Source organism: Symsagittifera roscoffensis, chromosome 4 (assembly GCF_963678635.1).
Source record: "Symsagittifera roscoffensis chromosome 4, txSymRosc1.1, whole genome shotgun sequence".
NCBI classification, from domain to species: Eukaryota; Metazoa; Xenacoelomorpha; order Acoela; family Convolutidae; genus Symsagittifera; species Symsagittifera roscoffensis.
The window spans coordinates 53,610,070-53,682,158 of NC_087065.1; the positions used below are offsets into that span (position 1 = coordinate 53,610,070).

General features: G+C 40.8%; 4 protein-coding genes across 5 annotated transcripts; all 4 read right to left on the minus strand.

Annotated features, from left to right (window-relative positions):
• Positions 1-2,438: 2,438 nt before the first annotated feature.
• On the minus strand, positions 2,439-10,995 carry LOC134843906 (integrator complex subunit 1-like). The gene is made up of 2 exons (XM_063860246.1): positions 10,535-10,995; positions 2,439-7,941 (listed from the first exon to the last, which is right to left on the minus strand). Exons 1-2 carry the CDS (start codon positions 10,991-10,993, stop codon positions 2,491-2,493), a joined length of 5,910 nt encoding a protein of 1,969 aa, XP_063716316.1. The 5' UTR covers positions 10,994-10,995; the 3' UTR covers positions 2,439-2,490.
• Positions 10,996-17,086: 6,091 nt separating this feature from the next.
• Positions 17,087-22,964, minus strand: LOC134845094 (uncharacterized). The gene is made up of 5 exons (XM_063861946.1): positions 22,499-22,964; positions 22,016-22,179; positions 19,335-19,611; positions 18,865-19,005; positions 17,087-18,673 (listed from the first exon to the last, which is right to left on the minus strand). The coding sequence occupies exons 1-5, from the start codon at positions 22,717-22,719 to the stop codon at positions 18,400-18,402; spliced, it is 1,077 nt and encodes a 358-aa protein (XP_063718016.1). The 5' UTR covers positions 22,720-22,964; the 3' UTR covers positions 17,087-18,399.
• A 2,162-nt stretch (positions 22,965-25,126) lies between these two features.
• LOC134844101 (uncharacterized) lies at positions 25,127-30,098 on the minus strand. 2 transcript variants are annotated; one of them, XM_063860583.1, is made up of 6 exons: positions 29,903-30,098; positions 29,264-29,447; positions 28,479-28,631; positions 26,853-27,129; positions 26,270-26,410; positions 25,127-25,447 (listed from the first exon to the last, which is right to left on the minus strand). In XM_063860583.1, the coding sequence occupies exons 1-6, from the start codon at positions 29,957-29,959 to the stop codon at positions 25,174-25,176; spliced, it is 1,086 nt and encodes a 361-aa protein (XP_063716653.1). In that variant the 5' UTR covers positions 29,960-30,098; the 3' UTR covers positions 25,127-25,173. The 2 variants fall into 2 exon arrangements, with proteins under 2 accessions (XP_063716653.1, XP_063716654.1); XM_063860584.1 differs by having other exon boundaries at positions 29,264-29,461.
• A 6,273-nt stretch (positions 30,099-36,371) lies between these two features.
• On the minus strand, positions 36,372-39,553 carry LOC134844310 (SLIT-ROBO Rho GTPase-activating protein 1-like). Its single transcript, XM_063860942.1, has one exon. The coding sequence runs from the start codon at positions 39,550-39,552 to the stop codon at positions 36,742-36,744; it is 2,811 nt and encodes a 936-aa protein (XP_063717012.1). The 5' UTR covers position 39,553; the 3' UTR covers positions 36,372-36,741.
• Between the last annotated feature and the right edge of the window lie 32,536 nt (positions 39,554-72,089).

The window sequence follows — 72,089 nt, forward strand, 5'->3', positions numbered from 1 at the left end:
ACAGGAGTAAGGATATCAAAGTTTTAGTTGTTTCGAATGAAAAAACATTAAAATTAAAAAAAAAAACTCGGCATATCTGCGAAACAAAAAAGATTTGTGATTACGTGCTAGTCAAGGAGAAAAACAAAACAAGCTAAACTTAAGCATTTTAATAGTCTTACCGCTAAAAATATGGAGGAACTTTGAATTCGCGTATCATTGATTTTTTTCTAGGCAAAATCAGGTACCACAAATTATCATTGGAATAGTTCTAGTGATATATCATATTAAAGCTCTTTCAGTCGTGATTCAAACGACGCTCAAAATTTTGAAAATTTTGCTCAGTGTCGAGGAAAACTCGTTGAAAATTTTTGTCTAATTCGAGCAAATTCAGTGAGCGGGCAGTCCTATTCATGCTTAGTTTAGGCCGTTTCGATAGCCTATTTGTGCCTTATTTTAAATTTACTCAGCCAATATTATTTTTGGAATTTCTAACGCCCTTCTGGGAATCAAAAACTTGAAAAAATTTCACAAAAAATTGAAAAATTTTAATTTTTTTTTGTTTGTTATTTAATCATTTTTCTACAAAAACTGTTGTCCAATTTGTCTATTTCACGGGACTGAAAAAAGAACAAGAAACAAATATTTTTTGTTTTAAAAAAATTGTAACCAAATTCTGTTTCTCACTTTTTTCAAAAATCATTATATCTCAAAAAACTACATTAAACTGATCAGTTAATATTTTAAGACCTCCGCTGTACAACAAAACTTGTCTTCAAAGCTTTTATTATAAGCAAGCGAAAATCATGATACTTCAAGAATTTCGGAGTACCCTTTCATAGACAAGACAAGCAGTGCTCCAACAAATCTCTGTCGGTAAACAAACCGCAAGCCTAATAACAGATTGAAAAGCAATGAAACAACTATCAAAAACATGCAGTTGTTGACGTAGAAAATTAATCAAAAAAGTTTACAAAAACAAAGGCGTAATAACGTAATAAACTCAATTACCTGCTTCCAAATATCTATTATTAACAAAAACAGTTGTTCAACAAATTAAAAATAAGAAACATGAATGCTGCGAAACTCGCTAAGAAAAACACACAAAAAAAGTTCAAAAAATCATGTAATCTTGTTTATTTTTGATTTTTCTTAAATAGAACCTATAGAACATTAACTTAGAACTTTTGCTATTTATGCAAGGGTTAAACTAATTTGAAATAACGTAACCGTAAATTAAAGTGACAAATCAACCTAAATTAGAGCCGACACCCAAAAATCCGCTGAAAATATACTGAAAAAATCATATTTAACAAGGAAAGTCGGTTGCTGTGCAAGTATCACAGAATGTTCCGGCCACAATCATAAAAACGCAAAAAAAATTCAAATTTTTAGTTCCTCAAATTAGAGCCGTTTTTGTACGTGATCTGATGATAAAACTATACGCATGAGTAAAAAGTTAGTAAATTAGGCATAATCGACAACAGTTGTCTTAAAAAAAGATTAGCCAACAAATAATGAAATCTTATTTTTTGAGCAATATTTAGAAAAACAAATTCTTGACGAGGAAGTTCCAAACATAGCTTTCAAAAGTAGTTTCCGTTTGAAAAAGAAAATAAAGTTTTTTTATCATAATTGAGAAATTTATTAAGTTATCGTCGCTTTATTTGGTCGAAATTAAACAAAACATTTTCTCGACACTGAGATTGTTGTTTTACTAACACTGAGACTTTTGGAAAGTTTTAATGTCATTCGAATCACGACTGAAAGGACTAATATATCACTCAAGCAAGTCCGATGATTATTTGTGGAACCTGATTTTGCATTGAAAACAAAAAAGAGAAAAAACTAAATCCCCCGAGTGCAAAGTTACTCCTCATTTTCAATGGTCAGAAAAATAACGCGTACCGTAACAAGCATGTACCACCTATATAGCATCTAAGGGTAACATAGCATTAAAGGGTAACATAGCATCTAAGGGGGGTAACATAGCATCTAAGGTTATTGCAAGTGGACTCGTATGTTAACAAGCTCCGCTATGTACAAATTAAATTGAGGAAAAAGTTTATCTTTGGTTGTTCGGTTAAGCAAAGGTGAAAAAATCAGCTTTCTTCAGTGATTATTGGCTGAAACAACACAACACTTACCTAAACCATGTTTCTAAGGGGGCCGATTCATTCACTTTTCACTTTCCTACGTTTGGTTTTCTCGAAAGCTTTAAACTAAGTTCTTGCACGACTGAAAATGCTGTACTGTAATATATTATTCATACCCGTCTAACGTTTATTAGTGGTAATTTTAACTACATAGAAAAACTACCTAGAATATGGTAACTAGATTTGTAGATTACAGTTCCTTCTCACTTTCGGTGGTCGGAGAAAAACAAAAATTCCGAGAACATTATTTTGACTGCGATCATCTATGAGTGCTTCCTTCTGCAGGTCGAATCGAGTTAAAAGCAAAGGATAAATCTGAACTATAAAATAAGCAACATAATAACACTTGACAGGTTCATAAATCGGTACATGCGAAAATTTTTTCCAAAGTTGTAGCTCTAATTATCTTTTTCAGTTGGTTCTCTGCTTCTGCAAAATTGGTCAAAAGACAGGCATCGAAAATGGCTTTCAATAGCTCTACTCCGCAATCTGAACAATTCACTACGAGGAGATCAATTGTGTAAGAACTAATAATAGTCGTCACTTCTGAAGCATTTTGCCCCGTCATCAAAATTTGAATCAACTCTTTCGCCACTTTTTCGCTAACTTCTGTTCTGATTTTACATATACTCAAGATGACTGAAAGTGTTTTCTCGACAACTTCCGGGCAACTTAAATTTGAATGCAAAAAGCACAGCAAGGGTTCAATCATCCAGAGGATATTCGGATCTTGCTTATGCGATAGATCTTCCAGGATTTTGAATTGGTTCAGCGTTTCTTCGGCACTTGTTTCTAAAACCACTGAACCGGTGAAAAATTTTCGGCTTTTGCTGATATCGACAAAAGCAGCGTTTTTAAGGTTCGAATTTGATACGGCGCTGTTTGTTTCGCTGTCCAGGATACCAAGACAATTCATCAGGTACCTATTCCGCTTCGGATTTTCTGCAATAAACTCAGCGTGTGCCTTCAATGCTCGTTTCGCAGCCGTGTAGTCAAATTGGAAATACTGGTCTATCAACTCAAAAAGGTCAGCTTTAATTTTCTTAAATAGTTCATTGGTTAACGACGAAAAACATTTAATGGTTTCCAGAACTGTTTGAATGATTTCTGGGAACCTTTTATGGGAGAAGACTGCGGGCGTCAGTCTCAAAAGGGTTCTGACAACTCCTTTGAACAAATCCGCATGACCGTCACGTTTAAAAGCAGTCCAGCTACTTCTCATTCTTCCCTTGAGTAAAACTGAAATTAATTCCAGTTGTCTGGTAGCAAAAACTGGATGATTCGAAGCGAATTTGAGTATCAAAGATGACGCTAAGTGCTGGCCATCGTAGTCTAAATTAGTCAGCGAGTCGAAAGGAAGAACCAAATTATACGCCAGGATATCCATTTCGAAAGAATTTTGAAACTTGTCGGCTTTACCTACTGAAAATTTCTCCCTTAGACTCGGTAAAGGTACTGCAGTGTTTAAGTAGATCAACATTTGCATACATTTTCTAATTCTTTCATTTTTGAAAGAGTCACATATACCAATAAGATTCGTAACATTGTCTGGACATTTTTGTGTTCTTAACAACTTCAATAACAATACAATTCGCGATTGGAGTAAGTCCTGATAACTTTTGTCCGCTTTTGAACATTCGGAGCATTCTTGGTACGCTAGAATTAAGAGTTTCGAAACAGCTTCGATTCCCATGGAGAAAACGTGACATGATACTTTGTTCAGCAACCTAGTCTCTCGACCTTGATACAACTTAGGCTGCATTTCAACAGATGTCAAAAAATCTAAAATAACTGTAGGATTCACCGGAGTTTCCATTTTGTCCAAATTAGTAAGCAATTTTTCAACAGTTGTTTGCAAAGATTCCCATGACACGTTGTGTATTAAGTTGGCGGTTAGAAAACAATGATAAGCCGAAAAATTGTGTTTTCCCGAGAACAAAATGCTCCATAAGTAGTCTTCGTGCCTTTTAATTATTTCTGGGTCGCTTATCTGAACAAGATCTAACACCTTTCCTGTGCAAGAAAACTCCTTTTTTGTCAACTCGCCAGTTTTACTGGCTGCATGATTTAACAATGACTGAGAACCAAGACTTAACTTTTCCTCCGGTTCAGGAGATTTCGGTTGCATACTCGTTTCTTCATTTTGCACATATATGCTGAGCATTTTCAAAGATCGATAGAATTTGGTTTTTGCAAGACACTTCGTCAATTCGTTCTGAAACTTCGTAAGTTGGCGGAATCCTAGATTCTTACCGATTTGCATTATAAATGCCGTAAGTTCATGGACGCTCACATTTTCGACCATACTTGAAACTACATCTTGGACACTCAGTACCTCAACCAGTGCTTCACTCAAATCCGAATAGTCACAAGAAACTTGGGAAATTTGAGCAAGAGAAGAATTCTGTCCAGGATGTTTGACCATTATTTGGGTTATAAGCATAGCTAAACTCTGGACATCTTTGCAGTCTTTCGGAAAAAGCGGGTCGTCGGAACAATCGTCATGCATGTCCACATCGAGCTCGTCGATTTCTTGGACTATCTCGGCAACTGCTTGATTGCGCAATTTCCCAATGGATTCCGATACAGATGTGTAAGCGCACTCCAGTTTCGGTCCGAAATTCGACACAACGTCAGGATCAAAACTCTCCGCGTCTACAGAACGCAATGCGTCTTTAATTCCACTTAAAGAGTAGCTCTCGACTCTTTTAATAACCGCTTTAGTTATACTGGTATCGATTCCATAAAATGTAAAAACTCGAACGAGACTCGTAATGTCAACCATTTGGTCGACCCATTTAAGAAACAAATCTGCACATCGCAAGGCACACCTCACCAGGACTGACTCTGGAAGTATGTTTTTCACAACCTCAAACGAGAGATCTCTCAATGGAAAAATCTGCAGAGACTCACTACACTCTGAGCTCATGAGAAAAAGGGTAAATAAACATGTCGTAACATTAGAAGGTGCAATGAATTTAGTTCCACGACCAACTTTTATGTCTATACTAGCAGCTATTGGGTCATTTTCACTTTCATTGGCGAATAAAGAGAAAAGTATTCGACAGCAAGAAGGGAAAACAGCTTTCAGTTCGTTGCAATATTCTAAACACTTTTCGATCGTTTTAATGCGATATACAATCACATCGCAAAATGAAGTGAGGAAGCTGATTTTGTTCACGTGTTGCATCGCTATTTGGCTAACAATGAACTTCAGAGCAGAAGCTATAAGCTTCAAGTCGAACTCTTTCGCTAATGTTTGCAGAGCCAATTCTGTCAAATCATATTCTGTTAGGATGTTCTGCTTCAAGTAGCTCAATTTGGACAGTTGCTCAAATAGGTGCTCAGGGATAACTTCTGTCTTCAAAGCGACACTTAGCAGCTGTTGGATGAGTCTCCCTGCTGATTCTTTCCTTGAGAGATCGTCAGACGAACTCAGAGCCGAGAGGAGATAAGCGAATACATTCCCCGAATATTCTCCTCCCGCTTGACTTGAATCCAAAATGGAATTTCTCAAATGCGATTTCACATCTTCAATTTTGCTGCCAATGCAATCACTTCCTTGAACGTCAATGCTTAATTCCATAAGTAGAAACTCACACAAGCACTGCGGTGGCAGTGAATCGACTTCGGAGTTCATTATGATTTGAGATAACCAGGACGTTCCAGATCCCATTAAGGTTCTGTTTCGTTTCAAAATATCCAGCAAATAGTCATTCTTTCTACTGCTACACAAAGCAGCACCAATTTTCAGTGAAATGCAGATGAGCTTCAAATGAGTCAAATAGTCAGGGCTTGGGACTCTTGTCGACCCTTTCGGATCCATAAACATCAGTTGTGAAATCAGCAGACTCGATTCAGCCGTAATCGTTTTCCGCGCCAAATGACATTCAAAAGTGATGATTTCATTCCTCTCGCGTTCTGCTAATTTTAACTCATTTCTCCGGAGGTCATCGCGGTTTGCATTGGAAGCATTCGGAGGGTAGTTGAAATCAGAAGTCAGACACATTTCCATAAGCATTTTCAACATCGGCAGTTTTTTCCAGCCGACATTAGCTATAGTATCTACATTACTTCCACTGAGAACTAGCAAAACAGTCCATGCTTTCCAAAATAAACTTGAGACTGCCAGTTTTGGTTCCTCGTAATTAGCTGGTAGAGAAATACTCGCTGGTTTGCTGTACACTGCCAAGTTAAAAAGCTGATCTATGAACTCCTCGTCTCTTGTAATAACGATTGAATTCAGAGGAGACCGAGTAACCAAGCCTTCAATGCAGTTCATAGCTGCTAGAGCAACCAGTGGACATGCTGGATCTACTCCCATCTGAATGATGTTAAAGAGGCAAGACTCTTTGACGCCCGATTCGATCAGGAGTTTGTGGCAAACTGCTTGATCCGGTGGGTATGGATCCTGGCGCATATAATTTTCTAGGGGTTCAAAAAGAAGCATTTTCTGCAGCAATTGAGTGTATTGTTCTTGTGTGAAGTAACTTGAATGTGCTTTGGTCCATTCGGCAAAATGAGATATAATTTGTCCTACTGTTTTTTGAGTTTCATCAATAACTAACGAGAATTCTTTGTCTTCCTTTTTTGCCTTTGAGGCGAACAATTCTCGAGTACTCATCGGTAAGCATAAATACAACGAGTATGTTGCCAAGTCGGCTAAGAATACAAGATATTTTGGGAGAGAAAGAATTTCAGAATCCATCTTCTTTTGAACCTCAGGTTGAACATCTAGCAATTGCGGGCAAAACTGGTCAAATTTGATTTCTAATCTATGAATTTTTATCATGTCACGGAACAAAGATCGAACTGCTTTTGTGAAATCCTCTTTTTGGTACAGCACCAGTTGAAATGCGTAAGCTAAATGAGTAGTGACTAACAGGCTGTTAGATTGAAACAACTGAGAAACTACCAGCATATTGTTTGGATTCCGACCACTTCCCGAGAACTCGTTGAACACGATATTTCGAATCAGCACTTTGTTCACTTCTACGTTCCTCTCTCCCATCTCTCTCAAAGCATTTGTCAAACTGGTGGCCACACTTTTGTTCTTCGGTTTGATTCTAATCAGAGTTCCAACAATCTCTTCATTCTCGGAACTGTCCTCCTTCAGCGACGCTTCTGTAGAACAATTCAAGCAAACCGAATTGAGTAGATCTTGAGATGCTCTGCACAGTTTGGTGTTATGTAACCATGCTTCCAGTTTCGAGCAACCCAGGCTGCGCACTTTCGGAAGACCACAAGTTACCGCTAGAAGCTGGACCACATTTCGCTGCTGCAAATCAATCTGATTGGTCGAAAGAGAACAGGGCGCACTTCCTGGCTTTCCCTTAGCAAAGATCTCATTGCTCGCATCGATCACCAATTTACACAGAAGGTCTTTCATTCCAGGATAGCGGTCTGAATTCTTTCCATCTGCACTTGACTGGGATAGCAGGAAAGGGACTGGCGATCCTATCGGAGACGCTTTGGCTTCGCTTTTCAGAGCGCTAGTTGCGTTCGATCCCGAAACGAAGATTCCAGACCTCTGGCTTGCTGAGTTAAACGATTCAGCGAATCCAGGTACGAGTTCAGTTCTGAAAGACGAGATTATATTGGACACGAAGTCTTTCGTGAGCTGCGAATTGAGGTCGGACCAAATGCGTTCTTGAGTGAAGTCTTCAATGAAAAGTTTGACGAAGGATATAGGCCACGCGAGAGTCGAAGATCGGTATGAGGAAAGGAGGATGTTACAGGAAAGGGCCACTGCTACGTTACTCGGTCTTTGTTTGGCCGACCCAATAGCACTCCAACTGGAATCCCTCTGAAATGAAAATAATCCACTGTTACCACAGAAGAAACGAATCTAGTTCCCGTATTCACACAAATTTCAAAACTAAGTTTTGTCAGCTGATAGCGAGTAACCTTTCATGACGTTGAAAACCTTAATGGACATTAGGTAACTATTATTAAGGCATAATTGATGACTGATACCATAACTCCTGGTATATGAAACAAAAAAAAGCCAGCCCAAAACGCAGGCTATAACGCTTTCATAAATTTAACAAAACGTTAATTCAGAATCCTTTCACGACAGTCGGAACATTTAGGGCTACATTTTCTACGAACAGTGTGGTTGGTCCTACTTTCGAAGAAAGTGACGGATGATTTGGCTGGAGGTGGTTTTTTCTACAGACAAATTTCGTCTTTTTAATAAGCCATTTTCGACGGAATTTTTTAGATATCTTCTGAAAGCTATGGATGACCTCATCTCGAAATTCAAAATATTTATATATATATATGGCTGGCGACCATTTTTTCAACGTTCATGATGTTTGAGAATTGCCATTTGAGATACTTAACGAGCAATATATTTTGTCATATTAAAGCGTAAACCGCTAATTGAATCACTCCAAATTCGTATGAAGTTTTGTAACCAAATTTTTTTTCATTGGACAATGAATGTTGCAAGCAGTCTTATTAAAACATCAAAACGATTCTGCTGAATCGTCACTTGCTTCCTTTCAATCTACCACTTGCAATAAAACACAAAGAATTGCAGCTAGCCCAATGAAACTGATGAAAGCTTACATCTTCCGAAAAAACATCATCCAAAAACTTAAAAAGGTTCTCTCAAATGAAACTCAAATAAATAAAAACTTGTCGCACAAATACGATTGCCAGCGCTAAATTAGCCATATTACGGGCTTAGTTCATAATATTAAAAGACGCTCTTTCAGCCAGGATGAATTGAACGTAGAAAAATTTCAAACTATAATAATTTTTGAAAATCAAAGTTTTACACGAGGCACAGCAGAGCTTCAGACCACATGCGATACATCGCAAACACAGCATGAGAAACTAGCATACATAAATTGCTTCGATGTTTTTTGAAATGTCAACAAAAAAATCTGCATAAACTTTCGTATATTTTGTCTCAATTTTTCGTGAATGGAAAAATTTATAATTCAATTTGCATCAAAACAAAACTTTCGAAACGGTAACAGAGCCAACAAATTTTTAGCAGACCCCCGCTGCGCCAAAAAATTCCAACAAAAAAAATTCAAAACATTGCCAAAACAAATTAGCACCTCAAAAAACTCACACGCTTAAGAAACTTGTTTCGATCAACCAACGGCAAAATGAGGCCATGAAGCTGATCAGGTATAAGCAGAACAATTTTTTTAAGCCCAGTAAACCATTTTAAAAAAGCAACAAAAAAGCGAAAAGAAAACAAAATTACTCCCAAGCGGAGTAGATAAAATTGAAACAAACTTTTAAAATAAATATTGAATAGAACGGGCATCTGCTAAGTAAGCCGATAAAAATAAACAGACGGACGATAGTCCTAAAAAGCTTTAAAAAAATCCAGTTCGCAAAATTACAGGTTCCGGCCGGATTTGGACCACAAGCCTTTGGCGTTTTAAGCAGGTGTGTTACCTCTATACGCCAGATTCGCAGGATAGTTGATTGAATTTGAATTTATTACACAGAGACGAAGATGCGCTTAGCAAATACAGGCGAGAACACGAAAAAAGCAGCTCTATCAGTGCAATAAGAAAAATCAGAAATAAGCCTCGATTTAGTAAAAAAAATCAGCTACGTCGAACCCGCGGCCTAGAGATTAGGAGTCTCACACACTAACCACTCAGCCACGGAAGCTTAATAGGTACCAAACACTAGCCACAAATAAAGAAGAGGAGAACAGAGCTATGCAATTTCCAATGCTACAGTGAATTTTCTAAATAAGTGAACACATTTAATGAACACTTTTATGTGCATCCTAGGTTAGAAAAAAAAGAAGGTTCGTAATAATACACCAACGCGAAGCAGAACACAAGCGCGCAGAAACCCATTTTCGCTTTTCAAACGCCGTAATATTAGACAACTAAATCAAAATTACAAGGCAAAACCGTTCAAGCCGAATAAACCTAAACAAAACAAGGCTACTAGGATAGTCATGATTTAACATTCTACTAATTTTGCATTCAGTTTTCAGCACAAACCCGTCATTGAGAGGTAACCTGTTACGGTTTTAAACGGGTCTGATTGTTTGAAATTCGTCTATCAATGAAAAAGCAGTCCCTTCATCCCTTTTCTTAGGCCGATCAAATAGATTTAGGCCTTGCAAAAATAGGCCTTAAACGTATTTATGGGCGCCTTTTGGAACATTTTGAATCGAAAGCAGCCTTCACACGCCACTGAGTATATTGACAAATGATACCAACCGGGTAGGATATAACATAGATAACATCTATCAACTTCATTCTCAGTATAGAAAGCTAAGGAGAGAGAAAGAGGATGACAACATCAAACTACAACCTTCATGCCGAAACTTTTCTGAAATTCAAGCAATGTCTTGTTAAAAGAAGTAAGTCTTTGCAACTGTAAAAAAAAGATAGATTTAACCAACTCACCAACATATCCAGTATCATTTTCATTAGTTTTGGGTAAACTTCCAGCAAATTCGAAGTTTCCAAATTTCGAAATGCACACAACATTGAAGTGTACAACATCTCATTTGGCGACACTCTATTTGTAGACACATATTTGATGCCCTCTGTCAGTTTAATTACAAGTTGCGTTTCCTCTTTGGCATCAGACAACTTCATGATTTGAGACGCAAGCTTAGTAGCCTCCGGTTCAGATAACTTCGACACTTTTGAGTCTGAAACATCGCCTCCTAGAGACGAAAAAGCCGACATGAAATCCCGTTTTCGGACTCCATCGTCAGCAGAGTCCGTTCTTTTCATGAGTGAGGATGACGAAGAAGAGACAGAAGAAGATGGCGCTCCTCCCCCCAGAGCAATGAAGGACCCAGCACCAGGTGCAGGTGGCCCCGCAAACTTACGCCCACGTTTGGGTAAATTGCTCATTAGAATCTGAAAATTCAAAAAATTATCCATGATCAGTTAAAATGCTTTAATTAGCCTTAGAAAACGAAATTTTTAACTTTCGAGTTCCACAGATCAAGTTACATTATCGTATCTTTTTCGATTTCAAGAAATTTGATTAACTAATCTAACTTAAAACAATAAACTATGATTAATGCTTGAGTAACACAGCAGATTCCGGCAGCATTTTTCTATTTTTGAGATTAATCTTTTATTAATAAGAATCATTTTTTTTCTCAAATTTGCGGACGTGGGAAGAATAAAGCTTAAGACAGCTAGCTTGAAACTACTCAGGACTTTTTGATCGTATAACAGTAACATTGTAATCACATGCCTATAAAATGAATAAAAATCAAAAGTTGCTGCTTTTGTAGTTGCCTCATTATAGGGTGGTGTATAATTGTTTCGTCTTCTCGGTACAACTTCGTGATTTGTGAATGCTCAAGTAATTCGCTAGCAATGTTCGAAGCGTTCGTACAGCACAACTGTGTGCAGAAGGTTGTTACTTATCGTCTCGTCCATATACAGCACAGCGGCCTTCGCCGGTTTTCCTCTGGGTAGACAGGGCCCCGGTGCTAGAAAAAGAACCCTCCTGTGATTCTGGGCACCGCGAAGTTTTCGCCGAAAGACCAAGCCGTCAAACAGGGGGAAGGTATTAAGCAAGTTAGATTTTGGCGCTTCTTTTTTGTCTTATCCTTGTCTGCAAACCATCTCACAGGGGGACGGATTTGGGTTTCATCAACGGAGTTATGAGCCTGCGTTGAGTCGATACTGACCATAAAGAGCAAGCTCGGTTGATTTGATGAAGAAATGGTTCAACCTCGGGAACGCAGAAGCAATAATGGATTGGACCAAAGTGATCGAGTAACGATATCAATGGGGTTCCAAAGGCGTTCGAAGACGTAATTTTTTGGGGGTTTAAAAACAGGACTAGAGACATTCATTTTGGGCATTTCGATTAAATCATTTGAGGTAAAAATTGGGTAAAGGGGAGTAGTCAGAGTTTAATTTGGCGAGGCTGAGAAAAGCCTTCCGGCTAAAAATGATTTCAGTTTTGGATATTCATGAGAAGTGTATTTTTGTAACCACGCGGAGAGATTTTTGTTATTCAAAAAATTTCAATAATGTTGGATACCGCTCGTGTCTGCTGTACTTCAAGAGTGACTCTTAATTTGTCAAAAATTTAAAAAATTCAAACTTTTCGAAACTTTAAAACCTCTATCGCATGACGACTGAAAGGCCAAATGTTACATACAAATAACTCCATCTGACGTTTATTTTGATACATGAATTTGTATGAAAAACACACTCGAACCATTAACTACTTCCAGCTTCGTGGTAAGGTAAGAACAAAACGGGATTAATAGGTAATAAATTACTACTTTTTGAATTCGGGTATTTTCCGAATATTAGTAGCGACCACAAATGAAATATAGCTTTACCAGCACAAAACAAATCAAAAGACACAGTAAAAACATGTAAAACAGGGAAAAAATGTTAATACTTTTTTATTTTTCTTTGGGAACATCATTATTTTCAATTTTGTGACGAATTTTGCAAAAACTGTGGTTAGTGAAGCCAATATCAATGTTTCAAATCTAATTTCTTTTCTTTCTCCTCCCTCTACGCACAAAAAGTACAGCACCATTTTGATGCAAAGATGAAGCTAAGCTTCTCACCACTTCCGATGCAACAATAAATGAGTATCGTTAAAATCAAAAGAAAAGAAAAATAAAAAAAAATTGAAACAAAAAATTCACAAAATCGTTTGCGTAAAACAAAAATATAAAAATCCCTCAAAAACTTGAACATTTCCCTGCAGCACTAGACACTTAACAATGAGCTTTTAGAATGCTAGAAGGAAGCCGAAGCTTCAAAAGATTGGATTTTCTGGGGAACCTATGATTATTCGTCTCAAGCATGCGCGTTGCAACAGCGTGGAAACAAGCTGAAATTCAAAAAATGAGGCGTTGGGAACTAAGCCGACAAACTAAACAGAGACGTTAGTGCGAAGAAGCACAAAAACTCGAGTTTGCCGAAAAAGAAGTCAAGGCCAGATTCGAACCACAAGCCTATGCCATCTCAAGCAGTTGTTTTGCCTCAAAGCCGGATGCTCCTCATGAGTGATTGAATTTGAATTTTTACCACAGAGGCGAAGAGGAGCTTCGCACTACTTGCAATACAACAGAAATTTGGGGGGAAAAGTTCAAACTAGACGAAACAAAAAAATCAAATGTCTCGGTAAAAGACTACTAGGGGCCTGGGAAGCTGTAGGTGCGTGTTTGGTATTTTTATAGGATTGTGTTATACTGATACAGGACGAAATGTGTAACTTCAAAGATTGGAATTTGCCAAAAACCTTAGTTGTTCCAACAAATTAGGTGAGTAGAGTGAACAATTTTATGATATTGGAATTTTTCCACAAAAAATAATGTTTCTCTGGCAAAAAATTAATATTTCTGCCGGAAATAATCTCGGAACCGATTCTTTCGATTGAGTTTTTCATCTCATCTCAGATTTGATAGGGTAGTTTTTAAGAAAAATCAAAAAGTTGTTAACAAACCGAGGGCCATACATTTATGTGTAAAAAAAGTTAGGAGTAGCTGCTTATGCTATGGAGCTTTTCAGATCCATTCTGTCCATTGAAATAAAAATTTCCGATTTGTGAGGGTTGTTTTTGAGAGCATGAAAAAAATCAAAAATATGGGTCAAATATTCCCCGACACATAACTTTGAAGTCAGACGAGACTAGGTAGTATGCAGGCATACAAGGTAGTAGGCAGTCTTTCCATGATAACCGCTTTGCTAGGAGGAAAAAACTTTCAAAAGCGTCAAAACAATTAAAAACCCGATCCAATTGAATTTCTTAATACCTTTTTTTTAATCAAAAATGAATTCTAAGCAAATAAGCTAAGCAAAAAAATTTGACATTCAAATCAGCAATGGAACAAAACTTACGAAGCGAAAACAAACCCGACTTTTATAAGTAGACATCAGTCGAAACTGAAGTCCAACTGAAACTTTGTGGAGTCCAAGTGAAACTACAATGAACAACACTTGCAATTAACATGATACTTGATTATATATATATTTAAAAAATCTGGCAACTAAGCCGACAAAACTTGAGAAGACAAAATAAAGTCCGACAAAAAACAATCGAAAAAAAATATATTTTTTTCCATGTTTATTTACTAAAAAAAAACAAGTTTCGACCGGGAATCGAACCTCGGATCTTAGGTAGAAAAGGCGACGGCATTACCTCTCAGCGACGCTAGAAGTAACCTGGAAGTTGTTGCAGAGGCAAAAACGAGCTTCGCACCAATTTTAAGATTAAAACAGCATGACTCTGAAGAAGTAGCAAACAAGATTACTTTCATTGAAGTTTTGCAGGAGGTCCTTGTGAGGTTGATATTGAGCATTCGAAAACATGGAGCCAGAGTCTTATGGATCTTTAAAACAAAACCAAAAACTTCGATGCAGCAAAAAATTAGGTTGAAAAGCCAACAAAATTATAACCGAGCTGAAAATAAACCAAAAAGTACTGCTTATTTAGTCTCCACGAGTACTTTATAAGTAGTGAATGCAAGACCTATTTCGAAAACTAAAGCGACAGAGTTCAAGCGGACAAACATAAAGAAAAAACTTGGAATACATCACTAACAAAGCAGGTCAAACTAGCAAACATAAATTGGAAAAGCCGCAAAGTTTGGTAAAAAGTTAAATTTACCAACATTTTCATAAATTCGTATCAATTTTTATGGAACAAAAATCACTTTTAACAGAAAATAACATGCCAAATAAGACAACTGATTATTGGAAGTGCGTCGGAACAAAAAGAAACTTAGAAGGAAGCTGAATGTTCAAACAGTGTCTATGCAACAGGAACTAAGTCATAAAAAAGACGGACAATTGGCCGAAAAATCAGAAAATTTCTAGTTTGAAAAAAAAAGCTCAGGCAAAATTAGAACTACAATCCTTTGTCGTCTCAAGCATATGAATTACTTCTACGCCGGATGCGCTAGATAATTGATTGATCTTGAATTTAATAGAATAAACTATCTTAAAAGCCGATAATTGATTTTAAACAATAATTTTTTTCAAAAAAAAAAATTGCATTTTTTATGTTTACTATTTTCTGATTGTACAAAGGAGGGCTTAAAAGGGTGATTTACAATTTCAAAAATTATTTGTGAGGAAAAACATTAAAAACTAAGCCGATTGAATCAAGCAATAAAGCCGACAGAATGAAAGTCGAACGACCTTGGTGTCGAAAATCTACCAAAAATTTTCGAATTTGATAGAACCTTAGAAGAAAACTCTTAACGTAAACTCAAAGCCATTTCAATAACCATGCTAAGAATTGCCCATGCGTATAAACCCTGGGTATAAAATATACGGATTACCATTTGACCATTCTGTGAACTAAGATTTTTACGGGAAAGTCTGCTACCCGATAGCAGTACCTTTGCTTATCGCCAGGGTGAAGACACAATGATAAAGAAACTTTGAAAAACGTATAAAATTTTTACGAGAAAAAAAATAGTTCCCGGTTACATGACACTTGCCAAAAAGACCTGAGAAAAAACTCTCCATGACGAAATAAAAACGATGAAATCTAAGCTAGAAAAAACTTTAGGTCCCCTTGCCCTCAGAACAGACACTCACACAAAATTTGCAATGCTCAAGAAATTTTCAAATAAAAACTTCACGGCCATCAAATCATGCAAAAGGAGGACAAAAAGTCGATGTAAAATGAGCCGAAACCTAAAAAACCCAAAAAACATTCTCTAAATCGAGTTGCTAAAATCACAACCAAGTTTAACAGCCATATTCAATTAGGCCCATATAAGTTTATTGCAGGAAACAGGACCTGTACACGAATGAGTTTGATTGAATTCAGGAGCTGAATTTTGTGAACAATGTTATTATTGAAAAAAAACCTCGAGAACCCAAGATTATTGAACTAAATCTAAATTTACCATTTTTATTTGACCATTCTGAGACCAAAGCGAAAAAATGTCTTCAGCCAATTGCTTGCAATACCTTGGTTTATCACAAATATAAAAATAAAAACTAAATGTGCATAAAACTAAAAACAGTTTAACGAAATTGTTTATAATATTAAATTAATTTTGAATAATACTAAAAACAGTTCTCATTGTTCCGATTAATGAATATAGGGAAGAACTTTGTTTCAGCCTTTAGTTTTTGTCTTCCATGTAAAATCAGGTACATCAGAATTAGTTGAGTGATATATAAAATTAAAGTCTCTTCAGTCATGAGTCGAACGACATAATTTAGTTTGAAAGCTTCATCAGTGTCGAGAACAATCGTTTGCAAAATTTTGCTTATCATTCTAACTAGCAGGTGCACTGCAGCCAAAGCTGCTCCTCAAATGGCAACGCTCATCTTCAACAGAAAATCAGGTTGGATTGATGAATGGCTAGCTGGTTGTAGTGACAACTCGATGAAGGAGTGGATGGAATGCGGGCAGAATGTACGGATGGATAGACAGATAGATGAGTGGACGCATGGATAGCTGTCTATATGGCTCGTTAAGGGAACAACTTTGTTTCAGCCTTTAGTGTTTTTGTCTTCCACGTAAAATCAGGTACATCAGAATTAGTGGAGTAAAATATCAAATAAGAGTCTCTTCAGTCATGAGTCGAACAACATAATTTTGTTTGAAAGTTTCATCAAAGCCGAGAAAAATCGTTTGCAAAATTTTGCTTTTCAGTCTAACTAGCCGGTGCACTGCAGCCAAAGCTGCTCCTGGAAATGGCAACATTCATCTTCAACAGAAAAATAGGTTGGATGGATGAATGGCTAGCTGGTTGCAGTGACGAATCGATGAATGAGTGGATGGAATGCGGGCAGGATGGACGGATGGATAGATCGATGAATGGACGCACGGATAGCTGTCTATATGGCTCGTTTGAAAGACGACTGGCTGGATGTATGGATGGAATAATGGTTGACGGTTTGGACGAATGGCTTGATTGATGAGAGGATGACTGGATGGGCTAGATGGATGGATGAATAGTTGGGTGAAAGGCTATATGCAATGATTCTGGATAGATGACTAGATGGCTGGCTGCATAGCTAGATGAATGGAGGGCTGGCTGTATGGTGAATAGCGGGATAGAACGACGACCGAATGGATGGATGGCAAGATGGATGGATGGCTAGATGGATGCATGGCTTGATGGATGAATGCGAGGCGGATAAGTATCTATCTAAATGAATGGATGGCTAGATCGATTATGAATGGCCGGATGTATGACTGGCTGAACGTAGAGATGGACTACCCGATGATTGATGGCTGGTCGATATTGGTGGATCGTTGGATAGATTACAGGATGGGCGGGAGGCTATATTGATGAATAGATGGCTGGTTAACAGTATAGATGGAAGGTAGGATAGATGTTTGAATGGCTGGATCAATATTTAGACGTATGGCTAGATAGATGGATGGTTGGTTGGATTGAACTATGGTTGAATGGATGGATGGCTGGTTGGATGGATCGGCCGATGGCTAGATGGATGGTGGCTTAATGGATGGCCGGTTGGGTGGATGCACGGCAGTATGGATATTGGCAAGACGGTTGGAGAAATCGATGGACACTTAGATGGCCGGATAGATGAACAAAAGAACTGCTATATGGCTGGTTGGAATAATGGCTGAAATGATGGATGGCTGCTGGGATGGATGGTTGGCTAGTTGGATCGAGGAATGGTTAGACGCGAAAATGGTTGGTTGGATGGTTAGATAGACGGCTGGGTGAATAGAGGGATGACATGGATGAATGTACAACGATGTATGAATGGCTGAATAAGGGCTCCATAATGGATGAATATTCCGATGACTTTCCTTTTATATTTCCGATCTCCCATGATACAAAATCTGGCTACTGAGAAAACTTGCCATGTACTATTTGAAGGCACATTTCGGAAGCTTTTTACAAACAAATTTTCATCTTAATTAGAGGCAGCACTTCCTTAATGAACTGCTGCCAGTTATAAAAACCAAAATACTTCACTTGGAATAGAATAAACACGTTTAGAGACCTAAAATAGAATGCATTTATCCAAGTAGATTGATTTCTTGGGTTTTAGAAACTGCAGTATTGCGGACGTTTTGTTAAATTTACAGACTAAATATATTTACAGACTATATATATGATACTTTCGGGGTTTGTGAATCTTTATTTAAGTCGAATCCCTTATGAAGGAAGTCAATCTGAATTCATATTAGAAAATCTGAAAGAAAGCGTGTCAACTATATCAGATCTTTTTTCAAGATAGTTTGAAGACTTCTTTTTGGTTGAGAAATTTCTTCCATTCGCTCGTTCTGCCATGGGAATAAACCCGTAGAGCAAATTAACCAATTAAGTAGACGTTTTCGAATGCTCGCTCCCTTCAATGTCTTCAAGAACTATTGCACTCTTCTTTGCTTTTTTATTATCTCTCTCTTGACTGGTTACAGCTAAGTGTTTAGCGACAAAAAGAGATAGCACAGACAGTAGGATGAGTAGAAAACCCGAGTAATGGAGTGGGTTGAAATTGGGCAATGTGTGATAGAGAGCGAAGTCTGCGATGGGCATGAAGACTACTTGTGTCGTTAGCAGAATTGGTAGCAAGGTGATCTTCTCGTATTTTAGACTGAAACAACATAAGATCAATTAAAATTAAATGTAAAAAATGAAAGTTTAAAAATTAGAGTTAATATTAGATTATCATACCGTAAATCATGTTACCACGTATTTCAGCAGCCAAATATTCAAATGGAAAATTTGCCCCCATTGGGGGAGGGGTAGAAAAAAAGGATTTTAGGGCCAGTGGTTGTAAAATACCTGAAGAAGAAACAAAACTGAAGTCCCATTGAGAATAGAACTATGAAGATGAAGGCAAGTTTGACATTGATGGCACATACAGTGAATAGAAGATGTAAGCTTCCAGATAAAGAAAGAGCCAGCAAGGAAAACATACATCCACTAAAACCAAACAAGAATATCGTTTTCCTTTTCCAACAACGGTAACTTTGATAATAAAACAGAAGGATAAAAACAAAAAATTGGAGAAAAAAATCCACTTGTTTTCCGGTTTTTTAGATTCCAGGCGGTGGCAGTGGTTCAATTAATAATCTTCAAGCTTGTGGTAATTCTGGGGCTTTAACATGATACCTTTTTAGCATTTTGCGTACACAATTTTTCCAAATTCTAGACTGTCTTCAGTATTGTGATTTTCGTGTCTAAACAGTATTTTTTCCCGGTAACCCTTTTTTTTAAAACATTCAAATTGCAAAAGCTTTGCCATAACTTACACGAATGCCTGCAACATTGCTGCAACAGCCCAATGTATTTGGCCCGAAAGCGATATCATTCGCATTAGCGTGCCTCCGAAGGCGAACGAAATCATACCAGACAGAAACACGGCCACTCCAAAATAGAATCTAATCCCTGAACTGTCTGCCGTTTCTTCTGATAAATCGTCTGATATTTTCTTCTCCGCGAATCCAAACACTGGAGGCTGTATGACTAGAAATGCCCCTGTCATGGCACCAAGAGCGCATCCAAGTTGGAACAAAGTCGGTTTTTCTCCTTAAAAATCAAATAACACATTTTTCTCGAAACTTAGATAAATTTTTCGAACTGTTTTAGAATTTCAAACATGACTGTAAGGGCTTTAATAGGATACGACGCTTGACCACAGTACGAGCGCTCTCCGAATTGTTCAAAATCGGCTGCAAATAAACCCCACCCTACACAAAGTTCCTTCCCACTCTAAGAAAATGATCCAGTTCTCCAAAAGCTGTTTCAAATTGTTTTCGAACGTTAGATACCCGAAGATTTGAAGTTGTTAAACAGACAAGTTGTGAAAAGTCTTGATTCCGACTTGATAACGCTTGCTAAACGCAAGCGTAAAAACTATCAAAAAAATTGCAAAATCTGGAATCCAATTTTTCAATTTAATTTACAAAACGCTGTGACAAAGTGAACGGAAACATAGAAAAAAGTAAGCACTAGACAAAAAAAACTTTTTCTGAACAATTACGAACCCAAAAAATTACGAACCCAACCCAAACTTTCATTTCGATAACATAGCCAACAGACAGTTGCGAAAGATTCAATAAACGCAAGTAAACACAAAAAAGTACTGACTTGATTGTTTTGCACAAATCTCAGCTTTCGAACTTCCAAGAACAAATAGATGAACTTAAAGCTCTACAACAATTCTTGATGGACACTTTTTATAAAAAAAAAACTCAATGTGAGAAAACTAGATCAATAGGTAAAATTTGTATTTCACAAGGAAAATCGGATGATCAAATTCCAATTTCGAAATTAGAAGGAACACAATTTAGGACTTTTCCCGAAACTAAATTCATTGACTCTTCTTAAACATTTACAAAACGATACAAAACAAGCAAAGCCGCTAAGTCGCAAAAAACCACAAAAATGTCAAAAAATGTCAAAGAATAAGGCTAGACTTGAAACAAAACATGCTAAGACCACAGAATTTGAAATTAGCATCGGAAGAAAATTTACCAAGCGTTAACAAGCCGAAAACACCTTAGCAGAAACCTTTAAAGCCGAAAAAATCAACAAAACTTAAGACTGATAAACATTTTTATTAAGAGCCACTCACCCTCAAATCGCACACAAAACCATATTTGCTCGTCAATGAAACAATATGAGGCCACTAAGCCGAAATTCAAAAAAAAATTTATGACTAATACAAACTTATCAAGTCCCCCTCATATTCGAAACACACACACGCACATGCTAACTTTTTCGCTCGTCAAAGACGCAATAAAAGGCATTTCAGCCAATTTCATATAGGCCGAAGACAATCAAGCGAAAAACGAAACAAAAAAGCCGAAAAACTCTTGTAATGAAAAACGATAAATTCTTTTTAGCATTTTCGGCGATCCAAAGTGGAGCATAAAACTTAGCTTATACTTGAAACTACTCAAAAATAGGCCATTAAGTCGATAAAAAATAAGCCAAAACCAATTGGGCAGAGTGAAGTTTTTCAGCAATCTATATATGTAAGCAGACAATTAATAAGCCCTCAAAAACGGAATACTTCCCGTTTGGAAAAAAAACAGGTCTTGTCAGATACGAACCCAAGACTGTTGCCTTCCCAGGCGTATTCGTTACCTCCGAACCAAATGTACCGAGACGCAAAGATAAATATCTTATGACCTGAACCTAAATTTATCAGTTCTTATTTTTACCATTCTGTGAACAAAGTTATTTACGGTTAAAAAAAGTCTAGAAGTCGAATGCAATACAATTACTTATCGCAAGGGTAAATATTCGAAAAAAAAACAAAAACAAACACAAAGATCTATCAAAATTATGATAGTTCGTCTCTATTGGTAATGAAAAAAGTTTGTCTAAAAACCATGCCAAGGCAACAGAATGCGATAATAACAATTTACACAGAGGCAAAGATGAGCTTCGCAACACTTGCGATGCAAAACACACATTGCGCAACAAAATAGTGAATGAAAAAAGACAGAAGTCGATAAAAAAATTCTGAAAAATTATTCTGAAAAAAAAACTACTAGAAAACATAAAATGACCAGACTTGAAAAAATGGAAATCATCTACCGACCGGCAACAAAGGCGACAAACTTTGGGTCGAAACCTGTTGAGCCAAAACAAAACTATTGTCACATAAAACTTCATTAAATTTTGAAGTTTTTACGACCCATTCAAACGGAAACATATAATCACAAACGGATATATTTGCCCTCGAAATTAAGCGAAACAAGTTGACGAAGTCGATCCTCAAGAAATGAAGATCCTGTAGAAGGTGTTGTTTACGGTGAAAAATTCTAGTACCCGATTGCAATACCCTTGCTTATCGCAAAAGTAAAAATCGAAAAAGCGGTAACTTTAGCAGAAACCTTTTGAACACATACAATGACACTTAAAAATTTATTAAATGGCTGATTCAAATAATAATTCGTAAAATTAACGAAACAAACCCTACGTAAAATAATGAATGCTACAATCATGGTGAAGACAGCTTGTGTCTGAAGAAGGAATCCCAGCTCAGTGAGAGGGAAAAAAGCCATGCTCCAGTAGAAACATCCCGCAGCTGACCCATCACAAAGAGATCTCAATAGAAGCAACTTCCAGTGACTACTTAATTGTCTGAAACACATACATAAATTTTCAATTGAATTTCATTTTTCATTTATTATATATTCAATATCAAATTTGATTTTTTTTCTTTCAAAGAAAATAGGCATGCGAAAGAGGCAAATGTGGCAAAAAGCATTGAATAGAAAATACAGATAATTGCGTGCCAGCTTGCCGCCCAGCTTACACTTTACATCAATTTGAAATCAACGTAAGAAACCCACGTTCAAACACCGAAAATATGTTGGGTCGTATTTAACCGCTATACATTTCATTGGTTTGCCAGTAAATTAAGTTCGTATCAACATATATTTCAATCGGTATCACTGACCTGAAAAGACCATATCCACAGCTGAAGATAGAAATACAGAGCAAGACTAGAAAGGCTCCAGTACAGCGATAGAAGAAGGCCACGAGAGGTGTCACTTTCGTGTATTTAACACATGTGAACATCAAAGTCACACAAGCCGACGCACCAATTCCAAATAATTTGCCACGCGACACTTTCCAAACTGCAACCAGTGAATTTCCAATAGATTCCAGAGCAGCCATCTTTTTTAGATTGGTTTCTGCTGCAGATCATACGATCATACAAGCATTCAAAGAGCCCGATGGTAATGATATGCAGCTACTGAAGGATAGATTACATCCATGGGTAATATTTACATAAATTTGATTACAATTGTTATACATGATTGCCCAACATGATTGATCTGAAAATAACAGATTAGCACAACAGCTCAAATTATATGGAGAAACTTAAGAAGAAAGATTTGAAAGCTCTTTCTCGCACATATAATTGTTTTTGAAACGCATATGAAAAAATAACATACCAACAAATTAAACAAATGAGAAAATAACATACCAACAACAAATTATGAACTCGAAAGACATCGAAAAAAATCTATAGAATGGTTTTTTGGAGAACTTTCAACTTTTGAGATTCAAGTAAAATATTTAGTCTTAATGCGCGTTCTACTTCATAACTCTTTCAAATAAAAACCAACACAAATCGAAAAAAAAAACTGGATGACTGGCAGTTTCCTATTCCACTGGGAAACCTGAAAAATAAAATCCATTATTGAAAATAACAATCTGTCAAGCCTTCTCGCATCATTTGCATGTTTCACATTGGAATGCGTTATTTCTCATTCAGTTAGTAGATGAATTTGAAGTGAACGTCAATCACAAGAGGCGAAGCGTAGTTTCGTACCATCTGTAATACACAACATAAATAGCACGGCAGCTAGTCGAAAAAAATAGGACGATTAAAAATAGAAGAAAATGCCTAAAAGATTCCTTGGGATGTTTCAATGTAAAATCAAAACAGTTAAGATTACGTAATTCGTACCCAATTTGTCATGTAGTCGACACGAAAATTTGAACATCAGTGAAATTTCCCCTTTTAAATATTCCCCTGAATTTATTATTGAAAACGACTGGTGCTAATAATTTCAAATTAAAATTTTTGTACAGATTGCAATTACAGAAACTAAATAATGAAATTTTATGAATTACGTCAAGATTGCAATTAACTTTGGCCCTAACAATTTCAACTTAATAATTTTTATATACAGATTGCAATTACAGAAACCAAATAATGAAATTTTATGGGTGCATATACAAAACAGTCCCATACAAAACAGTCCCATACAAAAGAGTCCGAAACATCAAAAAAAGGTTCTAAAAAACAGTCCCATACAAAACAGTCCAAAACCAGTTGAATTTCATGACCTTGATCTTTTGGCGCCGACAGAATTGATCTACGCTTTGAAAACTCAAACAGCGGCAATTAAAGATCAAAGAGCCAAATTTGGAACAATAATTCGGATGAAAATCAAAGGACTCATGGTTTAATGGTTAAAGCGTTAGTCTCAAACTCTAGAGATCAAAGGACCGAATCTCCGGCGGCACAAAAAATTTTCCAATTTTCCGAAAAAAGTTGAAATTCGGGTAAATATGATAACGGGTATATCTAGGGTACAACAAAGGGTTCAACCTTAGAGGGTTGGGCGGAGGGAAAAGAAAAATCAACACCTTGTATGTATTCATTATTTTGCCGGTTTCAAATCGACTCTAGCTCAATTTTGAAAAATCAAGGTAATTAATTAACTTGGAAAAATTTTATTGCTTGGCAATATGGAATAAATGTGAAAATTAAAAAGAAAAGAAAAATCTGATTATGGCCTATTTACAGCTTGCGGATTAGCAGAATAACTAGGTAAATGAACAGCTGTTTCTCGGTTCACATAACGTTGGGCTGCGAAAATAGTCTGTCGCGGTGTTACATCGGATACTGCTGCTCGATCTTTAAGTGTTTTTCTGAACTTACGTTTTTCGATGTCAGCTGGATCGGGGAAGTGGCAGTGATCTTTAACGATCTCAACGGAGTCGTCCTTTGTACGCACACGGCCATTGCAGCTACTTTCCGCAGCGCCAGGAAAGGGAGTTGTCTGCCAGTGTTCTGTGTTTAATATAAGCATACCCTTCAAAAATCAGTAACTCAGAATTTTTGTTTGTAAGTATGATTTCTATCGATAGATAGTTAATTTCGTTTCTATTGAGTGTTGTCAAGTGTTTGCAAATGAAACAGATTGAACAACCTGTCTCTTTTTGCTTCGATTAAAAAAAGAGTCCACTTTCTTAAATTGCGTTAACTTTAATGTTTCGAAGATTATTGCTTTTATTGAGTGGCCGCTGCTGTTATCTAGGTTGTTCTAATTTCTCTACTAACTACCTATTGTTATCCGGATTAGTTGGTATCAAAATGTGTTTAATATGAGATAAATTTACTTATCAGCTTCTAGAACAATTATCACTTCGATCAATGGGACTGTTTTTTGGACTATTTTTGGGACTGATTTGTATGGGACTGTTTTTTTGTACTTTGCTATGTTTTTTCGGACTGTTTTGTATTGGACTGTTTTGTATGGGACTGTTTTGTACAGACACGATTTTATGAATTGCGTCGAAATTGCAATTAACTTTGGCCCTTGATAATGTCTGTCAGGTAGAAGTACTGGTCTGTTGATGGTTAGGGTCAAACTCCTCTAGTTCCAAATCGGTTTTCTGTTCCTGCCTTCGTTTCTCAAATCTCACCACAGATAAATGTTTGGCCACAAAAAGGGACAGCACCGAGACTAGAATGACAACCGAGCCCGTGTAGTGAAATATGTTTAGCAATGGCAGTGTGTGATATAGGAGGAAATCGGCAATGGGCATGAACACTACTTGAGTCGTCAAAAGAATCGGAAGAAGAGACGCTTTCTCATACTTCATGCTAAAAAATACAACAATGAAGTAGTTATGAAGCGATGGTGAAGTGGCTAAGGGTGGCATATAAACCAGCCGAAGTATCAACCAGCCGAAAATATGTAAGTGTTCTATAATAGTTATGTAAGTGTTATATAACAATTAAGTAACAGTTACGAAAGTTCATTCATATGATGTAACTTTTCGGCTGGCTTATATACTCCGCGCATTTTTGCTTGATTTATACTTTGGCTGATTTATTTACTCTCGTGGCTAAAGTGTCGGCTTCTTGATCGGAAGTTCAATCCTCGCCATGATTTAAGGAAGTTGCCGTTTTGTGAGTCAACAATTCTCAATCCAGAAAAAAGCCAAAAAAATACATGTAGCTCTTAAATGGGGGCACAACAGCTGAGTGACATTAAGAGTGACTTTTTCCCTGTGATAACATGATTTGAATAATAAAACTATGCTGCTCTCTGAAAAATTAAGCTTCTCTCGGTTAATTAGAAATTGTCATGTCCATTCTGAGAAACCAACTAAAATGTTTTGAAATTTCACGAGTTTCCTGGTTTTTCCCAGTGTAACATGTTTAAATTTCAAAACTGCTACCTTAAACATAATTCAGTTCAGGATCAACCGCCAACTTAGTCTTGACAGGCCAAAAAACTTCTCAGAGGGTAAAAATTCTCGAGTTTCCATACAAAGCAGTTTCATTTTACACTTAATAAACAAGACAGCGAAATTCTTTTAAACTGTAACAGGTTGATAATTAGACTTTTTATTCGCTTGAAAAGGTCAAGTAACTTCTTCGGATGTTGGAAAGCCCTAACAACAGAAAACTCAGTTATACCTGAAAAAGAAACCGCCTTGAAGTGCCACAGCCAGCAAAACTATTGCACCAATTGAACATCTGATACGCACTGTACATATTGCAAAGATGAAGGCCACACTTCCAGTCAAATACAACGCCAGCAGTGAGAAGAAGGCTCCTCTGAAATCAAATTAAGTAAAAACTTGGACCTTGTAAGTCCAAAGAGCTATATGACTTTTTTCAGTGCAAGGAAAATCAGGATTAATTGCTTGAAAACAAATAAATTTGGAAAGTTTTCTTTTTCGAATTAGTGTTATATAACAATTAAGTAACAGTTACGAAAGTTCATTCATATGATGTAACTTTTCGGCTGGCTTATATACTTGCGGTAAAAACTTTTGTTTGAAAAACAAAATAAGCCTGCTCGCTCACCTCATTCGCTCGAAAATAGAAATTTTATTCTGGTTTTCCTCGACACTGGGAAATTTTTGACTTTTGGGGAAAATCCAAAAAGTTTTCTTTTTCGAATTAGTATATTTTTTGAAAGCATGAAAAAATTTCAAGGTAGAAAGTATGGTTGTAAGTTGAATAAGTGCGGCTGCAGAAAGTATAATGTACTCACGAAATGCCCTGTAGCATTCCAGCCACTGCCCAGTGGATCTCTCCAGAGGTCGAGATCATTCTCATCATAGTTGCCCCAAATGCAAAAGTCAGCAAGCCGCACACGACAGTAGCCAGACCAAAGTAAAAACGGATCCCGGAGCTGTCAGCGACATCCGCAGATTTCGCAACGGCATCGACCCTTTCCGGAAAGCCCAAAATTGGCGGTTGCATGAATATTATAGCACCAATCGTTGCACCAACAGCACATATAATTTGAAACAGTGATGGTTTCTCCCCTAAAAGCAGTATTCTCCTAAAACACCATCTAAACAATGGTTCTCAAATTTATTTGTTCAGTTGTTAGCTTAGAGTAATCAATCTCTTTCCATGAGAAATCCTCAGAAAAACACGTTAAAAGCACAATTGAAGCTTCACAAAAAATATATGGCTAGTAAATTAACAAAATATTGGGCTCAAACCGAATAAATTCTACAAAAAAAGAGACGCACTAATTCAGCAAACTCAATTTCAGAAAAACAGTCGAAAACACAGCTATACTATTAAATAAGCTTTCTTCTACCGAGCGGCCACTAAGCCCACAAAACTTAGCTAGACGCCCGTTGAGCCAACGTCAAAAAAAAAAGCCATGACAAAAAATAAGCGATTAAGTTTTCAATCTTGAAGCGTTTACAAAAAAAACATCCTCCCTGAAATTATCATAATAAGTCAAGTAAGTTTTTCTATTCAAACTAAAAGTAAAATAATATGAAAAGCCGATAAAAGTTAGCCAAAACCATTTAAGAAACAAGGATAACCGGTGGCTGTGCTAGTAGCGCTGAATGCTCCGACCATTATCTTATAAAAAAATACATAAAACGCTTTTTTCAAATTAAGGTTGTTTTTGCGAGTCGTGTGATTTAAGGATCTGAAAAAAACCGAGAATTCAGGCATATTCGACTGTCATAGTAAAATTGGCAAATCAAGCGATGGTTTTAGGCAAAAAAAGACAAAAACAAATTCTAAAACTTTTTTTAAAATTTTTTTGCGATTATGTTTTGAAATGTTGAAGTTTTTATTCCAAAGATGGTGCTGAAAAATAATTTTACTTGAGTTCAACTTAAGTTTCATGGATTATTATTCTAAATGATGACTTTTTGATTTTTTTTAATGTTCAAATCAGAGCTGAAAGGGCTTTAAAATGATATACTAATCCGCCAAATACGACGATTACTTGCGGTAAAAAATTTTAGTTTGAAAAACAAAATAAGCCTGCTCGCTCACCTCATTCGCTCGAAAATAGAAATTTTATTCTGGTTTTTCTCGACACTGTGAAATTTTTGATTTTTGGGGAAAATCCACAAGGGAATCACGACTAAAAGGGCTTTAATTTGATATATCGCTCGACACATTCCGATGATTATTTATAGTACCTAATTTTGCATGGGAAAAAAAAGAAAAAACTAGAAACACATCCGAATACAAAGCTCCTCCCCATTTTCAATGGTCTGAACAAAATTAATTTCCTAAGCCAAAAACATTTAATCGAAAAAAATTCTAGCCCAATAGCTTCCAAGAAGGCTAAAATTTAGCAAGGCCAAAAAAATTGAGCAAGAACTATTGAGACAAATACTAAAAACATACTAACTCAGTATAATGAAGGCAACAAGCATTGTGAATGCAGCTTGCGTCTGTAACACGAAGCCAATCTCAGTGAGGGGAAAGAACGATAGACTCATCCAGATGAAGCCAGCAGAGGATCCGTCGCAAACAGACCTCACCAGGAGCAGCTTCCAGTGGCCTGTAAAAATGGATGTCACATTTTCAAACAAAATAGAAAGGGCTGAAAAAATTTTGGTTTCTACTACCGTTTCCATCTCTCCCAGCATACGACGCTTTTATTCAAGTCATCCATTTTGCATTAACATAATTTCCTTTTCTAATCCTGTAAATCTACTTGTTCAGTATAAAAGTGACAATTAACTTCGGTTTTTTCATTAGCCTCCGGGCCAGCTTCCACCAATCAATCTTGGACATTTTTTCCGTGGGGGGGGGGATGTCATCTATTTTGAGGAAGCCGGTCCCACCTCGAGGAGGCGGATGACACTGAGACCGAAGCGCGAGTCGAACACAAGACCTTGGTGTTAAAGGCCGCGCGTCTTATTCACAGAGCCATGGCTGGTCATTAATTTCGGTAGGGCGGAGCGGCAACTGAGAACTGAGTCTCTTGACAACAAATTGATGATGAAAACTTTATCCGTGTGCGCGCTTTTGCAACGACCATGGCTTTGCAAAAAACTCAGGAATCTTTCAATGTTTCGGGTTTATTTCGTTTTCCAGCCGCTCTTCCAACCCATGAATAATCAAGCCTTTATACGTCGCAAGCAACTTTGTGATAAATTGCTATTTTTAAAGGACAGTCAGCAGCCCTACCTGTGATTTGTGTGACGATTCCATATCCACACGAGTAAATGGAGATACAGAGAAGCACCGAAGCGGCGCCCAAACACCGATAGAAGAAAGGGACCAGAGGAGGCACTTGTGTTGACTTGGCAGTTGCCAGAATCATTGAAACAATCACCGACACCCCAATGGCAAACAGTTTTCCTCGAGACACCTTAGCTCCTTTTACTTATTCCGCCCAAAATAACGTTTAATCATAATGGTTACTAATCAAACGGGATATAAACTCTTTGATCCGACTTTTTCTATTAATCTTCTCGCTCACTTTACCGGCCACCCCCACGTTTGGGAAGGATCTTTTGCGTTTTTAACGCAATATCAGGTCGCACAAATAACAGTGACCGAATCTCATATTGAAGCCCTTTCAATCGCCGGTCGGATTTTTTTTCAAAATTTTTTAAACGCAATATCAGGTCGCACAAATAACAGTGACCGAATCTCATATTGAAGCCCTTTCAATCGCCGGTCGGATTTTTTTTCAAATTTTTTTTGGCATTAACTAGTCGTCGAAACATTCTGTACAACTTGCTCAGCCATATCGGTAACTCTTTTTCTATTTCTATTCTCATACTTTGATATTTGAGCGGACTAGGCAAAATGACCCGACACCTTCCACGCTGACAGACACATTTTCCCACACGAGCTATTGATGTCAGTGGTCTTCATAATTGATACCTCAGCTGATAAGCTTACCTTATGGTTCACTTTTTCAATATCTAAGCCATATGCACGAAGACACTTCTAATGGTGCTTGAAATTAGCTCACATGTTTGAGAGAAGCGTGATAACATTTTGAAAACATTTTTTATCTTAAATATAAAGCATTTATTGATGGGGGTTTGTTATAACCTGAAGGCGTAGATAGAGATAGATAAAACCTCCCATGTTTGTCTGCTGTTAAAACTTTAGAATTAGAGCGAGACACTTTTGACGAGTTTACCAAAAAAGTATTTACGCTCAATATTAATTTCTGGAATTCTGTTTTTCTACCTCGACGACTTATACTGTTGAAATTTGTGTGGTCAACCCTACATCATTCTCTATCCATTGAGTCGACAGTCAAACACATCTGAGATTTTCAACTCGTTCCCTTTTCTCGGAATAATTTCCAAGCACAACGTATAAGATATATTTATCACAAAAGCAAACTCGTTTTTTTTGTTATGTTTTGACGGCAATCAAAAATTATTCAGTGATGCATTGACGTCAGAATGCATACACGGTTAAGCAAGAGCATGCATTTATTCTTTGATAACAACTGATTATCGGTCCCTTTGATGAAGTTTATTTATACTTTTTAAATTTGTATTACGCTTTCCAACCACTTTCGTGTAGTTCAGTTAAACCGTTTAATTTGGTTTTAAACTAATAAAATCGTTTAAATATTACCAGTCGCGCATGCTCAAAAAATTTTCAACACGGTGTTTTCATTAATATTTATCAACAGCAAAACTGCATCTTTTGTCGAAGAAAGTCAGTTCGTATTATAACACTCCAGTTTACTAATTAAAATATTAAACAGATTATGAAAAAACTTCTGGTAACAACAAATATTCGAGCAAAAATACGCAAAATATAAATTGCAGTAGGCAAACACAAGCCAAAAAGGGAGTGAACATAATAAAAAAGCTCTGAAAACGGCAAAAAAGTGAGATGCAAAAAAAAACGAAAAAAAAAAAAACGTTTCAAATAAAAATCAAAGAAATGATAAAAGCGACGGATAATACGGGATTCGTACTCATATCTCCCGCCCAAAAATCAGTTCGTCAAGTCTTAGTTTGTTCTAACTTCACACACTACTTTAATTTTATATATCAGGCAGCAAAGAATGAGCTTTGATACATGGGATATCGCAAGATATACCGTCTATCTAACGCATTGCTTTTGCATTAAAACGTGTGATTTGCATTGGAAAAAATTGACTAGTCTTATGAAACACTGCACAAGATCATTTGAATAGCCAGGCAAAACAAAACAAAGGATACGTGCATCAACAAAAAAATCGGCTCTTTTTCCTTTCCTCCCCCCCCCCCCCTCCCTCCCCCCCCCCGCCTGACGCCAGTTTCAACTTATTAGTGTAACGAGTGGTTTTACGAGGTTGAGTATGAAGACCAAATATGTTTGTCGTGACCTTTTCAGTCTGTATGTAAATTTTCATAACAATCTGGTCAACAAATTTACATGTAAAAATTTGCAGGTGGGGAGGAGGGGGGGGGGGGGGGGGGGGGGAGGAAAAAGAGCCAAAAAATCAAAATTGAACTAGTATGTTTTGATTGGCAAAAAGTGGACAGAACATTCTGCGCTATTTGCATAGCAAGCGACTATCCTTGTTGTTCCGACAACTGAACGTGGGGAGGAGCTTTCTCTTCGAGTGTGCTTAAGTATTTTTAAAACTTTTTTCTAAGCAATATCAGGTACCACAAAAAATCATCAGAATGCGTCGAATGATATGTCACATTAGAGCCCTTTCAGTCGTGATTCGAATACTTAAAATGTTCAAAAATCGGCCCAAATTCGAGAAAAACGGTTTAAATTTTTTAATTTAGCTTGATTTTGTGCGCGTAAAGCCATCTATTAATGTTCCATTTATGAAAATTTAACCTTCATTGCTAAGAAAACTTGTAAAATGCTTTTATGCTAAAGGAAAAATTTCTTAAACTTTTCATTCATTGTTTGTCCTTCATTTTTTTGAAGACAAAAGTTGTCGATTATCCCAAATTCACTAACTTTCTACGCGTTTGTATAGTTTTCTAATTACAGCGCACACTAAAAATGACAAATTTTTTTAAAAAAAAATCTGTATTTCTATGGATGTGGTTGGAACATTCTGTGCTACTTGCACAGCAACCTCAGCAAAGGAACAATTACTAAAGGAAATTAACATATGTAAAGTTTTCGATGTAAAGTTGTTCATACTTTTCTCGACATTGACAAATTTCGCAGTTTTACTATATTTTTCAAACATGAATGAGAGCTTCATCAGATCTTGTGCACGTTGAGTTTTTAACATTCGCGAATGAACATAAAATAGTCTTTCACACCGACAAGGATTTCAAAACTTCTTTAAAATAGCGAAAAAATCTGTCTAATAGCTCACCAAATATTGCAAAGGTTTTTCTTTTCCCCTATTGCCATTTCGGTGATCACACGGTTTGCGAAAGTCTCTGTAACAACTTTTTATTCTCAGCAAATTACGTTTTAGATCAAGCTTTTTTCACATCGCCATAACTTTGGTGTACAACTTTTGGGCATAGACGATTATGCAGGGGAGCAACGCGTTCTTTCCATTAAAACAAAAATTTGGGAGGTTATTTTTAGTGAAAACGAAACAATCTAAAATGATGGGTCAAACATTGAAAAGCAAAACTTTGCAAACAGCGAAAAAAAATCAAAGCGTCTCAAAAAAAAATTAAATTAAATTAAAACCCAATCCCATACAATTTCAAAATAGCGGTTTTATCAATCATGAAATTTAAGCATACATGCAACGCAAAACAGTTAAATTTTGAATTAGCAACGGAACAAAAATTACGAAGCGGAAACAAAGCCGACAATCTTTGAGCAGACACCAATTGAACCGAAAAAAAAGTATTTTTTAAGCCTCTTTGGTTAAGTTTCAAACCCACTCTGAAATTACAATGCCCACAGTAATTAAGAGGAAGTAAGACCGATGCTAATAAATGAGATGTTCCTTTCTATCCAATCAAATCAAACATCGATTTTGCGAATTTTTCAATAAAACCGATATTTGCTCTGAAAAAATCATTTTTCCTAAGTGAATATGAGCCAAAAAAAACTTTAAATATGTGACCCTATAAGCTTAAGTCAACACATAGTGCGAAAAAACTTGTGCAAAATAAACATATTGTGCCAAAGTCTAGCACAATTGTGCGAATTTTGACCAAAATCTGACAGCACAACCTTATTTTCCAAGTAGGATTAATGTACAAAATTGTAAAATCTTGGAATCCTTTCGCCCTCGAATGTTCGATTAATCAATTTAGCATAATTTATGTTTCGCTCTTTCCTTTTTTGCAAGTTATCTGCTAATATGGTCCTGCTTTTGCCCAAAAGCCACAAAAATTTCAAGACTGGATAATCATTTTTTGTGTTTCGTTCCTACTTTAATTTTTACTGATAAAAATTTTAAAATTATTTTTGATTCACAACACTTACAAGAAAGAGTCAAAAGCAAAGCAAAATTTGAAACAATAAAAAACGAAATTTATTTCAAAAACATAGCATTGCAAGCGCACAAACAATGAAACGGAATCGAAAATTTTACAGAGAGGCGAAGCAGAGCTTCGCAACACTTGAGATACAACGCAAGCATAGCAAGCTGGCGAACAGTGACGGAAACAACAAAGTCGGAAAAAATATAATACAATTTTTTTTGGAATAACTGAAAAACTGAAATTCAGAAAAACAGTCGTTAGCACAAAAACGAACCTTAAAATCGGTTTTTATAATTTTTAGAGCAATCACTAGCCCGCCAATAAATGGGTAGACGACAGTTGAGCCCAAAAAAGAAAGAAACGATCGAGATATAAGCCTTATCATCAATTAAAAAAGATTTGAAATTTTTAGCTTTTGCGCATCAACCGATCTGAATAAACTTAAATATGCAGAGCCTTCCCTTCAAACGACACAAAATAGAATGACGGAGCTGATACTACATCAGCTGAAAGCATGTAGGCCGAAAGAAGTTTTCAAAATAAAAACAAACGGAAAAAAAATAGGCAAAACCAGAATTGGTAAATTCTAAATTACAAGAAAAAATTAACACAACTTGCAATTTTCGGGAAAAAAATCTTACAGCACAAGCGAAATCAGTGATGTGGCAAATAAGTTGACAAATCATAAGCAGGCAAGCAAAGCCGAAAATGCAATTTATCACAGAAAAAATTTCAGATTCATATATCCTGACGGGCACTCAAACCCCAAATCATACGATGCCAACGCAATTGCATTACCTGTAGACTAAGTGGTAGGTAAGGATACGGGAAGTAGAAAAAGTTTAATAAATCAAGTTCAATAATAAATCAAGAAAAGTTGTTTATGAGGAAAAGTCTAGTTCTTGATTACAAGTGTACACATAGCCAACTAGCAGTTGAAAAAGAGTTATGAGCGCAAGTTAACAGCAAAAAAACACTGACTCTGTTGAAAAATCTCACTTTCGAGCTTCAAAGATAAAAAAAGATGCCCTTTGAGCTCTCTGAATTTCTAGAACAATTTATGACTGGCGCTTTTTTGATAAAATTAACCAAATTGAGAAAACTGGATCAATAAGTAAAATTTTTATTCCACGGGAAATCCTAAATTAAATTCCACTTTCGAGTTGTTCACGCTTTTTTGCGCCAGTTGCCCACGTTCGTATTTGGAGCGTGCTATTTACTTAACTTTCAGCAGATGAATTTCAACTGAACTCAAAAAATGCATATATCCCTAAGTGCATTCATAAATGCATTATTATGTGTGAATGCACATCTGTATTTATTAGAGCATTTTGAGTTTCCTGAAAAACTCGTGATGTGGCAAACTAAGCCGACAAAGCAATCAGAAAAAAGGTTTATTTTTAAAACGGAACGTTTTCAGTTTAGAAAAAACTAAACGTCTTACGCTTTTGTCGTCAAAGGCGTAGACGTTTCGTTTCCTCTAGGCAAGTGTGCAGAGAAGCCAAGAAATTTGAATTCATTAAAAATCAAGCTATCAAATTATTAAAGTGATTTTGTTGTTGCACAAGTTGTACACCTGGAAAAGTCTATATTCTGATTTGCTAACATTTGCAAATCGCAGGCGTAAAGACTTATTTTTCAAAAAAAAAAGACTTTCCAATCTTTAACTTCTCCTGGTCTTTAGGCATATTCAGCAGATAACGTACAAAAATCCTCAATTTGCTAAAAAGACGCACACAAAGTTAGCAAAAAATTGATAAATCAATTTTTCGAGAAAAAGTTTGACCAAAAAAAACTTTAACGGACAGCATTGCACTGACGAAGACGCTGTAACCAATAGATTTCAAAACGAGAAACACTTTTTGGTTGACAGTGGTATAAAAAAGTGAAGAAAAAGATTCCAGATTTTAAAAGGTGTCCTAAATTTCGCAACTCAAAGCGCAAACTAGCACGTCACCTGAGGGGTAAATGCTTCAATTTATCAGATCAGACCGGGGCGGTCGCATTTAAACCATCCTGCGTTCCTACCTTTTCTTTTTGAAAAGTTCAGGCACATAACAAAAGCAATACTAAATGAACGAGCCAAAATTAGGGACATATGATAAGTTGCACTTCTGCAATAAAACCAAAGCGGGTAAGTTTAGCTGCTGATATTTTCTGCATGTGAATATGCATCGTACCAACCATGTGCAAAAGCCAAATGAAAATACAATTTAGCAAACACTTGCTCGAAGCTTACCATAAATGGTCTTCTGTTTAAGCACTACGTAGATTTTGAGAACATTCGATCTGAGCAGCATCAATAATTCTTTTATTCAAAATAACTTCATCAAAAGGAGAAAGGAGCTGAAAACGAATGAAAAAGCTGCTCAGTTAGATACATGAATATGGCATTTCTTCATTTTAAACAGAAATACATATTTTGGATCAACATAACAATTCCCCTTTCGAGAATGGGTGAGAGTGTTAAGTAGATTGAATCATCAGAAACTCGACCGATCAGAATGTAGCAAAATTAGAATTTGCACTAGAAAACTCTAGCTAATTTACCATTTTTATTTACAGGTTTTTTTAGTAGTTACCATAGAGGAGAGACGGTTAAGTCGATCCCATTGTATATATGACAAATTCACCTTTTCCCATAACTTGAACCAGCGTCTACTTTTACCCTAGTTAACCATAACACCAGAAAACGCAATCAAAGTGCTTTTCAAACACAGCTTTTTGAGATATTTTATTTGCTCGCTCGCACTCTACTTTCCTACTACTAATAAAGGTTTTCTGCTACTTCTTAATTCGTGTCACCTGAAAAATTGGGCCCTCACAATGAAACCTGTCTTAGTTCTGAAAAAGATGACAGTTCATGAGGGTCAAAATTAATTCTAAATCAAAGAAGCTTCTAAAAACATTGATTTGAGCTGACATTAATAATTTAATCTAAAACTGAAATATTACGACAACTAGATAGATTTTTAACTTCGCCACATACTAAAAAAAGTTTCAATTTACTACAACGAATAAATACGAAACTGAAGAAAATAAATGTTAAGGATGCTAGCCACAGATATTGGCAATTACTGTATATATATCAAAAACCGAAAATATCTGTGGAAAGCAAATTCGACTTCTTCAAGTTCTTTGAATCACAACTAGCAATCAAACTACAAATAAATCAAACAACCAGTCAAATTGTTCCACTATGTTAGAATCAATTTCTGTTTTATTCTGCGCATAGATTTACAAGAATGTGTAGAAAAGATAGAGTATAAATGGTTATTTCTTCGAAGGTTTCGGGAAAACGGGAGGCGGGAAAACCTTGACATCAGATGATACTCCCGAAGCTTCAACGTCATCCTTAATGGTCGGCGACGAGACGCCTTTTGCCGAAGATTTTATAGCAGCAGCTGGACTCGCAGCTGCCGATGAGGAGGAGGATTTTTTAAACGCTGGCACTTGTGAAGCTTGAACTGGATCCCTCAGAGATTCTGAACTCCCAGTTGTACTCACAGAAGCATGGCTGCCTCCAGTAGGGCTTTGGACTTTCGCACCCTTACCTGGCTTCCTCGGCAAAACTTTTGGTTCTCCAAGATTTATTCCGCCCAATTTCTCTAGCTCCAACTTTCTTGCAGCCAGCATGGGACTGGTCTTGACTCCGAGTGGATCCACTTCAATGTTCAAAGAGATAGCTCTAGGCCTCTCATTAGTGGGCTCTGCTGACGATCCTGCATTTGATGTGGTTGAAGTCAATGAGGGAACAGGTGAAGAGCAGAGGTTCTCGCCTGACTCTGAAGAATCGACGGTTGCGTTAGCCGGTAAATCCATAACTAAGTCTGGTGCGTTGTGCGAAGTCATGCTGTATGTAGAAACAGTGTCATCTTTGTATGAATCGTCGGCGTCTTCTAGCATTTCGTCATCGGTTTCGTCATACTCCATGTCTCCTTCAGATACGCTTCCCGGTCCCAGGCTGTCGGCCACGTCATCAAGAAGCAAGCCGTAGTTTCTGGGGAAAATCTGATACGACTGGTTAATGAAAGTCTGGATGACCTCTATCACGTCATTATGGTGCAACACTTGGTCTTTGTCTTCGGGGATCGGAAGCAAGGTTGGTCCCCAGCAAACAGCCAGGTTATAGTCGTCCATCATATTCTGGTCTGAATACCGCGAAAGACACTTGAGAAAGTCGAACAAATAACGCATTGTTATCATCACGTTAACATTTAAAGAAGACACGAATGCAGTAAGCTGCGATAGAAAATCAGATTCACTGTTTTGCCTGGTGGACAAGGTTTCAATCACTTCTGTGAAGCGTCCTCTGGGAAAGAGGGGTTCCTCCAATTCTCTGAAGTACAATTTCAGTAGCCCCGCAATTGTGTTCCAGTTCCAAGTCTGATTGTCGTCTTCGAGCGGATCTTCGTGCTTGTCAAAAAGGCTTTTTAGATTATTAATTTCCGACTGTGACCCGTTCAGACGAAATATACCAGAATGAGTCAACCCACCAGGGGTATTGACAATTCTATTGATGCAGCTCGTGACAACTGGAGGTATGTCAATTTGGGCAGAAGCACAGTACGTCTCAATTTTTCCTCCGAACAGAGCAACTGTCACCTTATACTTCGGCTTCAACTGCGATGGTAGAATGCTCTGAGGCCCTCGGAGTCGCCTGCGATTCCTTGAAACTGTATTGTAAGATCCAACATTTATCTCAATGTCAACGCCAAACATCGATTCGATTATATCTTTTCGTCCCTTCAGTCTCACACAGCTGTTTGCAAGAGGTCCTCTGGTTGCATTATGTAATATGAAGGCATTTTGATGTTCACGAAGACGCTCGATGTTCTCATCAAAGTGCTGTGTGAAAAGAACGAGCGATTTTTCTCTGTTCATCGTGAAAGAGTCAAGAATGGTACTATTGTCCAGATACAGTTTACCCACAGTATCAGTGACCGTTTCTCTGCACTTGGCAAGCAACATGTCCACGTCTTTAACTTGCGATTCGTAGTTGGCAAATGAGGACTTGATTTGATCATATTTCTCTTTCAGTGAGGCGTCAAGACACAAGACAGATATCTCATCAGTAAACCCTTTTGTAATATGAGGCGCGAAAGAAAATTTGAGACTTTCTTTGGGTGTAAAGGCATACGAGTTATCGTCCAGGAACCCCTGAGTTTCTTTCATAGAATTCAATGCATTTACAGCATTTCTGAACTCCCTGACCTTCTCAGACCGTTTTTTAAGACTTTCTTCTTGCAGAAGGTAAACACTTTTGAATACACATTGCGACCACTCAAAATGACCTAGAAACATGGCGTCAAGGGTCTGCGGTGCTGCTGTATTATAGATATCATTTAGAAAGTAGTTCATTGCATGAATTGCGAGAACATATTCATTCCTGTTTTTGTTAAAAGTTGCAAATGCATCATCTCGTTTCATCTGACATTTTGCACGCTTTTTCTCGGCGGATTTCAGTTTACCGGCATTTCTTCCTTTTGTGTCACCAGCAGATTTTACCTTGTCAAATTCTTGCGATGCAGCTTCGAACTTTGAATTTTCCTGCCGATAACTCAGGTGACTATTTTGATAGGCCTTCAAAAAGCCAGTCAATTGGTTTGCCAGTATTAGAAATTCTTCGTGGCTTTTTTGCAAAGGCAGTCGGCTTTGTTCAGACATATGCTTAAGAACAGAAGTGACTGTAGCAAAATGATCCATGATGTAATCATTTGTAAGCTGGGAGTCATTATTTACATCATAACATGTCTGTTTTGATATATTAAGAAGTGAGTAAAAACACTGCTGATATCCGTTTAGGGTACGATTCGGTGAACTTACATTTCCACGCCGATTGTCATGTGAGCCAAGCTGTGAATTTAGTTTTGCTATATACTGATCTGTCAACTTCTCCAACTTTTTGCTGTACTCGCTATCAATTTCTGCCTTCCTTTTCAGAAATTCTTTGATATCAGAACAAGTTGTTAAGTGATGGTTGACGTGGTTGTCTAGTACTTTTAGCTGTTCACCGAGACACGACTTGGCTTCGACTCCGATCCCTTCTAGCTGAGATATAGCCTGTTTTTCTGTCAAACTCATCTGTCTAGAAAGATGCAAATCGTACTGTTTTTGTTCCGACCATTGAAAATGGAGAGAAACTTTGTATTCGGCTGTGTTTCTATTTTTTTCTTTTTAAGCATGCAAAATCAGGTCCTACAAAAAATCATCGGAATGGGTCGAGCGATATATCAAATTAAAGCTTTTTTAGTCGTGATTCCCTGAACGTTTTTGCCCAAAAATCAAACATTACCGTGTCGAGAAAAACCAGAAAATTTTTTTGACTTTTGGTCAATTTTCGAGCGAATGAGGTGAGCGAGCAGTCCTATTTTGTTTTTCAACCAAAAAATTTTTACCGCAAGTAATCATCGTAATGGGTGGATTGGTATATCATTTTAAAGTCCTTTCAGCCCTGATTTGCACATTTAAAATAAGTCATTATAGAATAATACGCCATAAAACTTAAGTTGAACTCCAGAAAAATTACAGTTGGGAGTCCGTTCATCACATTATCAGTCAAAATACTTGTTATTTTCTAGACAGGGAAATGATAATGATAAAAAAGATGTAACATTCGCGCGGAAGTATATATGTGCCAGTCAATCATATTTGGAAGTTTGACCTTGAACAACGCGAGAAACATGATTGGGCCATCCGCAACTGACGCAGTCCAATGGAAAAGGTTTTTGACAGAACACAAACAAGCGTCAAATACGCTCTGCCAGTCTGTGGCCGGGGTAGCGAGAAAGTTGTGCACACAGCACGTTGCCCCTGATTACATAAACAATCTCCGTGATAGTAGGCTAATACCACTGGACAAGATGCCAGGCATCAGACCAATTGGCATAAGTGAAGTTTTACGAAGACTAATTGGTAAAGCTGCTCTATCGGTTTTGAAACCATATATCCGTGAAGTTGCCGGTAACAAACAACTTTCTGCAGGCCATGAAGCTGGATGTGAAGCCGCTATTCACGCGATCAGAAAAATGTTTACGGACCATGAGTGCGAAGGATTGCTATTAGTGGATGCCGAGAATGCGTTCAATGAACTCAACAGACAAACAGCCCTGAGAAACATTCAAGTACTGTGCCCTGGATTTTCCAAAATTTGCACTAACTTTTATCGAGAGCCTTCTCAACTCTATCTTTCTGGTGATACCATTCAGTCAGAAGAAGGAACCACACAAGGTGATCCGTTAGCTATGCTTTTTTTTTTGGAGTTTCAGCAATGCCCATTATCAATGCCACAGAAACACCTGGGTGCAAGCAAGTTTGGATTGCTGACGATGCAACCGTGATAGGAGACATAGACGCACTCAAGATATGGTGGGACAAAATCTCTACATTCGGACCGAGCTTTGGGTACTATCCGAATGAGAAGAAAACTAAAGTTCTTGTCAAACCAGAGTTTGAGGAAAAAGCCAGGGAGATATTCAAGAAATCGAGCGTAGAAGTTCTCACGGAAGGACATCGAGTTCTTGGATCGGTTGTTGGAAGCCAGAAGTTTGTTGAACAATACGTATCAGGTTTGGTGGAAGAATGGCTTGCTGAGCTACAGACGCTTAGCGACATTGCAAAAACGGAGCCACAGGCCTCACTATCTTGTCTGACCCATGGCTTGCAAAGCAAGTACACTTTCTTACTCAGAACCACACCTGACATCATCGAGTTAGTTCAGCCAATACAAACATTCATAGAGGATACCTTATTGCCCAACATTTTTGGTCGAGCTATATCTGACGAATTGATGAGAGTAGCGAAGTTACCTTGTAGAGAAGGAGGCCTTGGTATTATTGATCTGACTCGTCAGAGTTTTCTTGAAAAGTCACTCTACATCAGTGAACCTCTAATCGAGTCTGTTGTTTCTGGAAGCTTTGAACTCATGGAAAGTATCTTCAGCCTACAGCAAAGAAGAAAAAATCAAGTGTACAAGAGCAATCGAGCAGAATCAAAGCAACGTTTGACCGAAGTTCTTGATGAATGCTCGAATGATCTCAAAAGAATGGTACTGCTAGCAAGTGAACGAGGGGCTTCTGCATGGTTAACGATGTTACCGATTGAAACTGAAGGTTTCTCACTAACTAAGTCAAATTTTCGTGATGCGTTATGTCTGAGATACGGCCTGACTCCCGATCACATGCCTGTCAAATGTGCCTGTTCCAAAGATTTTAACGTTGAACATGCGTTGAGCTGCTCAAAGGGTGGCTTCCCAATAGTTCGCCACAACAAAATACGTGATTTGTTTGCAAATGTTCTGTCACAAGTTTGCCACGATGTAGCACTTGAACCCCAGCTGCAAGAAGTAGACCGGACTCTAACACCAGGTTCAAATTCTCAAGCTGGCGCAAGATTGGACATCAGTGCAAGTGGTGTTTGGGGAGGTAGATTTGAGAAAACTCTGTTTGACGTTCGAGTATTCAGTCCACTCTGTAAAACCAACAGTGGACCAATTCAACAGACATACCGACGTCATGAGACAGAAAAAGGAGGAATTACGAATCGCGAGTGCTCGAAATTGAAGGTGCGTCGTTCTGCCCAATAGTCTTATCCACCTCGGGGGGTCAGGCTCCCGCCACACAAGCACTAGTAAAACGACTTGCCACCCTACTATCAGAAAAACTCGACATTCCACGCCCTATCACAACAAGCTGGCTACGGAACCGATTGAGCATGGCCATCACTCGATCCTGTATCATGTGTCTGAGAGGTGCACGATCGAGGTCGAAAGCCCCAGCTCGCGCTTGGGATCCTTATGCCATCGAAACATCAAACTCTTTGACCCAGAGCACGTTAGAGAACTGAGCCTCATATATTTTGCTTTCTCGAAAACTCAAGCCTTCACTTCAGTACACAATATTTTGTTTTGTGCCCGAATAATTAAGCCTGGACCACCTTTTAAAAACTGAATTGACACCAATAAAAACCACAATCAAATCTAATCCAGTTTAAAACTCCATTAGTTGCTTTTACAAAATTACCTCTTGATGTAATTATTGGTTTGGTTATTACGCGATGTGTAAGATTCCAATTGAATATTTATATGCTTTTGTACATGTTGATTAATTTAAGTTTTTTATAGAAAAAAAAAATTTTGGGGTGTGTGCCTGTCGGTCATATTTGGAAGTTTGACCTTGAGGAATACGGTTACATGTCAGTATTTAGACAACCGCGTATTCAGACTGGTCAGTATTTAGACAAATACTGTTTCAACCAATCAGAATCGAGACAAAGAAGAAATGTAACATTCGTCTACTGCAGTCACACATGAGGCTTAAGAAAAATAGGCCCTAAAACCATTGGCTCAAGAGTCAGGGACACTATCTCTTGTGTTTTTCCACCTCAAACCAGTCGGAGCCAATTCGGTTCGCTTGTGACATGAGACTACGACCCGTTACCGCTTAAAGGCTACTACCAAAATATCCCCCCACTCTAGAAATAAAAACGTCCCCATACTTAGGTCTCTAGATACCCAAAATACATGAACGCCGTTAAAAACCGGGTCGGAACAATCCGTTAAGTTACTTTTTATTAGACAGTGGAACTTTGATCCATTTCAGATGGATCAACCTAAAACTCGCCTTACCTCAACATAACAATTATAAAACACACTCTAGAAATTTAAATTGGTACTCACATTGTAGCACGCTCAAGAATTGGGAGTAATTAAGTCGGTAAGCAACTCAAGAATTAAATAGTGTAACTAAATGAGTTTAATGTGTGACATTCGACCAGAATGGCCAAAATGCAATTTGTGCAGACTTCGAATTTTTAGCAGTAAGCCTTCCGGATTGGTGGTTATTAAGAACTAAGAACGTTATTGGAACGATTGGCCAAACGGTGAGGGCTGGAATATTCTAGTGTTTTTAAATTTCAAAAATTCGAATTATGACGTCATATTTCTGAGAAACGTCAGAAACGGCCATTTTGGCTAAAACGAGAAAAAAAGACAAGAACAACTTTATCTGCGATAGTGAACAGGATGAAAATCGAGATTAAAAACGACAACGAACTACAGAATAGCAGAGAACGTTCCGAGTTGCAACTATTGTGCTGCTACAATAGTTGCAAGGCCGTTGCGAGCAACGGTGAAGGGTAAGAAACCAGCCTTCCAGATTAGGAGGAAATCAAGATTAACGAGCTTGATTCAGCGGATTCGTCAATCCGGAAGGGTAAAGAAACTGAAATTTTTATCCTGCCACGTAAACTTTTAGCATCCTGTCATGTCCTGACTTGAATTTAGTTGATATTTGGATTAGTTTTAACAAGGATGAGGTGCTAGTAGTTGGGGGGGGGGAAAGGGTTGATCCATCTCGATGGAGATGATGATTTTTATCTACTGAACAAAAACAATAGTAATATAATAAGTAGTAACCCTGTTTTTAGGAGTGACCTCGTGGTCTGGGGATACTGAGACCCAGCCATGAGCTCACTATTTGCATGTAATTAAGTTAATTTGAGCGTTCTGGTCGAAGCCGGAGAACAGTAACGTTTTTGTCGATCCGATGTTAGAAAGACCACCGAAAGTACTGGCTTGGTAGAGACGGTGAAAAGCATGCAAAGCTCTGTTTAGACGTTAGCCAGTCGTCTTAAGACTTAGTTTTGTTTTCCGTCGATATGTATCTTCCGGGCGAATGTTACATACATGTTTTTATGGCGCTCCTGGGTGTTATTCTTTTTTAACATCATGACCGGCAGAACCGTTAGCGAGCACTCCGCGCCGAGCGGATGCTCACATTAACGCCCTTAATAGGCCTAAACCGCCGGGGCGGAAGGGTAGTTCGGAACGCGGAAGCCTTCCGGATTACCGTGAATAGTTTTTTAACCTAGTTAAGACCAAAAATTCACGAACCAGGAAGGGTGGGGGGAATCGCGAACCCCTCATCCCCTGAGTGGTTTGTGACCAAAAACACTTAAAGATATAAGTAAAACCAAACAAAAAGTAGTATAGTACCCAAGAAAAACAAAAAACATAAAAAAATAACCGAAAAAACCAAAAACAGTAAAAAAGTAAAAAATCAGTAGAAATCATCCCACCAGACAAGTTGTGATCCAACCCCCCCGTTTGTTGTTGATAGATATATTGTTGTTACAGGCATTTATATCAGTCAGGATTGTTACGATCAGTTTTGTAGCCCGTTTGTGAGGCTTGTACTGTTGGGTAATTTGAGCATTTAAGCATGTTAATGATAAATTGCGCTCAATCCGGAAGGGTCAGCTGATTTGCGTTCAATTCGGAAGGGTCTTGGGTGAAGACCGATCCGGCAAGCAGTACAAGGAGCAACAAGAAGGGGCTCAACGACAACAACAATCGACTGTTGGGTATCGTTAACAAGTTTTGTATCCCTTTTGGTACAAAAAGTAAGATAGTAATCTGTGGGGGGCTCGACAGTGCTGCACTGTAGTGACCCTTCACCGAACTGCGAATATCCGAGTTAAGCACCTTAATTCGGATATTAAGGAAACCCGGAGGGGTATAGTATTACTAATATTATTTTTTATATAGCCTATATTCATAGTCTTATATCGTTTTTCAGTGAAAAACAACGAAAACAGACCGGTTTTTAGGGTCAAAATAGCGATATTTTGATCCCCCCACAAGTCGCGATTTTTGAAATATCGATATTTTTTGAAACGGAAAAAACGTCAAGTTAGTGTGTTACATCGTAACTGCACTACCATAATAGATAGGACCGGTTAAGTTTAGTTCGGAAGTGGTTGGAACTATTTTGGTACCGAAAAACGAAATTTCGTGATTTTTGAGAAAACGAAACACTATAAATTCAGAAAATTTTTTGAAATTTTTGAGTTACGACAGTAAAAATAGTTGTTCGGACAACTTCCACTAGTGAATCTACGAGTTTTAAAACCCGCTACCCGAAAGCCTTCCGGGTTGCAGAGGAATCGAACATAACGTGTTTGATTTGGTGGATTCATCAATCCGGAGGGGTCCAGGTAGCATAGTTTTTCGCAAATTTTTTCTACAAAAGCGTTTTAGATCGGGTCTTTTGCATTGAACTAGAAGAGTATAGGCCTTCTGAGCTCGGATCAATAATTTTCAGGTCGAAAGGACCAGATTTGCGGAAAAAGTTAGGCGGAACCTATAAGAGAGAAAATTTTTGAGTTTAGAAAAAAACTACTGAGCATATCGAGTTGATCTTGGTACCAATAGATCAGAAATTAGCTGAACTTACTGATAGGGTCAGAAATTTTTCGGAAAAATAAGCGTGAAAATTTTTTGAGATTGTTTTTAGCAAATTCCTCAATTTGGAAGGGTACACCCTTCACGTTTTATAAATTTCTTCTAGAAAAGCCCTTATACCCCTACTAAAAGGTGATAGCGGTTGAATAAAGTAACTTTAGGCTGTTCTAGACGAAAAGGGAAGGCTAAAGGCACAGCAAAACCTTAATCGAGCCGAAGTTAGGCGAGCGATAAGACCCTTTACCGTTAGTGTGAATTGTCAAATAAGAGGCTTAACTTCAATCCGGAAGGGTCTAGGAAGGTAGTACAAACCCTTCCCAGTTAATTGAAAGAGCATAATTGCATCGGAGAACGTATCCGGAGGGGTATAGGTTGAAAAAAGGAAATCTCCGAAAAGCTACTTTTACAAAACCGGAGGGCTCCCAATCCGGAGGGGTCAAAGGTTTTTCAAGTTAAGAGGGGTCCGAATCCGGAGGGGTCTTATAGTTGCTAATTCGGAGGGGTCCAAATCCGGAGGGGTCTTGTATTAACCAACTCAGAGGGGTCCAAATCCGGAGGGGTCTAGATTCTATTAATCCGGAAGGGTCCTATTTGTGCCAAACCGGAGGGGTATTATTTTATTAAGAACTTAGGTAGACGAAAGAAAGACTAAAAAGTGAGAGGTATTAGGTTATTAACACACAGGCTAGGTATCAGTGACTGCACTGGTAACTTGCCTTTCTATAAGAACCAGACTAATACAAAACAGGTCCGAACTCGGATATTCGCGACACTAAGTCTAAATTAAAAAGTGCGTGATTCATTGGTGTGGATTGAAACATAATACGTTTTTGGGAAAAGTGACTGCCCTGAGGATTTTAGTAGGTCTAGCTCGTAGAGTCCGAAGGCAGATAGGTAACACAGTACTCGGTGGGTGCAATAGACGCCCACTTGAGAAAATTACTGCCTTCAAAATTTTGTCTGTTTGGTGCAGCACCGAGCAGGGAAAGCTTTTTCTTTAAAAGACAGGTTCGACTATTGTACTGCGACCGACTAAAAGTACAAGACACATACATTTTTTTATATATACATTCACATTGTGTCAAAATAAATTTTTTGTTTTTGATTTTAAATCAACGTAAACTGTGCTTGATTGGGTAGTGAGTACACTATCTTTTAAATTGACTGATAACATCATATTGTGCTAATTTCAAAATCTTTGGACCGATAATCGGTTAGTGTGAATAAATTTTATACAAACTGTACTCTGACAACATACAGGGATTCGTGGTCACTATTTAATAGAATCTGGTGAAATTTATTGTGTTGTGTCATTATTATTGTTAATAAAACTATAAGGTCTCTAGCAATTGAGTCAAGAGTAGGCATTGGAAAGTGACAACCAGAGAATGAGTCTAGACAAGTAAAGGATACCAAAACGAGGTAATAGCTCTAGGAAATTCATACCTGAAAAGCAAAGAAAAACGATGACCGATCCTTTTGTGGATTGGATCAAGCGATCCCGGTCTGACAAAAGGGGGACGGTTTCAGGCAGAATGGTTGAAACGAGAAGTCAGAAGACCTCGGAAGAGCGAAGAGAACTGTTAGAAGTGGAGGTCAATACGGACCAGACCATGAATGACAACCAGGAAGTAAATGGACTGGAAGGAAGAGGCAGAAGGCTGGTGAGTGAATCTACCCCGGTAGAACAAGGCCATGATTTTTCCACTTCCACCGGGACATTGGATCGAGAAGAGATGTCGGAACTGTCCGACATCTCAACTGAAGTAACGGCAACTAGAAGATCTCCGACAGACAACACTATGATGGCAAGCGGAACTGGGAAACAAACAACGTCATCATCGTTCTCAGAAAGAATGAAGAACACCTTCGGAAACATCTTTCCATTCAGCATGGGAGGAGGAGCAGGAAACGATGGTGAGTCCCAGGAGGAAGAGGTTGAAGAGGAGCAAGGGGACTTTGGATCTCAAGTCAGCCTCAATAGTTCGATCCAGGAGAGTGAGGCACACATCGGAAGAGAGACTGGAACCATGGACAAATTTGGTGTAGTGACAACGATAAGCAAAGAGGCAAACACACCGGGCCAGTCAAAGGACTTCGCGATTAGGACAAGTTCGGAGCCACAACCTGGAGAGGGTAGAACCAGAGGGCTCGGCAACGCGTTAATGGATCCTGAAAAAAATAATGAAAAGACGTTGAAGCAGAGAGTCAAAGCCCGGATCTCGACAAGCACGAAGTTACCTGGGACCGACAGAGTTACACCACCACTAGTGACGCCACTCGTGGAAAACGGGGCAGCACTAGAGGAAGCCTTGAACAACATAGTGGACAGTTTAGGAGAACAAAATGAGCAGATGTCGATAAGGATGAGTGAACTAGAAAGAGCAGTTCACATTGAAAGAGAAAGTCTGCGGGAAGAAAAAAACCGCAACAGACAAGAAGTTGGCAGAAGCGAAAAACGCTTGAAAGAAAGAACGGACGAACATATGACGAGGAACTGGTCGCGAATGACAAGAGAGGCGGAACAGAGGAAGTTACGCTTAAGAGCCGACATGGAGAAGTTAAGAATTCAACAAGAGCAGTCTCTTGGGACTCTTGACACAAAGATAGACGCGATGATGGAGAGGCGAACTCAGGCTATCATGGATAGGTTGGACGGGCTACTAAACAGCAAGAGTGGACCAAAAGAAGGAGAACCGAACTCGGGAGGTTCCAGCAGGGAACCGAGGGTGAACTTCAATGAACATCAAAAGAGTAAGACGTATGGATCCACTAGAGGCAGGGGCAGTTCATCAGGCTATGCCACAAGGGGTAATGCAGCATGGGGCCCGAGCAGTAGAGCAAGTTCAACGGGGAACAGACAAACCTCTAACGAACGACCAACGCAAAGCACACATGCGACTGGGAGAAGTGATTCCGGCAACAGGGGGCATGCAAGCCCGAGGAGGAGTCATGTGGGCCAAGCGGGAAACGCTCACGGTGATTCGGATTGCAGGGATGCACCGCACACAGAGCCTTCGACGAGGTGTGAGGACACTCAAGCGGGACACTCAAGGGATGCTACGGCGATGGCCACAGCATTTGAACCCCTGAACAGGTCTTTGGAGACATTCCTGACGAGGTTATCTAGAACCAATGAACGCAGTGAGAAGTCCAGAAGAGTTTTTAAGAAACTAAGATGCTACAAAGACGAATCTGATGGCTGTATTGATACCTGGATAGAGGTAATGAAGCTGCATTTCGAGGAAGAGGACTTGTCGGAGAGACAGGAATGCAGCGCGCTCACCAGCAACTTAGAAGGGACAGCCCTGAACTGTGTCATGGCCAAGAAACAGTATCAACGTGACACTGCTGAGAAAATCTTCGAAATCTTGTTAAACCGTTTCGGATCAGGGGTGCAGGGGCACCAGGCGATGATGCGCTTCGAGAAACGGAGGCAACGAGAAGATGAAACCATAGACAAGTTTCTCGATGATTTGGAAATACTGAGGAGACGCAGCCAACCGGACGAGTCAAACCGAAGGATGAACTTGGCCGTAGCCTCGAAATTTATCGATGGTGTGAAGAATGATGAACTTCGTACGATGCTAGCAACGCATTACACACCACTATCAACCAATGCGCCAACACCGGAGGAGTTGAGGCTCAAATCAAAAGAGTATCTTTTGTTGAAACCTCCTTCGAGATCTGGATATTACAAGAACAATTATGGCAATTTTAACAACGGACCAGCGAACCAAGGGAACAATTGGTACAAACCGAGGGATGATATGGACAAGTAACGCTCTTGTGCTAATTGCAGTTCAACGGACCATCATGTGTCAGCATGCCCAGCTTACAAACAAGGCATGAAAGCAATAGGCTTTAGCCTCGAGGACGAAGATGCGTCAGAGTTGGAACATGAGGATTTCATGAGAGGAGTAATTGCGAAATTCGGCCCGAGGTGTTTCTTTTGCAACTTGGAAGGTCATTTTAAATCAGATTGTCCGCAATTCTGGGATGCAGTGGCAGACATCAAGCATCCAAGACATGAAGAAGCTTTGTCAGGAGTGAAAGCCAGCAAGGCTAGACTTTTGAGTGAAGCGGAGGCACGCAAAAAGGATAAACCTCAAGAGCTGGCGGCAAAGAAAATGCAAGCGGTAACAGGGGAGACACGTGAGTCGGAACCAGCAACTGCGGCTGAGGACTTCAAGATTGATTATAAGGCAGCTGCAAGGGATGCTCTAAATAGAGTACAACAGGAATTGGTGACAAAAGAGATCGAACAAAAAGTGAAACTTGAACTGGAAAATGAAAAGCTTCAGGAGCAATTGAATACCTTCGAAGCAACGGAGTTCGAGGAGATGAAAACACCAAGCAGTTTAGACATGAAACTTAAAGTGATCTCCGGTAAGAGGTTCGGCATGGTGCCGCAGGGAAGCAAGATACAGTCGATAATCTCAGTGGCTGGACATCAGGTAATCAGAAATCTGAGTGAACCATCCGAGTTCACTTTGATGCATTTGGACACATATGCAGATTATCTGAGACAGGTGGAGCCACGCACCGAGTCGAGAGCTGTGCGAGCACTACTAACGACAGGTGGCCCTCGCATGAAGAAACTTCATGGACGCTACCTGGAAGTCTATGGGCCGTATCAAATAATGCTGAACGTGGATGGAATCAGTATCTACACCAGGACTTATGTAACAACAGATGATGACCAAATGGGGCAGATCTATTTGGGAGAAGAGGAACTCAAGGTCCGCAGGACAGGCCATGACGCCATGATGGAACAAGACGCAGTACACATTGGATATGAAGCAGATGTGACAACACATCTGCTCGACACCAACGGAACAAAAAACGGAGTCTCAGGGCTTCTGGACATAGGAGCGGTAGTGAGTGTGATGCCGATAAAAACTTGGGAAAGAATGGGCTTCACGCGGGAAGATCTAATTCCAACGAATCTCCGACTGGCCGCAGCCAATCGAGGGGCTATCTACGTAGCCGGAAGAACACCAATAACAGTCCTTCACATGGGAGGACCAGATCTTTGGATGAGCTTCCTGGTGGTAGAGAATCTGGACGACGCCGACCAATTCATCTTGGGCAGAGATTTTGTCTGGAATTTTGACGTGATGATTGACTTGAACAACGGTCTAATACGGATTAGAAACCCAGACCGAAAGTATGTTAAGAGACCAATTAATAGGATAATAACAGACGAAAATAAGGTACCAGTTTTTTTGGATAGAAAAGTAAAATTACAACCAGGACAAGCTGTAGTAGCAATTTTTAGAATGAGAAATTTAAATTCGTTGAGTGATAGTAAACAGGTTTGCTTAGTACCGAATCCAAATAGTCAGAGTTCGGTGATTTTAGGCCGGAGCTTCTCGGTAACGCGAAACGGACTGTGTGTCAGTGTGTTGTTGAACACACTGGACACCACGGTTTCAATCCAGCGTGGAAAGAAGCTGGCTACGCTTTGCCGATGAGGACCGACTATGAGGAGACACAAAACTTGAAGAAATATAGTGTGAAAGACTGTCCTTATCATGCAAATAAAGATAAAATTTTAAAGAGAATTAATGAATTAAAATCTATTCATAAATTGTTTTCAATGAAATCCGAAACGGACGATCCGAAACGGCCCCTCGTCATATGAACTAGATTCTGACAAACCGGTTTTGCCGGAAATAGAACATTTAAAAGGGAAAATAGGTGAGGGAGATTTTGAAAAATTGAGGGACGTTTTATATCGGAACGCAGATGTATTTTCAAAACATAAGGCGGATATCGGTTGCTGTAATTTCATCGAACACGAAATCGAACTAGAAGAGGGCGCTGTACCCCATAGGGAAGGCGCAAGGCGAATGACGCCACACAAATCGGAAGCGTGCCGAGCGGAAATAGAAATGTTGCTTGAATACGACATGATAGAACCCTCGAAATCGCCATGGGCTTGCGGAGTATTAATGGCGAAAAAGAAAGGGGGGCAGCTTAGATTTTGTTGCGACTTTCGTTACTTGAACGCGGTAACGATAAAAGATGCGTACCCGATACCGCGAATAGACGAGAGCCTATCTAAACTCGGTGATGCCAAGTTCTTCACCACATTGGACTTAGGTTCTGCCTTCTGGCAGGTCCCTCTGCGAAAGAAAGACAGAGAAAAAACCGGTTTCGCGTGCGAATTGGGGTTGTACCAGTGGAAGAGGATGCCCTTCGGCTTGTGCAATGCAACAGCAACTTTTCAAAGGCTGATGGCTCAGGCTTTGACAGGAGTGACCAAAAAGTACGGGAATCTCTTGATGTGCTACGTGGATGACGTAGTCATAGCGACACCGACCCTGGAGGATCACATTGATCGGCTCAATGAGGTCTTCGGATGTATGAAAAAAGCAGGCTTGAAATGCAAACCATCAAAATGTGAAATCCTTAGGGATTCGATTAAGTACCTAGGACGAATGGTAGATAGGCATGGTGTGAGGCCGGACCCGGAAGCAGTGGAAGCAGTGTTGACATGGAAAGCTCCCAGAACGGACACACAGCTCATGAGCTTCCTAGGGTTTGCCAATTACTACCGAGAATTCATAAAAGGATATGCGGACAAGGTGTACCCGATGCAGAAGCTGATGCGCAACAAAGGGAAAAAGTTCGAATGGAACGATGAAGCACAGGTTGCTTTCGAGAACATAAAGCGGGAACTGTGCGAAGCGCCAGTGCTGGGCATGCCTACAGAGAAGGGCATGTATGTTCTCGACACAGATGCATCGGTGGTGGCCATCTCAGGAATCTTGCATCAAGAGCAAGAATGGAACGGAAGAACAGTTCTCCGTCCCATTGCATACGGCAGCAAAGTCTTGAGTGACACAGAGATGAAATATGGCGCACCAAAAGCAGAAATGTTTGCAGTAGTCACCTTCGTGGAGAAGTACCGTGCATTATTGGGGAGCGCTCCCTTCAAGTTACGCGTGGACAACAGAGCGTTATCCTGGTTGAAGACCTACTCGATGGATCAGAGTTATATTGGTAGATGGATAGTAAGACTGGATGGCTACCATATGATAATCGAACATAGGATGCGTGATAAACACCAGAATGCTGACAGCCTCAGCAAGAAAACTGAGTTCTATGAAAGATTGGAGCAGAAGCAGGCCAATCAGGCGGAAATAAAGGAGGGATTCTCGTTTCTGGACAAAGAAACTTATGAAGCGCTTCCCTTGACGAGATGGTTGGATAAGTCTGGACATCCAATTCCAGGGCACCCTGAGCTACCTGTAGAGAAAGCAGCCGAGATAAAGATTTGTTGCTGCGTTCGAACCTGGTCCAGCAAGAACTCTCTCGCATGAATATAAACAGCCTCTCATTATTGGATAAAACGGTGCAAGTCACACCACAAGTGTTGCGGATGCTGGGTGGATTGTTAGAAAGTAAGTGACCACAGATGACCCCGAGTGGACAGCAGCAGTGGCATCGCTAACAGTCAGTGAGAAGGTGAAGATCATGCCGTCCAGACGACAGCACGAAGAGAACGAGAGGGATTGTAGGACAATAGTTCAGCAACTAGTATCCTCAATACCCCAAGAGATTTTAACCAGTACTTCTTACGGACAGAAAGAACAGGGGAGCAGCAAGCGAAAGAAAACCGTCACCTTTGTGGACCGGGATAAAGAGGGTGAAGAGGTAGAACAAAATCTGCTGCAGGACCATTTGTCCGGGGAGACGGATGATGAAAAGAACCAGCGATCACAAGATCAACACCCGGGACAAGGAAATTTGTCCGGGGAGTCTGAGATAAGCGAGAAAATTCCTGATGAGAAACAGGACCTAGAGAACAAGGTTTTGTCCGGGGAGCTCAGATGGATGCGAAGAAGGCGCAGACATGATCTGGAGGAGAGCGCAGTCTCCAGCACAACCTCTTCGACGGATGATGATTCCCGAAACTCAGGAATGGACACCTATTCAGACAGGAACTCGAGTTCGGGATCCGAACTGTCAGAACTTGCGATACACACGCTACTAGTGGAAACTCGGGCAAGGGACCTGGACAGAGAAGTGTACCAGGATCCTGACAGTGATCGCTACCTAATACCAAGCGAAAGAGTCTTTGACAACGCAGCGGATGACTTAGAAACGATAGCGGTATCGAAACGCTCGATAAGCTTGTTGCCGCAGAAGAGGTAGTCAGGACTGATCTTCAGCCGTTTGAACAAAAAACACAACCGTTGGCGAAGGTTTGGTGCGTTAAGATGGGAGAAGACACACATCAACCCAACGAGCTGAATAGCCAGATGAGGGTCATGAAGACGTACTTGAAGGCGAGATACAGACTCTCGGACCTTCAAAGGGCGCAGAGAAATGATCGCATGACAAGCAACCTGAAAAGGTGGATTGAGAATGGTTCTCCGGATAAAGGGGACCTCGAGGAAGATAGTTATCGCATCCTGAGACAATACTTCATGCAGAAGGAAGGGAGGCTATATTTGAACAAGGACGGGATTGTGGCTTGCAAAAAAAGGGAGGAAGACAGAGTCCTATACAAGTATAACGCGATAGTGTTACCGCAACTCTATCAGACAGAACTATTATTCAGGTCACTTGATCAGATGGGCCATCAGGGGATCGACAAAGTATATCAGAGGATCCTGAAGCGCTTTGAGTGGCCTGGGATGAAAAAGGCATGCGAGAAATGGGTAACAGCATGTCTGTCATGCCAACAGGTCAAGGATCCAAGGAAGTTGCGATTTCCTTTACAATCGATCGAGTCGTCTGAATTCAACGAGGTGGTGCAAATAGATCACCAAAAGATATGCATGACAGACAATGGTTATAATCAGGTGCTGGTCATGATAGATCATTTCACGAAGTATGCAGAGGCCGTGCCCTGCATAACTGCCTCGGCGGAAGAGACATGCGACCACCTGATCAATACGTGGATAGCAAGACATGGTTGTCCGATGACGTTTCAATCGGACAATGGAACAGCTTTCGTAGGAGAGCTTACGAAAGAGCTTATGAGACGCTCACAGGTCGCTCAGGCTCACTCCACGACATACCACCCTCAGACGAATGGCTTAGTGGAAAGACAGAACAGGACGTTAGTGTCGATGCTGAGAGTATATTGTTCCAGGTACATGACCGATTGGGACAGAAACCTTCCACAGGTGATGGGAGCATATAACAGCACGCAACACTCCACCACTGGAGTCAGTCCACACATGATGCTAACTGGACACGAAAAGTCTTTACCCTTAACCTTCTTCTACCCAGAATATGAGGGAAAGAAAACGTCCCCACAGGTCTACGTGAGGGATGTGATCAGACGCCAACAGGAGTTGAACGATTTGTGTAGACGAAACACTCAGCAGGCACAGGCAAGGCAGAGGAAAAGATTCGACAAGAAAGCAGCTGGTGCAAAGGCCTACTCGGTGGGAGACTACGTATGGGTATTTCAGAACGTTATACCACCGAAAGGAACAAAGAAGCTTCTAAAAAAGTGGAAGGGACCCTTCATGATTACGGAGGTGCACCAGGAGGGACGTTTTTATAGACTGAGTACTGGCCGAGCCGCCCACTACGAGAACATCAAGCCACACAATCCATCGATAGAAGACTGGTGTATACCTGCAGACATGGAAGAAGGGGATTATCTAATGATGGACCCTGCTTGTGAGGTCAATGAAAAAGGCACCAGGGAGAAGAACGATGGAAACGAAGTCGTAGAGGAAGGTACGGATACACCATTGGACCTGGATCCAAACGAACAGATCGAAGCGGACGATGAAACCTTACCCTACGCACAAGAGGATTGGAAGGATCCCGAACAGATAGAGGTTCCCAAGAACTTGGAACCAGATCTTCCGTTCACGATGCGGACTCGTCAGAAGGACGGGACGAGACCAAGAAAGAAATACAATCCTTACGGTGACGACTTTGTAGTGGATAGGATAGATCTAAAGAAAATAGTGGAGGAAGTAGTGGGTTTAGAGGAAATAACTGTGTCACAAGACATTGACATAGTCGATGATCACGACGATGAGTGGGTTGACGACTGGTCGAAACCCGAGGTAGAATTCGACGATGAGCAACAGCAGTCATATGAACAAGACCTGACGAACCTGCGTGTCTTAGAGTGGCTGAATGAAACAACCTCGGATCCAAAGGAGACCAGCGTCACGATTCAAGACGTAGATCGTGAAAGCGCGAAATACATTAAGACCGAACGAGATGATCCTTCCTGGGCTGCCCAGGAAGGACAACTTCTCATTCCAGCTTCTAACCTTGACTTGATATCCGGTATGCGATCGACGGGGACGCCGATGGATAATTTTGTCCGGGGAGTGGGGGTAGGACTTACCCACACTGAAAACCTGAGAATAAAAAAATTGAGAATAGCAAGAGAAACAGGAGATTTAGAAGCAGAAACAGGCGAAGAACATAAGAAACCCGACATAGGGAGGGTAGTTGAGTCATATTTTAACCTACCAAATGAGTATTCAAGTAACATAATATTAACATACAGTGATTTCATACTCACAGACAGAACATGTGCGATAGCAATCACTGCAGACATGAGTTTTAGGACAGCCTTAGCGGCAGATTTTAAGAGAGAATACAAAAACGTGGAATTCCTTTGGAAGCAGCGACCAGGAGTAGGGGGCGTAGCAGCCTTACCTCCGGCGGCATCACAAATACCGGGAAAATACCTATGCTTCTTGGTAACGAGGGTGACAGAGAAGCAGCACGTGGACCCAGAGAACCTAGTCTTGTCTTTGACGAGGCTGAGGGACTTCCTTGTAGAAATGGACGTGAAGGAGCTCTCGCTTCCAGTGTACGATCCAAACAGAGGAAGACTGCATCCTCGGGAATTGTACGCGCTTGTACACGTGATATTCTCTGACACGAACATACAAGTATATCTACATAAGAAGTATTACTTAAGTATAGGCTGAGTGATGTGCGAGAGGGTGTTAGGCCAAAGACTAAGTTGTGTGTAATATGTGATATGTGTGTTATGTTATGTTATGTGTTAGGTTATTAAGATCATGGGTAAGTAGGGGTTAGTGACCATGAACAACTAAATGACGATCTTGGGAATAGATCCAAAGTTTGGACTGTCCAATCTTGGGTCGAATTCCAAAATTTTAGAAACCAATTGATTTTAATAAATTTTAGGATAAATATCTTTTTATCTGAACTGTCTTTAAGCAACTTTTAACGATATATGTTAAGGTGAAACTGACAAATGTGACATTCGTGATTGCTTTTCTAGATCCTGATTGATCATTTAAATTACTCACTTGAGTCAAATTATCAAATCGAATCAAATCAAACTTGGAAAGAACAGTATGGACAATTTCAACCTGGATGAATTGATGGACTTGGCAGAGGCATATGTAGGACCGATGGTAGATGCGATCTATCGTCGGCTGATCGAACGAGACTTCGCTCTGGAGGACCCAGAGGTGGTCATGTTGCTGACCGCCCTGATCAACATCTTGGGGCACGACAACCGTGGGGACCGCCCCACGGAAGTCCTGTTGATGGCAGCATATGGAGAAAGAGGAGTACTAGACCGCCCGAACATGAGAGTGATGAGGTGGAGAAACGGGGCTCTCTCAGGGAGTGACTTGGCGAATGAGCCTGGATTGGGAAGTTCTAGGACTTACCAACCAGGTGAGATGCCAATGCCCTCTAAGCCTAAACCTGGGTTGACGAGAATGCATCAGGAGATGAACAGCGAGGCGACCTCGTCTGGTTCACCACTGAGAGCAGCTGTGCCACCAAAAAGGGCGAAAGTAACACAGAAGGTTCAGACGAACCAAACCATACAAGATCTGGACGAGATGAACGATCAGCTGAGAAGTACGAAGAAGGAGCTGGACGAGATGACCAAAAGCATGCTCCAGATGGAGGAAGACCGGGACATGTGGAGAAAGTTGTTTGAAGACTGCAACAAAAAGCAGGGTCAAGAGATTGAGCGCTTAAGGCAGGAATACAAAGAGCGATCGGAGCAGGTGGCGTTGACAACGGCCGAGGAGAAAGTGATACCTGCAAGGGATATTCCTCGTGGGCAGTCCCCGATGGAGCTCTTGACACCTCGAGAGATGAGTCAAACAACGGAGACACGGCTTGCAGCAGAGGCAGAGACGAATCGAGTAACAATCCCGGATCCTAGTGACACCTTGGGTGATCCCGTCGTAGAACAGACATTGAGGAGGCTGATAGAGACAGCTGGACGACTGGTCGCTGACAAGTATGCGCCAGGTTCCGGGGTGACTGCACCCTATGGAACGATTGACGATACGGGCAGAGTACAACTCGGGTCCCAAGGGAAATGCCGGAAGGACAAGCTTGGTTGAATCGAGTCTTCCAAGAACGGTTAGATGAGCTGGAAGCAGAACTTTTTGACACAGGAGTGCTGAAGGAAGAGGGAACGGTGAGTGATGCGGTGATTACCACCTTTGTGCCTCCTAGCCTGGAAACACGCCTGTGTACGGTCCCAGCCGTCACGAATTACCGGCAACAAAGCTCCAGCGAACCAGGTCGAAGAACAGACGTGCAGGATCGGTTGGGAGAAGCACCGATGAGGAGAACAATTCATCCTAGGAGAAAGATAGGACCTGTCAACCAACCAATCGAAGAAGTAGCAGGCACATCTAGATCGGACACTAGATCGGAGACGACGAGTAGCAGTCGAGAGGAAAGACCGAGCAGAGGCTCATTGTTGTGGTCGAGATCCATACCGTCTCCTTGGCATATATACAAAGACGAACTAATTAAGCTGGACCTACAGAGAGTAAGTTTCATCGAAGATGCAAGGAGGATGCTGAATGGAGCGACGCTATCCGTCAGCAGATTGTACTCGATAACCGGCGTAGACTGGTTGATAGCCGCTAGCATAAATTTCAGCTCCACGACGGTCCTGAGATTTGCTGATTTCGAGGGACTGCCCTCTAACAACACGATGGGACCAGTGAATGCGAGACCGTTGCAAGATGTGAGATTGAACCATGATGAGGGGAATCGTGAAGAGAGACCAGGGAGATTCCTGACGGCGAGAGCACCGATTGGACAACACGTGAAGATATTCAGGCAGCTGACGACACCACCTGGTCATGTGAAGGAGAGAGTGTACCCAAAACTAGTGAACCAAGATGGTGATGCCCAGAGATATGGCGGATTGACAGCGATAAAGAAAGATGAGACCATCTTCGCCGCCTATGACAAAGCAGAGATGAGGAAGGCCAAAATCATGGTAGTAGCGAATTCAGAGTTCGTGTACACCTCCAAGTCTTTGTTTTGGCCGGACGTCATAATGTTGGCCGCGGTCGACCTAGACCTACTGCAATCAGTGTCTTTGGCTATAGGGGTACAAAGGCAGACAGACATGAACCCAATTACGATTGTGTTTGCTGGCATCAATGACCATCTACACAGTAGAGGTTTTCTGAGCAGGCTCAGAGATCATGCAACAGCAGAAAATGCAGTATGGCCAGCGATAAAAGACATCCTGGAGTCGATGGGTGAAGTGGTGGATGCGACGAAGGAGGGGTCATTCAATAAAGTGGCGTTGAGAGTAGTATTCGCGTTATCTCCGGGATATGCACATCTCCCGGATGGACTGAAGTTTGTGTATGCAATGGTAGCCATACTTTCGGAAGGAAAATATGATGTGATCATATCGGCCCCGAATCGCATGATAGAAATGGAGAACCTGAGGCCACTTAAGGCTGAACTGCCTGCAGTATGGTCAGATATCTCAAACGCGATGAGAGGATTCAAGGACCACGCGCTACACATGTTAGTGTTGGACGAAGTGCTGGGGTTGGAACTGTCCAACTTCAGTCGGCAACTCAAACTGAAACCGGGAATAGACGACGACCATCGAGTGATCACAGCAATGTCCAACGACTTATGGTTCCGAGCAATGGAAGTGGCGAGTGAAGACACAAGAAGAAAAAACTCACTAGAAACGAGAGCTCATCTGGAGGCGATGGTTCTGAGAACCAAGCCGGAAGCCAACCAGTGGCTACACCTGAATCCTAGAGTAGCGGCATTGGGTGCAGATGCTTTTCAGCAAGGCCCCGTAATGATCACGAAAATACATTCCTACTTGTTGAAGGAGGTGAACCTGGCGGAAAATGCCGGAGAAAAGACAGCGGAGTTTGTGAACAGAATGTGTCAGAATACTCTGGAAACCTTCTGGACCCAGGAAGTGAAGGGACAGGAGGGCTTTGAAAGGACAGACAGCATGCTAGAAGGGTTGGGAGCCGGATGGACCGCGTCCTTCTTGGCGAAAGTTTACCCGAAAGTCTCGCACTATTTGATAAAAGAATTCCTCCAAGCAGTAGTGAGAGTATCGATAGTGGAATTAATAGCCTTGTTCGTGACATTCGGAGCGGAGAGTTTCGTGAAAGGACCGGCGATACTGCTTACGGATGGAATACAGAACCTGCGACTAGACGGACTTCTGACATTGATCGCAATAACCCACGGAAACTTGGGAGGACTAATGAAACTGGCACGTTGTCCAGAGCAGATGAAAGAGAGAGTGAGGAATCTGGATATGAAGAAATCCACGGACTCGTGGAACAAAATAAGAGACCTGAGACACACTCTTATCCAGTATCTCTTGCAGCAAAATCGCTTTGGAACCGGAGAAGATGAGACAATTGAAAGAGAGGAAGATGTTAGACGACATGTTGGAGGCATGCCGCTATTAACAGATTTGAGCTTAGCTATGAGAACCGATCCCTTGGCGCTGATCAGAGGAGTCACGGAGTTCGTGACAGTGATCTATGGACCAGCAGTCACGTTTGCGTTCCCTGATGTTAAAGTGGAAGCATATAGGAGGTCGGTGCTGCACCTGAACCTCATATCGGCAGTGGACGGTAGTACACTGAACTGGTGTGAGCAGAACACATTGCGGGAACTCATGAGTGAAGATCTGTTGTTTGCGAAGATATCAGAGCCAGAAATGACGATCATCATTTTTGACGATCACTTCCGTGACCGCATGGGAGAAGTAGAAAGAGGACACATCGAGGTGTTTCCAAAGCTTTGGAATCTGAGACCCTATGACAAAACGAATGGTGAAATAACCAGAGTGCTCGTCTCACTGCAGCATACATCAAGGTGAGAGAAGAAACGAAGGACTGGGGCGATTACAAGAAGCTACCGGAGGCAATCCCTGAATTCCCTATAATAAGAAGGATGTTGCTCGGAGCAGTCTCCGTGGTACAAACTCCTAGGTTGAGAGCATTCGAAACCAATGAAAGGAGAATAGGGAAATTCGTGAAAACGATGCATTCATACTTTGTAGGGAGAAATGCCGCCGTGTTACAGTACACACGATTTGCATACACGGATCAAGCGACGAGAAGGCGATTAAGCAACGCCGCTACTCCCAAGCCTGGAAGATTTGATGAGGAATGGAAAGGACTAGGCTTAGCTCCGATGAGAATGAGAGGCAGGACAGAATTGCCTGAAGCCTCATTGATCCTGACCAGTGTGAAAAAGGAGATGAAAGTGGGGGGAATATTGCAGACGAGAACCTTCCTAGCACCCTTCGGCTGCGAAGAAATCAAAGTGGTCCATGGAGAAGAGGAAGATAAATCGGCCGGTACATTGCTCATACCGAGATTCCAGGAAGAAACCGACAATGACGAACAAGGACCATCGAGCCCGAACAAGGATAAGTCAGAAGGAGATGACGGACAGGGTGGAAGCCGTCAGACTGAAGAACCCATGCAACAAGATCAAGCTGGTGGGGAAGACGACAGGGCATCGACAGGAGGAACATCCAGCCTGGATTTCAATATCTTCAGTGATCTTGAGAATAATGCAGACACGTTGGAAACGACTGAGCCAGCGGATGAAGGCATCTCGACACTGGAGCCTCCGTCAGCCTTTGAGGAATTGAAACGGAATTTGCCGGAGAGCAGCTCTCCTGGCAATTCAAGAAATAACGACCAGAGAATCCTCATGGAATCACCGCGGAGGAGAAGAATAGAGGCCTCAGCCAGAGTACCTTTCTTGGGAACGCTGCCCGAAGAAGAATGGGAAGTACATCACCGAGACCATGAGAGTAGGACGGGATGTAAGCTGGACAGAGTGGCGTTTATGGAAGAAGTCTGGACCGTGATTAAGAGCTATGGGACCCAGTCCATCCTCAAAACAGGTCTCAATCAACCCTTGATGAGAGAAGTACTTGACAAGCTTGATGAGTGTGAAGGGAGACTGAGTGAGTTATTGATCGACTCAGCCACTGATGAGAGTGAAGCGAATTCTCCCATCAAGATGACACCGCAGGACGATGAAGGAGAGGTGGTGTACCTGTCAAGAACCAGGAGAGGGACGATGCGATCGAAAATGGTGATTGATAAAATCAAGGCGATGAAAATGAAGTTAGGCAGCAGAGTGATGCCGAGGAGAATTGGGAAGACGAAAGTGGATTCAGAAATATCGATGAAAGCTGGTAACTCAGCGAAAAGAAAACGAGTCGAGGAAGTCATGGATTTGGGGCAAGGTGATTATCAATTGTCTGGCACAGATAGAGTATTAACTGATATAGCGATGGTGCCACCCATTCTCATGGCGGGGATAAAGTCAACCGGTTATAATACCAAAAGGAGTGACCGCACTCTGACTGGAGCAACCTTAGAAATGGAAATACTCAGCCAATGTGGAGAGAGCAAAATGAGGGACTTCAAGCCATCTCCCATGAATCATGGAAAGGGAAGTAGGACAACTAACACCAGTGGAATACAACCGACTAACCGTGTCGGAGACAGTGTCGATAGATGAACCCACTGGTGGATACATGGAGATGTTGGAATACCGGAACTCGGCTAGAGGGTATGTAATGGCCCTGGAAGACGAAAAAGCCATGGAGGGTTGTCTGGAAATGATGTTGCAAGGCACCACCCTCAAGCAGAAGGCGTATGGAACTTTGGCGTTGTCTGACGTACAGGCGGAAACGATCGAGCAGTTAGTGAGCCTTCCATGGAAAGCAGTAGTATTGAGGTATTTAGAAGAAGAAATGAGGACTACGCCAAGAATACATGCTCTCGTGGCAGTACCTTACGTAAGGACAGAGTTACAACTCAGGTTCGCCTGGTGCATGATGGGACTGACTCGCGAAGAATATGATTCAGAAGAAAGAAAGAGATCAAAAGAAGAGAAGGTTTTCCTTATGACGAATCTGAGGGATCTGATAGTCCAGGAGGGAGCAGCAGTAGCGTGTGCGAAGTGGAGAGACGTTCTGTGTCATTCGATTCCTGATAGAGCAGATTTCAGTACCTGCATTAAACACTTGTGTTAAAATGTTGAGGGAAGGCGATGAGCGAACGAAAGCCTTGTTCTTGCTAGCATTGCTGGATATGCAGCAAAGTAAACCGATGAGGGTAAACATGAAAGAACCTGAAGAATTGGAACCCATGAAAAAGATAGACGAGATCAGGAGATTCTCAAACAAGGAGTTGAGACTCACTAAAGAATCTATGGGAGCATTGCCGAAATCCAGTGAATACTGTGGACCGATCAAGAAGAAGTCATATAGCTACGTATCCGGGATCATAGGGATAGCGTACAATCCTTTCCTGAGTGAAGACATACGCGATTGCTTCTTTGATTATGAGCAGGCGGTGTTACTAAGATTCTGGACGTCCAGAATTGTGACGATTAAGAGCGTTAACAATCCACAGGCCAAATTGGGATTGTTCTTAGAAGAAGAGGTGACTGCACCTTCAGTACCAAAATCCGACAAGAGAGTGGAGTTTGGGTTGGGATTCTCAGATGAATTACTGAGAACGAGCTTGATGGCAGTGTGGGAGTTGATGAGGCCATCATGGTGTCCTAGTCCCAACGCTGACTCAATATTACGGGCAACACAAGACGTACAGAGGGAACTGAATGCAGACTGTAACCTGCGTGACCTCAACATCATATATAATGTGATGATAACAGCCTCTAAGAGCAACGGAGAAGATAAAGTGGAGTTGCCTGGCTGGGGACCAGAAGACTGTGTCAAACCTGGTAGCTGTCTGGCGGAAGTCTGTGGACTGGAGGGTCATGTTTGTGGAGGTCTAGACTGTGTGAAAACCCTGGAGAAACAACACAAGCAATTGACAGTATTGTTTGGAAATGTAGTGATGAAAGCAAGAACTGAGACGGAACTGATAGCAGATTGCCATGGAGGAACCGATGTGAATCTAGTGACTGCACTAGGATTCTACAGCATGTTTGGTTCTTTAGAGTCACTATTGAATCTAGAACAGAAACATGAGATGGTCACAGCCATCAGCGTAGAAGTATTCCCAGGAGTTCTGCAGACTGAGCAGAAGTATATAGGAAAATGGAGGGAAGCAATCGAAACGGAGATAAACATCAGACACAGCGAGACTTATTGTAGACCATCGGGAGCACGATATTTGGTGGGTTCAACGTTGGCTCCAATGTGCAAGAGCAGGTATCCTGTACATTTCGTAGCTGTGGACGTGAAGAGTACAAGAACGATTGTGGATCAAGCCTTCTCAGTGCCGAAGTGTGTGAGATTGGCGAGAATGTCTGAAAAGTGTTACGAGTTACTATGTAAGATGTTCTCAGCAGTCCCAGAGAGAAGAACCAAAGAAGAATTGGAGTCAATACTAGGAAAGAAGTTCATGGGATATGTGAGCGGGAACTTCAGTGACTTTGAGAAACAGAAACAGAGAGGATCAACTGTCACAGATTACAATGCAGTAGATGAGAATGATGAAATCCACCGAGTGATGATGGAAGTGGAACCATTGCTGGAAGCTTCGGGAAAACGTAATTGGAGGAGCATCATGTTGACGCATGACGAGTTTCCTTGCCACTGCTTGCTGCAGACCTGGTGGTATCCCAAGCGTAGTAATCTGATGTTGATCTGGGACTCTGGAGAGCTGCTCTCCATGGGTTTAACAGATTCATCACAGCCCGTAACAATAGTGATAGTGGGAGTTATGATGGCGATACGATGGCTGGAAGCTCATGTGAGAGAAAATAATAGACAGGAGGCGCCGACGAGAGAACAATTGCGGAAATTAGATTGTCTAAAATATTTAGATCTTTTTGAGACAATGTGCAAAGTTCTAAACATTCCGATGGAAGTGAAGAAGATATGGGCGAGAAAACGATTGATGCCATGGTTCAGAGCTAACATGACTGCATAGTTGTACGAGTATGCGAAAAAGCATATGTCGAAGCACGGCAGGGTGTACAGTGAATATCAGCTGGACATTGGAGCAGGAGCTTTCAAGCGAGCTCTCGTGACTCATCGGAATGCAGTGACCACCGCCGTGAAAAGAATTTCCAGGACGAGTGAGCGTAGTGGAAATGAGAAGGCAGAGATGCTGAAAGAAGATTTGGAGAGAAACGTGACGTTGTGTCTCCACAACAGTTTCTGCAGAAACAGAGAATCCAACGTGGATCCCCTACCTTGCTGTAAACAGAGGGTAGAAGAGCAGAAGTGTTGGAGGACGGCTTCCAACAGCGTCAGGATAGCCAACGATGTGCTACAAGAAACGGAAACCGAAAGTGCGCAGTCAGTATCACAGGAGGAAGAAATGGAACATTGATGAATGGTCGAGAAAACAAGAGGCAACAAGAAAGAAAATTAGAAGAATTTAGAAGTTTTAGAACTTCTAAAACGACGAAAAAAGAAGAGAACAAAGGAGTGATGAAGAAAAGTTAAAACTCAGAATTGTTTTATGTGTGTGAAAAACTCAAGTGAGAAACCAAGCAACCAAGTTGTAATTGAAAACTGAAACATTTAGTTGAGTTTTGAAATTGTTGCATTTGTAAATTTGCATTTTGATTTTAGCAGAAGTGGCTTTAGAGACACTCACTTATTATTTATTTAGAAAGGCTTAAGAGAAGAGTATATTTAAATATTCCAGCCTGCATGATTGTTTTTAATCACTTAGGAAGACTGATCACTTTGTGGTGACATGGAAGGCTTGAGTAATCTCTCGAAGAGGGAGATTGTTTCATTGTTCTTTCTAACCACAAAGTTTCTTAGTTTTAATATTACAGGACAATTACAAGCAAGATTTCCGAAGGGAAGAAGCATAGTAGGATAATTTTAGCTTGTTGGTTGGCAGGACTGTCCTGCAAGCCGACACCTTTTAAATCTAAGAGAAAAAGTTTTAATCGGGACATTGACACTGGGAGTCAGAAAATATGTTTTATCTTAGGTTATATCCTCAATGTGCAGATTAATGAGAGAATTTGAAGGCTATAATGATGTAGTATGATGCCATTTATATTCTGCAGTGAGTCGATGTGACGTGGATAAGAGTAATTTCGTGCATTTTGTAAATTCTGTTCGATGACACTGTAACCATTTTACGAACATTGCGCGATTCAATGAGGACATTGACCGGACTGCCCGAGGAGTATGTGACATTCGACCAGAATGGCCAAAATGCAATTTGTGCAGACTTCGAATTTTTAGCAGTAAGCCTTCCGGATTGGTGGTTATTAAGAACTAAGAACGTTATTGGAACGATTGGCCAAACGGTGAGGGCTGGAATATTCTAGTGTTTTTACGTTTCAAAAATTCGAATTATGACGTCATATTTCTGAGAAACGTCAGAAACGGCCATTTTGGCTAAAACGAGAAAAAAAGACAAGAACAACTTTATCTGCGATAGCGAACAGGACGAAAATCGAGATTAAAAACGACAACGAACTACAGAATAGCAGAGGACGTTCCGAGTTGCAACTATTGTGCTGCTACAATAGTTGCAAGGCCGTTGCGAGCAACGGTGAAGGGTAAGAAACCAGCCTTCCAGATTAGGAGGAAATCAAGATTAACGAGCTTGATTCAGCGGATTCGTCAATCCGGAAGGGTAAAGAAACTGAAATTTTTATCCTGCCACGTAGACTTTTAGCATCCTGTCATGTCCTGACTTGAATTTAGTTGATATTTGGATTAGTTTTAACAAGGATGAGGTGCTAGTAGTTGGGGGGGGGGGGAAGGGTTGATCCATCTCGATGGAGATGATGATTTTTATCTACTGAACAAAAACAATAGTAATATAATAAGTAGTAACCTGTTTTTAGGAGTGACCTCGTGGTCTGGGGATACTGAGACCCAGCCATGAGCTCACTATTTGCATGTAATTAAGTTAATTTGAGCGTTCTGGTCGAAGCCGGAGAACAGTAACGTTTTTGTCGACCCGATGTTAGAAAGACCACCGAAAGTACTGGCTTGGTAGAGACGGTGAAAAGCATGCAAAGCTCTGTTTAGACGTTAGCCAGTCGTCTTAAGACTTAGTTTTGTTTTCCGTCGATATGTATCTTCCGGGCGAATGTTACAATGTTTGCCAGTTTCAACAACAGGAATAAGTTTGTACTCTAGAATGCAGTTTTATGTGGACCATTGGGACACTCAAGCTGTCCACCTTTCCACCGAAGGTTCACTCTGGTCCAGTTCGAATGGTTGACCAGTTGGATAATTGTCCAGTTCTCAGGAACACTCTGTCTTCTATTTCAAATACGACAGCTCTACTCTAGATACTCTAGATTATTATTGTCTCGGAAATTGCGAATGGCAATTTCCTACTGATTTATCTTGCAACTTTCCCGCGATTGTCACTCGATTGTTCTGACTTCTCTTTTTTGACTTTCAGTTATCGCGAGAAAATCGTGCATGACAGGCTCCATTCGAATTTTTGAAAAATTAAATTTCACTCCAAAATCAAGTGTTTTTTGCTTCTCTCAAGGTCAAACTTCCAAATATGACCGACTGGCACATACTCCCCGGACTCGAGATCGATGTCCTCATCGCGTGCTGTCGTCTGCCAGTGAGTCCCCGAAAACCGAGTGTTGCTCAAGGTACAGTGCCAGTGGTCATTTACAGAAGTTTGCAGCAGACTTAAGCTTATCTACACCCCAAAATTCACGGCCATGTAAAATTTTCACACTATCGCTAAACAGCAATCAAAATCTGCACACACCTGCACCCTTGAATTCTCGCTTTTTAAGCCAATCATTTAAAATTTCTTTTGTCCCATTCAATCAGGAAATTGTCATGCAGCATTTTGATTTATATAGTAAATATAGTATATTAATAACAATATTTGATTCGTCAAAATTTCTTTTTCGTGAATCCAGGTTTCACCCGGATCCACACTCAAGCCCCCCTTCCCTCTCAAGACTCAAGATCCATTCGAACCATCCACTCATCTCGCACTCTTCGCCTTGGAGGTGCCGCACCCTGAAGTACTAGATACGGCAAACTGTCTCAACAGTTCTTCTTCATCATCGGAGCTAATCACGATCTCCTCCCAAGCCTTCAGCTGTTCATAGGATTGCATCCATTCTCTTTGCTCCTGCAACCTCTTGGCCTGGTTGGGTAGTGCCTTCACCCTAGATTCCCGGTTCAAACAAAAGGAGTTGTGCAGGCTCAAGCTCACGTTCTTCGCCAGGTCCTCCTCTAGTATCGATTCCCTCGCTTTGGTATTGTCTCTAGACATTTTACCCACTCTCTTCCATCCTGTCGTGATTGCATTTCGAAGGGTTAACAGGGGTCTCTTGAAAGCTTCCGGCCCAATCTCGGCCTGGAATTTTCGATACTCCTTTTGATGCTTTCTCATGTGATCTTTCGTTGTCATGTACAACCAAGACGTCAGTGTCGCCCGAAACCATGGAAAGTACCTCAAACGGCTCCATACGTGTCTGACTTCCGTTGGTATGGCGAATACTTTGCACGCAGTCTCAAACAACTCGAGTCTCCTGCTGTAGTCTATCGCGTATATTGACTCAGCCGTTAGCGTCGTTGCTTCCCGATACTTCGTTATATTCTCTTCTATCCATCTCAGAGCCAACATCGTACTCACTACTAAGAGCGTCACCTTCTGCCGGTGATCCGGTAGTCCGATCGACCGAATTTCTTCCATATCCCACACCAGGCAAAGGTTCTTGTGATCTGGATACCACACCGTTTGTGCCAAACAGTGGCATGGGCATTCTCCATGGGTGATCTCAATGCTCCTGAGGTTACGCTCCCCCGAGGCTTCCAAGAGAGGCTCAAGCTCTATCATTTTCTCATGCATCGTGTCGTTATCTTCCATGTTTGGAGCACCTCCCACAAGTTTTCCGATCACGTTTTGTCTCTCGTGATCGCTTGTGTTCTCACTCTCCAACTTCAAAAGTTCTTCTCCCCAGATTTCACTCAAGTCATCTCTCAACTCTTTCGGTACTGTCCCTCTGATTTTTCTCAACAACTTGTGCGAGTGATGCGATATCCGAGCCAACCTCACGCACTTGGGCACTGAGAAGGCCTTGTCCACCAGTACTCTCTGGCTGGATGCTTCCACCATCGCTATGTGCAGTGGGTAGTGGCTTCCGCACAAGTTGGCCATCATTGACCCTATCAGGGATTTTGCGTTCAATGGCAGGCCATAAGCTTCGCTCATGGGAAACCCCATTTCCGCCTCGAGACCAACCTTCCAGCTCCGGATGTGTTTTTGAGTCACCTGCAACACTCCAGGCCATGATTCTACGCTCAACGCCGTCACTAAATGGTGTTCAGACTCTAGCCTCTCCAGTGACTGCAGACTACACATTCTCGAGAAGAATCCGAGAGCTGTCGCTATATTCACCGTAGTTCTCGCGTAACACTCCGCAACTATTTGCACTTCACTTTTCTCCCTTTCCGTGATGTCTTCGAACCAAGTAACCAGATCTTCTTTTTGGAAGGACAGTATCCTGACACATGATCGTCCATCGCAGGTGTGCTCTCCATTCCCACATGTCGAATCCAGACAGCTGCCCGGCTCCATCTTCTTTGCTGACCCGAGATTGTTCGTTTTTTCTCCTGACTCCTGCATCTGAGGTAAGATTAGTTTGTGCACCACACTCAACTTTGCCAAATCTTCATCTTCCGTTGGGGCTAACCTCACTCGCTCGGTGGTTTCCTCGATCAGACTCGCGTGGGGATGTGGACACCAGGAGGGTCTTAGTAACTTCCATACCACTCCCAAATTCGTGATCAACAAGCCATTGCCATCACCCACGTTCACTTCAACTCTCTTGTTCGAGCGCGGTATGCTCACCACCTCTGGTGTTTTCTCAAGAATCAGGCCCAGGCTCGGCCTCTCTTTCTCCACCGCGTCTATTTCCACTATTCTTTCTGTCCAAAACTTCAGTAGCTCCGCTACCTCGTGGTTCCTGTGAGCGCCTCCAGTTTCTGAGTCTAAGAAGGGGTTGTAGGCTATTCCCATCACTCCTGACACGTATTGGTATTCCCCCTTCTCGCTGAGTCTCGAGTACTGCTCTGACGAGGCCAGGTTACGGTGAACATCATGTTCTTCTTCGAACTTCTTGTTATAAAACCTCCGTACCTCGTCTAGCTTTCTGTGGTTCTCTAGGGATAGTCTGGAACCATCTTCTTTTTCTATACCAGTACTCTTATACACGTTTAAGATGATCGTTGAGACTCTTTTTTCCACGGTTTTACTTCCGCTCGCTCTTTGGTGGCATGCCAAAATGGTGCTGTCAGACATCATTGACATTATCCATCTCAAGAAACATGTGGCATCCTTCCTCCTAGCCAGGCTCAAGCCTGAATTATCCCTGGCCACGTGTTGCATCAGTGCTTGATACACATCTAGCTTCTTGCCTCCCAACTTCAGCCTGTCATACGAGGTCAATGTCTCCAACTCTATTCCCACCAGACTCCAGGTGAACACCAATTGTCCTGCGGTTCTAACGAAGGGATTCGCCATCAATGGCGGTGCTGATGAGGATGTCCTCATTGCCTCCTCGAAATGATCTTTCAACAAGTTCTGCCAGGACCTCTTCAGCTGATTCGCCAATTCTATCTTGTTAACTTCAGCCTTTTGCTGGGTGGCCCAATTGCGTCGTTTGCGAGCCACTCCACTGTCCAACTTCTTCAAGCAGTCTTCCATTTCCTTCAATGTCTCGAGGGCCACCCACCATGTCCGGGAGGTGTTCCTCGTTTTGTTCCTCTCCAGTGGATCACTCGTCACTTGCTTCCCCATGGCCTGGTGTGCCTTCGAGACCCATTCCTTGCCGACATCCACTTCCCATGTCTGCCCGTTCGTTGAACCTCTCTTCACGTTTACCTTCTGGGGCTTGAAGTCTTCCTCCGATGTCGAACTGGTGGAAGCCTCTGTATCCCTCTCTACTTCGAGTGGTCTTCTGAGCTCCGTGTTGCTCTTGTATGCCGCCGTCTTGCATCGAGCCAAAACCATGGGCGCCGACTCTCTCAAGTTTCCTTCCGAGACAGCATCCACTGAAGGACTACCCAATCCCTCCACTTCTCTCTTCCTCTTGCGAGTTTTCACTTCTCTGCTTGAGGGTGTTGTGGTTATCATCACTGATTCGACCTCTCTGTCTACCTCCAACCCTTCCAACTCTTGCCTCCCCCCTGCTCGAGCCTTAAGGATATTAGTACTTTTAATCATATTACTAGTCCCAACCTTATCCCTTTTTATATCATCAACTATTTTATCTACAGTTTTTTGTTTCAGAGTAGAGCTGTCCTCACATTTTTCTTCTCTAGTCTTCGATCGTGAATTCCTCAGCTCTACCAGCTTGCTCAGCAGCTCTTTTCTCGCCTTCTCATCCAGGCCCGTTCCTATCAGAAGCGGTTCTCCAAACCTTACGACTGTGTCCCACAGTTCCTTCTTGAATTTTTCCAGCGTCGTCTCGCTGCCCACTTCTTGATTGAATTCTTTTAAGAACTCCTGCCAAGCATCGTCCTTCAGGGACCCCAGGAACATGTCCCTGTTCCCTTCGAAAGTGTTCTTTTCCCTTTCCTCCGAGCTCAAGAGTATCATCCCCATATTGGAGGTCTCACTTGCCAATGGCAATTCCAGATTCTTCCGGGGGGACGGAGTCAGAGGTGGAGTGGCAGTATCTGCCCAATTCTCCTCGCTCAAGTCTTTCAACAGCTCTTGAGTGGTGAGCTCCTCCCTTGATGGTCCTGGTTCAGGCGTATTCCCCACTTCCATGTCCTCACCGGCTTCACTGAGAGTTTCATCCATACTCTCTTCTTCTGACTCATTTCTCCTTCTCTCGAGAATTCTTTTGAACCGGTCCTCCACGGGTCCACTCCTCTTGTCTCCAGGCGTGTCCACTGACAGTGGTGATGGTGTCGCAGGGTCTAATTTTTTGTATTCCGTCAGGGCTACGTGCAGCTGGCCTGCTGCATCTAGTTCTTTTCCCTCCTGTCTCATTTCCACCTGTTCTAAGCCATATGGTGCCCTGTACTTTCTTGTTGCAAATTTCATGTCGTCCACCAATGCGACGTGCCCCTCCATCATGATCATCCTGCCATCATCCCATATTGGTAGCATGTTCTCTAGTCCCTCCTGCTCAAGAGCTCTCAAGACCTTCCGAA

Bases quoted from the DNA above. Each gene is read 5' to 3' on its own strand.
- LOC134843906 (XM_063860246.1), bottom strand. From the start codon at position 10,993: ATGAGCAATTTACCCAAACGTGGGCGTAAGTTTGCGGGGCCACCTGCA. The intron at 7,942-10,534 runs GTGAGTTGGTTA...TTTTCATTTCAG, and splicing joins AAATGATACTGGATATGTTG to AGGGATTCCAGTTGGAGTGC.
- LOC134845094 (XM_063861946.1), bottom strand. From the start codon at position 22,719: ATGGCTGCTCTGGAATCTATTGGAAATTCACTGGTTGCAGTTTGGAAA. The intron at 22,180-22,498 runs GTCAGTGATACC...TATGTGTTTCAG, and splicing joins TGTGGATATGGTCTTTTCAG to ACAATTAAGTAGTCACTGGA. The intron at 19,006-19,334 runs GTAAGTTATGGC...GTTTGGTTTTAG, and splicing joins GCAATGTTGCAGGCATTCGT to TGGATGTATGTTTTCCTTGC.
- LOC134844101 (XM_063860583.1), bottom strand. From the start codon at position 29,959: ATGAAGACCACTGACATCAATAGCTCGTGTGGGAAAATGTGTCTGTCA. The intron at 29,448-29,902 runs GTGTCGGGTCAT...AAAGGAGCTAAG, and splicing joins TGTGTCTGTCAGCGTGGAAG to GTGTCTCGAGGAAAACTGTT. The intron at 25,448-26,269 runs GTATAACTGAGT...TGTATTTTTTAG, and splicing joins CAAGGCGGTTTCTTTTTCAG to CATGAAGTATGAGAAAGCGT.
- LOC134844310 (XM_063860942.1), bottom strand. From the start codon at position 39,552: ATGAGTTTGACAGAAAAACAGGCTATATCTCAGCTAGAAGGGATCGGA.